The sequence below is a fragment of the Poecilia mexicana genome, unplaced genomic scaffold (genome assembly GCF_051168715.1).
Source record: "Poecilia mexicana isolate PSO_F unplaced genomic scaffold, ASM5116871v1 scaffold_20, whole genome shotgun sequence".
NCBI classification, from domain to species: Eukaryota; Metazoa; Chordata; class Actinopteri; order Cyprinodontiformes; family Poeciliidae; genus Poecilia; species Poecilia mexicana.
In genome coordinates, this window is record NW_028263389.1 from 25,861,535 (window position 1) to 25,933,623 (window position 72,089).

At 39.8% G+C, this 72,089-nt stretch overlaps 1 protein-coding gene and 1 pseudogene across 1 annotated transcript; one reads left to right on the plus strand and one right to left on the minus strand.

The window, feature by feature from the left end:
* Window positions 1-2,605: 2,605 nt before the first annotated feature.
* LOC106921464 (uncharacterized) lies at window positions 2,606-27,452 on the plus strand. The gene is made up of 5 exons (XM_088001662.1): window positions 2,606-2,699; window positions 3,008-3,068; window positions 7,348-7,447; window positions 21,521-21,655; window positions 27,139-27,452. The coding sequence occupies exons 1-5, from the start codon at window positions 2,606-2,608 to the stop codon at window positions 27,184-27,186; spliced, it is 438 nt and encodes a 145-aa protein (XP_087857788.1). The 3' UTR covers window positions 27,187-27,452.
* Window positions 27,453-71,716: 44,264 nt separating this feature from the next.
* Window positions 71,717-72,089, minus strand: part of LOC148153535 (uncharacterized) — a 1,130-nt pseudogene continuing 757 nt past the window's right edge.

A 72,089-nucleotide genomic window follows, 5' to 3' on the forward strand; every position in this document is an offset into this window, starting at 1 on the left:
GAAAATAAAACATTGTCATAATTCCGCCTTTTAACTCAAAACATCACATGCAGCAATGAATTGTGGGTGATACATTTCGGTGAAGTTCATATCAATGCGGACTTAGCATAAGGTTGTAAATAGGACCCAAAATGGATGGGGCGAAGGCTGGATGTGGAGAATTTGGGACACACTACGGACTCAAACCCTTCAGCATGAACGCGCATTTGAAAGACACAAGTGCAGAACAAGGGTGGAAGTGCGAGTTGGGACAGGGCCACAGAAAGTAAATAGAACCAGCTAAACTCATGTTTGCTGGAACTGGTTTACCCAATGACGGACTTTACTCCATAAGTTAATGTACAACTGTGTTGAAAATGGAACAGTCCTGGATCCATCTGTGCTTGGCTCAGATCATCCTTCTAGATTGGGAATAATTTACCATCCATCCATCTTATACTTTATCCGGGGTCAGGTTGTGGGGGTAGCAGCACAAGAAGGGAGGCCCAGACTTCCCTCTCCTCAGCCACTTTTTCCAGCTCCTCAAGGGGAATCCCAAGGTGTTCCCAGGCCAGCCGAGAGACATAGTCCCTCCAGAGTGTCCTGGGTCTTCCCCGGGGCTTCCCTCCAGGCCTCCCCCCGGTGGGACGAGCCCGGAACACCTCACCAAGGAGGCATCCAGGAGATATCCTTACCAGATGCCCGAGCCACCTCAGCAGGCTCCTCTCGACATGAAGGAGCAGCAGCTCTACTCTAAGTCCCTCCCGGATGACCAATCTTCTCACCCTATCTCTAAGGGAGAGTCCAGACATCCAGACATGCTGCGGAGGAAACCCATTTCGGCCGCTTGTATTCGTGATCTCGTACTTTCGGTCATGACCCAAAGCTCATGACCATAGATGAGGGTAGGAACGTAGATCGACCAATAAATTGAGAGCTTCACTTTTTGACTCAGCTCTCTCTTCACCACAACAGACCAGTACTGCACCTGCTTCACTGCAGATGCTGCGCCAATCCATCTATTGATCTCCCGCTCCCTTCTTCCCTCATTTGTGAACAAGATCCCCAGATACTTAAATTCCTCCACTCTCAACACCTCGGCTGCATCTAGAAATTCTGTCCATGAAAGTAATGAACAGAATTGGTGACAAAGGGCAGCCTTGGTGGACTCCAACTCTCACCGGAAACGAGCCCGACTTACTGCCGGCAATGTGGACCAGACTCTGACACCGGTCATACAGGGACCTGACAGCTTGTATCACAGGGCCCGGTACCCCATGCTTCCGGAGAACCCCTTTTTGAACAGGGGAACCACCACCCAATCTGCCAATCCAGGGGAACTGCCCCCGATGTCCATACAGTGCTGCAGAGTAGTGTCAGCCAACACAATCCTGTAACATCCAGAGCCTTAAGGAACTCCAGGCGGATCTCATCCATCCCCGGGGCCCTGCCACCGAGGAGGTTGGAGAGCCTGACCCAGAGTCCTCAGGCTCAGCTTCCTCAATAGAAGGCATGTTGGTGGGATTGAGGAGGTCATCAAAGTATTCTGCTCACTGGCCCCCAATGTCCAGAGTCGAGGTCAGCAGCACCACCATCCCCACTATAAACAGTGTTGGTGCTGCACTGCTTCTCCCTCCTGAAACGCCGGATAGTGGACCAAAATCTCCTCGAAGTCATGCAGAAGTCTTTCTCCATGGCCTCTCCAAACTCCTCCCACGCACAAGTTTTTGTCTCAGCAACCACCCGAGTCGTGTGCTGCTGGTACCCATCAGCAGCTTCAGGGGTCCCACAGGCCAAAAAGGCCCAATAAGACTCCTTCTTCAGCCTGACAGCATCCCTCACCGAAGGTGTCCACCAACGGGTTCGAGGGTTGGCGCCGAGACAGACACTGACAACCTTGTGGCCACAGCTCCAATAAGCCACTGTCAACTGTTCTATAATTTCATGGCTTCCCACACTTGAAAAGGAGGACTTGAAGAAACTTCAGGATTTCACTCAAACTTTATTTTCACCAGTGAGTGTGAATCAATGAAGAGGTGAAAAACCTACAAAAACGCATAAAACATTTTTTAACATACATTTTAGATATTTGATTTAAAGTTAATAATTTATCTTAATGACAATTCCATTTTTAACCTTAGACATACATGTCTTTCACAATTTTTACCATGAATTCAAGTATTAAATAATTTAACTCTGTGTTTGGTTGAATCAAACAAATCCAAACATTTTATAATTAAATATTTTTTTCTTTTCTTTAGGACATAGTTTTTTTTATATTAAATATCTTAAATATGCATTTAATAGAGCCAAACTGTGGAAAAACTAGCAGTGCAAACTGTTCCTTCAATTAATTCTGCATTTATTTTTGTCAAATGCAAAACCAAAGTCAAATTACATTTCAACTGAGTCCAGTGAACGTCTTACCAGTACTCCTTGTTTAATCTAAGTCCTTTTCCCATGAAATTCTGCTTTTGAGACTGTGTTTGCCATCCTCAGCTCTGTTGCAAAATCAGCCAAATGGCTGGTGGATTCCTTATGTTGCCTGAGTTGAGGGTGCTGCTGATTGGGCTAGGTTTCTTACCCTCCTATTCACCGCAGTGAACCCTAACTTACAGGCGTCGAGATGGGGGGCAACAAGTATGCCCACTCCTGCCCAGCACTTCTCACCGTGGGCAACTCCAGAGTGGAATTATGTCCAGACCCTCTCAAGGAGACTGGTTCCAGAACATTTATTTAAAAACTAGCTGATTATGTCCCCTAACACAGTTGTTGCTTTGGTCTCATCTTTTATTTATTTATTTATTTATTAATACTTCTTAATACAATGGGTCTTGCATTTTATTGTTTGTATGAATGGAAGCGGTCTGTCTGTCTAATCTCTTGTTCCATTGGCAGATTATCTCACTTATAACAAGACATTTTTCCCATGTTATGAGCAAATGAATCTGCCTCACTCAAATGTTCTAAGCTATTTTTACTAGAAACTACAGAAAAAATACTTGGTAAGATTTTGTTGTTTTTACAGTGTTGTTGCTGATCATTGACCTTCTGATGGATATTTATGTTGATCTCTGTCTCTCATTTGGGTAAGTTTATCACTTTTAACCTGTTATCCAGAATAAGTCCTGTCAGATTCTGTCAGAATGTTATTTTGAGTGTTCAGCATTGTCTGTCTTTGATTTTTCAACTAAGATTTCACATTGCATCAAAAGAAACATTTTAATGTCAGAAACGGTTAGACAACTACTTAAACTGATTGAAGTAGGTTTGTCCTGCAATCGGTAGTTTGCCGGTTCCATTCCTGCTAGGTCCTTGTCTGTTGTTGTTGTCCTAGACTGAGAGCCAGGCCTTCATGTCCAACATCAGTATGTGACCTTGTTCGTCATTCCAACTGTTATATATAAATGTATTTTGTATTTCTCTTCTTTAATCATCATTAAATCAACATGCATGATTATTGTTATTTCTCAGGCTTTTACTCCGTTTTCTGCGTGTACCTGGAAAGATCTCACACCCTTATGCCAGTTTTCTCGACAACCTCATAAATGTGCTTCTGGGAGAATGGTCAAAAATCCCCATAATCACTCCTAAACCTTGTGGATAGCTTTCCTAGAAGAGTTGAAGCTGTTCTAGCTGCAAAGGGTTGACCAATGTCATATTGAGCTCTATGGATTAGAAATGGGATGTCACTTAAGCTTTGTGAGTCAAGACAGGTGAGCAGGTGAGTGAATACTTTGGCCATATATATATATATATATATATATATATATATATATATATATATATATATATATATATATATATGCCTGTTGGACTAAAACTGGGAGCGAAGTCTGATAGCATTCCACTTTTCAAATTCTAGAAACCACCAGTAAAAAGTTCTCTGTTTGGAATATATGGAACAATTACATCCATAGTCGCTGATTTCATGGGTACTTCGGGGTTGGAGTACCTAGGGAGATTCCTGAGCACCCATGTGTGCCAGGCGACCTACACTTGTCATTGTTAACTAATGACCATGGTAGCAAGTCATGCAAGCATGGTGAGCACCATTAATGTCAGGACAATGCCTATTAGTTGCTATAGCTAGTGACTTGCACCTGCAGGCAAAGGTGGAAATCCCAGAGTAATCAGAGGGGCTGGAAAAATTTCATAAAAGAAACCTTTGTGTTTAAGAAACAAAGAACGAAATAAATTCACCATTCATCTAAGAGAAAGAAAAGGATATATTTTTAGGTTTTTAACTTTTCTTAAACCCATTTCAGTATTATAGACCAATGTTAATTTAACACAAAAATGGGTGTCAATCTTTTAACACTTTCAAAAGTGTTACTTTAACACCTGCTGACTTGGACACATATAGACACTTTTGGGAGTTAATTCAACACTGGCATTTTTACTGTGTTGCTTTGATAGACTTAAACTTGCTTTTATCAAAGGTAGAAAATATATCAATCATATTTAGTTCTTTAACTCTGCATCATGTTAATGACGCAGGTCTTTCAGAGTTTACATTAGCATAACGGTTCTCAAAGTGGGCGGTACCGCCCCCCGGGGGGCGTTCAGAGGGCGGCAGGGGACCGTGGCGGACATTTTTACAAAAGAGGGGCGTTCGGTCGAAGAAGGTCAACTTTACACCTTAAATGCACAACAACACCAGTTTAGACTTTGAGCAACTTGTTAAAACTGTATTGTGTAACATTAAATCATGCCTGGCTGCAACGGTATCGATGGCAGCTCTTCTTCTTCTCCTCCTCTTCAGTGATTGTAGCTTCTTGGCGCAGCTCCTCTCCTGCCACTAGTAGCTTCACCGCATCAGTTCAGCGTTATACCGGCTGATGACGTTGCTGTGATTCACTTTGTCTGGTATTTTTGTACTTATGTTTCGGCAGTTCTGTGATCATGTCAAAGCAGCAACTTATATTAAAAAGTGTTTTATTTCCGTTTGAAAGCTGCCCACTTCCATGGAAGGACAACAGAAAATTTATCTTATAAACATGAAATTATTAAAACCCTCACTTTGTATCCCTCTGAAAAATGAACCCGTTTAAATAAAGAAATCCCTCCATGGTGACACCACGATAGAGAGCGTTCATTTTATAGCGTTAACATCGGAGCTGTAAGGTCTGGTATGAAACGGGGTGATAGAACAACACAGCACTTTTAAATTTCAATAATCAGACTGCAGAAATTGTTTCCGTTGTTTTAAAAGGTTTATGTCAGTCTGCCTTTTTCCCAGAGATACGCTTCCCGACCTCCCTGCACCTTAGGGGGTTAAAAAAAGAAAAACAACAACAACAACAAGAAAAAAGAACAAAAAAAAACGCCACGCACATTGCGCAAAACTCTGAAACAGGAGAAGCGGGACATAAAACGGAGCGACGAACTAGATGTGAATTATGGCATAAAAACAGAGAATCCGAAGCTGAACAGTGAAAAATCAACACATGATGTGAAACATGATGATTAGGCGGCGCAGCAGGTGATGAGTGAAGATTAATGATGGTCAATAAATGATAAAATAAATCTAACAACAGGAAAGAAACTACAGTGGACATAGCAATAAACCAAGAGAGGATAATACTAATGAAAGGAAACTAAATGGAAATGAATGAAGAACAAAATGCAAGAATAAACTAAAACTATACAGAGGAATAAACTGGTATGGCAAGACCTTTAGAGCAATAATTAATACAGAGACTGTATGGCAAGAATAAACAGACACTATTTCCAGATAAAAGGTAAAATATTGTAGAAGTATCTAATCCTGAGAATAAATATATCTTACAGACCATAACAGTAAAGAACTTATCACTTATTTATGTTTTTAATTAGATTATTTATTTCTTCAATATTATTTTTCATGTCAGTGTTAATGTCATGAGGCTGATGACTCCATGACACTTTCAATTTGACTCATTAGGATTTGATTAAGAACCATATTTGTTTTTTTGTAATTTCTGTCCAGTAAAACTATTAATCTATAAATCAATAGACAGGTCTATATAAAGATATAATCCATGTTTCTCTTTGAAACATGGATTTGATACCTACAGCATGTTCAAGTTTTTCTAAGAGAATATTGTGATTGACTATGAAATCTACATCACGATGTCCCCAGGTGACCTTTGACCCCATCCAATCACTGAATAGATGCTTAGAACAGATAAATATGTGGATGTGCCAAAACTTTCTCCAGCTGAACAGAAACAAAACTGAAGTTATTATCTTTGGACCTAAAGAGGAGCGAATTAGAATCAATGCTCAGCTTCAGTTATTACAACTAAAACCAGCGATCAGCCCGAAACCTGGGAGTAGTGATGGACTCTGACCTGAACCTTCAGAGCCACATTAAGACAGTCACAAAGTCGGCCTTCTATCACCTGAAGAACATCTCCAGGATTAGAGGACTGATGTCTCAGTGAGATATAGAGAAACTCATCCATGCGTTTATCTTTAGCCACATTGATTACTGCAACAGCGTCTTCAAGGTCTGACTAACAAATCAATCCTCCAGCTGCAGCTGATCCAGAAGCTGCTGCTCGTGTTCTCACTAAAACCAGGAAGTCAGATCACATAACACCAGTTTTAAAGTCCCTTCACTGGCTCCCTGTAGCTCAGAGGATAGACTTTAAAATACTGTTAGTTTATAAATCACTGAACGGTTTAGCACCACAATACATTAAAGATTTACTGTTATTATATCAACCTTCCAGACCCCTCAGGTTCTGGTTCTGCTCTTCATCCCCAGAACCAGAACCAAACGAGGAGAAGCAGCATTCAGCTTCTATGCACCACAAATCTGGAACAAAGTTCCAGAAAACTGTAAAACAGCTGAAACACTGACTTCCTTTAAATCTCGACTAAAACCCACCTGCTTAGAGTTGTATTTGAAACATAATTAAGAATTTAATGATGGCACTTAATGTTATGTTTTGATTGTTGATTCTATGTTGCATGACTTTGTGTTTTTGTGTTCATGATGTAAAGCAGTTTGAAATGCCTTGCTGCTGAAATGTGCTATACAAATAAAATTTGATTGATTGATTGAAAACCAGAACAGATACAAATACATTATCTGAGGCCAAGAGAATATTTGTTACTTGCAGCAGTGTTCTATCAATACTATGGAGAGCTCTGAAACCTGACCGAAACTCTGCAAACAGCTCATTGCTATTTCAATGCTAGCATACTTGATTATCATTGTAAGAATTTTAGATAAATGAATTTGAAAGGATACTTTTTTTTCAAGATTAGCAAAATTGTGTAGTTGATATATTCAACAAGATTTATGACAATTCTTCATCATAAACCAACAATTACCCATAATGCACTTAAAATGTATAATTTTATCTCTTTGTTCAGACTTCCTGTGTGGCTAGCATCTCTTCTCCACACTGCTGAACGCCTCAGAAGTGACCATGCTCGACGCAAGAAAGTCTACCGTCTCCTGCAGAGGAAACTAGTCAGTGGATGAGCTTTTTTATTATTATTGGAGCCCTTCTTACCTGGATCTAGTATTATTTTTTTACAGTAGAACATTTTACAGCTAATCAGGACAAAGAACAATGAATGGCACCCCTGGATTGCCTGCTATACACCCGCCTATACACTCTACACAGTGAACTCAGTGTTGAATTAAATTGAGCTGTCAAAATTAATAAATATATATTGTGATATTCTTGGCTAGTGTCTTAGAAATAATCAAACAGGGAAAACATGCATGTGTCCTTTACTTGTGAACAGCAGAACATAACTCCAATTCCTTTGTTTTAATGCCAGTCCTAGAGATGTTACATTAACAAGTTGGGCTACCGTGAGCTATCCATGGAATAGGTTCATCTGTATTTATTACCACTAGGGGGCAACATACATTCCATTTGTTTTAGATGTCAAAATAAGTAATCATTTGGAAAAAAAAAAAAAACATTCTACTGCCAGTACTAAATAATTTAGCAAATGGAGACATCAGTCAGTGTTGCATCACCTCCAAAATCAGCTGGTAGTAAACTAAGTCATATTCTGTACATTTTAAAAGATTCAGTCTTTTTGGAAGTGCCTGACGCCTATCAGGCTATATGTGTTTCACAGATGGGCTTTGGGTTGTTTTGGACATTGATACTGGTGGTTCTTCTGTTGTCTGCCCAGGTGATTCATCAGGTAGTGGTTGTGATGTTAGGTTTCCCATTGGACTTGATGTTATCCCTGGAACGACAGTCCATGATCGCTTCTGGTATCTCCTCTTAACATAACTGGAGGTTCCTCCACAGTTTGTCTCCATGATAACATGTGGTCAACATGCATTGTGCGTGTACTCTGTCCTTGTATCAGAAAAGTAACACTTCCCAGTTCCTTCAGAACTGTTCCATGAGTCTACTTTAGTCTTCTGAAATTTTGGATATGAACAGTCTCTCCTTGCGACTCTGTGATCATGATGGTGCTTCTGCTCAGACCATTTTTGTTCAATGTGTTGGGTGAGTTCAGACTTGAGAACGCGTTGATCTTGAACAAGTTCAGATCTGGGGCCTCATATATAAAAATGTAGGCAGCTTCCACTAAAAATTGGTGTACGGACAACTTTAGAAAAGTGCAGCGCACAAAAAAATTCAGATGTATAAAACTTCAGATGCCCATGCCTGCTCACCTTTCCTTTATACATCTCAATTTGCATAAAATACAGTCCAGCTGTTCATCCACACCTGTCGCCATAACCCCAACCCAACTTGTACATAACACATTTTTTTTGTGCATGCACGCTTTATATATGAGGACCCTGGCATTTCAGGAAAAACTCTGCTGGTGGACAACCTGTCACAGTGTGAAGTGTGCTGCGATACATGATAAGATGGTTCTCCAGTCGATGACTGAGTGGCAATGTGGCCTTTCCATCTGCTTCTAGCACATTTTTCATCAGGAATCATTTCAGGATTTTTATTGACCTCTTTGCTGCTCCGTTTGATGCATGGAACAGCTGTGTGCCGGATTCCATTTAACTCCAAGAACTGACCAAATTCTTTTGACACGAGTTGAGGTCCATTGTCTGAAACTAGTTCTTCTGTCAATCCATATGACGAAAATAAGCTTCTCAAAATTTCAATGATATGTTGTGATGTGATGGATTACATCAGGAGAACTTCCAACCTTAGGTGAAGTGGTGTGACCACTGGCAACTTTTGTACAGCTTGACAGATTTGGCAGCTTTGGACTTGTTCTTGTATGTCACCATCACACCCTGACCATCACAGGTAACTGAGGGCGAGATATTTCATACGACAGATGCCTGGATGTTCATGATGCAGGTCTTTCAGTACTTTCTGCCCGTAACCTGGTGGGATAATAACTTGTTGCCCCAAAAGAACACATCCTTATTCTGCTGACAGCTCTTGTCTGTCAATGAAATAAGGCGTAAGTGCCAATGTTATAATAATATGTCTTTAGAATAAGAGCCCAGCATTGCATCATCAGGGCAGTAAGTGTTGGGCCAGCTGATTTTAGTCTAAGTATAGCCAACAGTGGCTTGTGAACTGCTATGTTTTTTTTTTGTTTGTTTTTTTCCTTAATCCTTTTCGCTGCCAAGCCTTGCGGAGCAACAGCTCTTTATATTTGAAGCTCAGAAATTTCACCACAATTGACCGTGGCGCCGCTCCCTGCGGTGGCTGCGGACCAAGCGCCCGATGTGCCCGTTCAGTCTGCATGTCTGGCTGGGTGTCTTCCAGACCGAGCCCCTCTTTAAGTAAATTTTCCACAAATGCAACCATGGATTCACAGTCCTTTTCAGCCCCCTCTGGAACAGGGGAACATTGTTTAGGAACACTGGTGCTGGATTTGGGGTAGAACCCTCCATGCATGGTTAGTAGCTTCCGAGTCTTAACATCCGTGGCCTTTATCTCTTCCATTGGCCAGCTAATTATTCCGGCAGGGTATCTGATTACTGGTAAGGCATAGCTGTTTATTGCACGGATCTTGTTCTTGCCATTGAGCTGGCTTCTCAGGACTTGCCTTATTCGTTGGAGGTATTTGGCTGTGGCTCCTTTCCTTGTGACCTCATCGAGGTTGCCATTTGCTTGTGGTATTCCCAGGTACTTGTAACTGTGCTCTATGTCTGCTATTGTTCCTTCTGGGAGTGAGACCCCTTCTGTGCAGACGACCTTCCCTCTCTTTGTAACCATCCGGCCACACTTCTCTAGTCTGAATGACATCCCAATGTCAGTGCTGTAGATCCTGGTGGTGTGGATCAGTGAGTCGATGTCTCGCTCGCTCTTGGCGTACAGCTTGATGTCATCCATGTAGAGGAGGTGACTGATTGTGGCCCCATTCTTGAGTCAGTGTCCGTAGCTAGTCTTGTTGATGATTTGGCTAAGGGGGTTCAGGCCTATGCAGAACAGCTGTGGGGACAGAGCATCTCCTTGGTATATGCCACATTTGATGGACACTTGTGCAAGTGGTTTGCAGTTAGCTTCAAGGGTGGTTTTCCACAGCCCCATCGAGTTTGCAATGAAGGCTCTTAGAGTCCTGTTGATGTTGTACATCTCTAAGCATTCAATGATCCAAGTGTGTGGCATTGAGTCATAGGCTTTCTTGTAATCAATCCAAGCGGTGCACAGGTTGGTGTGTCGGGTTTTGCAGTCTCGGGCGACTGTGTGGTCTACAAGGAGTTGGTGTTTGGCTCCTCTGCTATTTATGCCGATGCCCTTCTGTGCCGTGCTCATGTATTTATCCATGTGTCCGCTTATCTTAGCTGCTATGATGCCTGACATGAGCTTCCATGTTGTAGAGAGACAGGTTATCGGCCGATAGTTGGATGGGACTGAACCCTTTGAGGGATCCTTCTGGATCCTCTCGTAGAGAGGTTAGCCACTGTGCATTGCTGTTGTGGGACGCCTCCCTTCCAGTACTGTTCAGTCTCCAGCCTTGGTGGGTCTGCTCTGTTGTTATTACCCTGCCATTGAGAGTAAGGCAAGGCAAGGCAAGGCAAGGCAATTTTATTTATATAGCACCTTTCAGTCAAAGACAATTCAAAGTGCTTTTACAGAGAAACAATACCAATCAGACAAGTAACAAAATAAAATTTAAAAAATTAAAAAAAAATTTAAAAAAAATTCAAGAATAGGCAACTTCAAATAGAAATGTTTTTAACCTTGTTTTAAATAAACTCAAAGTTGGGGCAGACTTGCAGTGAGCCGGAAGCTTATTCCAGAGGGCTGGAGCATAAAAACTAAAAGCTGCTTCCCCGTATTTTGTTCTGACTCTCGGAATGACTAATAGGTTTGACTCAGTTGATCTTAAAGGTCTGGGAGGTATGTAGGGCTGAAGAAGATCCGTAATATAATCTGGGGTTTTGTTGTGTAGTTTTATACACCAATAAAGAGATTTTAAATTCTATTCTTTTAGCAACTGGGAGCCAGTGCAACGATCTCAGAACTGGACTGATATGTTGATCTCCTTTTGTTTTAGTCAGGACTCTTGCAGCTGCATTCTGAAGAAGCTGCAGCTGTTTTATTGCTTTTTTTGATAATCCAGTAAAAATGGCATTACAGTAATCGAGCCTGCTAAAGACAAAGGCATGAATTAGTTTTTCAGAATCTTGTAGGGACATCAGTCGTCTAATTTTGGAAATATTTTTTAAATGATAATATGCAGTTTTTATGATAGATTTGATGTGGCTGTCAAAGTTTAAATCTGGATCCATCATCACTCCCAAATTTTTGGCTTTATCAGAACATTTTAAGCCAATCGATTGAAGGTGGGTGATCATTTGTAATCTATGCTCTTTTGGTCCAAACACTAGCACTTCAGTTTTGTTTATATTTAATTGGAGGAAATTTTGGCACATCCAGACATTAATCTGCTCGATGCATTTAGTAAGTATATGTACCTGACTGTAGTCCCCTGGCGATAGACTAATATATAACTGTGTGTCATCTGCATAATTATGATAATCTATATTATTTTGTTGTATAATTTGAAGTAGTGGAATCATGTAAATATTAAAGAGAAGTGGCCCCAAGATGGAACTAGCTAAAGGAGAGTACACTTTAGCTGGTTGGGTGGAGAAGAGCCGGTTAATCCTCCCGGCTTCATTCTCTCTTGTGTATCTCTTTAGGCGGCTGGCCAAGGCTTGGAGCCTTTGTTTGGCAGTTTCGAGTGCTTCAGGCACGGGCATCTGGCTGTACTTCTTAGGTACTGATCTTTTCATTGCACCCCTTTGGAGCTCTGACAGTTGGCTCACTTCCCTCCTTGTTATCTTGATCTTAGCCTCTAACCGTCTTTTCCATGGTGGATATTGGGTCTCATGGTTGCTCTTATAGCCAAGCATCTCAAGGATCACTGATGCTGAGTTGTATATCAGTTCATTGGTTTCAGTTATGGTGTTGGTAGGGATCGTTCTCAATGCTACATTCACATCTTCAATGAGACTTTCTGATGGTACTTCACTCAGCCGTTGTAATTGGCATTGGGGTTGTCTGGTGTTCATTCGGGCCATGATTCTCTCTCTCAGGTCAGTTGCTGCCTCGTTCAGCTCAGATGGTTTGTTCATTACTGGGGCTACATACCCAGTCTCTGGGCGGGTAGTTGCAGTTAACTCCCTTCTGACCTGGCATCCTGGCTCCTCCCCTTTGTGTTGTACCTCGTCAATCTCAAGTTGTGATAGCTGGACGATTAATTGTCTAAAAAATTATTGCGATAAAATTGTTTGAAGGCCTTTTAACACTGTTTTAATGGAAATGACTAATAATGCATGCGATTTCCTGCCATGTATAGATGCACTTTATTTTCAAAAGAACACATAACACTGGAACTGATAAACTAAATCAGTTCCAGTGTTAATGAATTCTCAGTCTCCATTAACAAAAAACTTACATGAATAAAAACTAAACAACATAAAGCCAAAGTGGAAATAAATACTGCAATCAACCAAAAGAGTGCAGATTATGAAGTCTGTCTACTATATTGGCCTTCAGTAATCACTAGATTTAAATAGAGAAGACGGGCACATCCGACTACCTAATGCAGTAGTTCACACTACACGATTTTTTGCCCCTATTTTCCCCTTATGACAATCTTAGATTGTTGGCCGATCTAAGATTGTCGCTGGTGATTTCGTAATCGATCATCCTGTAGTGTGTGGTGTGTTACGGTAGATCGTCGTGGCCGCTCCGATCTAAATCAGGGGTTTTCCCCGACTGGGAGCTTAAAGCTGAATATGACAGGTAGCCAATCAGAAAGCTCGGATTCTCCTCCTGCTTTCTGAGGGGAAATTATGGAGGGGAATCTCAAACAGCTGACATGGCGCAACCCAAAATCCAGCGGACATTGGAGATGATATGTGGAAACAACATTAATGTTTATTCAACATTTCGTGCAAAGAATATAGAAATGACAAGGAGAGGAGTTGGAGCCAAATTGCTACCGCAGTTGATAAACCCAGTAAGTTTTCAGCTGTTCTTCGTTAACGTGACATAAATAGGTTATAATGATTTTCATTCAGTCAGGACTTTACGCTGACTCTAGCCACATGCATCACAGGTAGATTCTAGTAAAGCATTGATTAATGCCTGATTTTAAAATTATTTTCTGCCCATCTGGCTGGACACTACACGGCACGACGAACCCGATCGAACCGTTATACCCAGGATTTCTGTCAGCTAATGTGTCTCTCAGGTTTAGAAAATGGGCCGACAACTTGTGTAGTGTGAGCTGGACATTACACTAAGGAAATGAGGAAGGGAGGGTCAGTGGAGAGCACCAGAGCTGAGCATTTTTTCATTCAGTGTCATCAACAGAAAGAAAAAAGGCAGGAAGAGACGATAAAGCTGATAATTAAAATGAGGTCGATTGGTTGAATTTATCGTGCGATTAATTGATTTATCGTTTATCGCGACAGTCCTAGCCACAGTTGTACAATTTAGCATTATTTCCCAACTTTTTGAGTTTTCAAATTAATTGTAGACGGACTTAAAATAACCCTTCTTGATTTAAAATGTATTTGTTGCGTGCTTACAGTACATAAACCCTGTTTTTTTAAATCGCCATTAAAATTTAGTTTCAAAGTTTCATTATGAAAGCTGAATTTAATCATTTATTAACAAAGTGAGATTCCCAGGATTTCAAATATTCAAGTGTTTTCTTTTTTTCTTTATTTTTTATTTTTTTTTTTAGGAAATCTTAAGTAAAATCCCCTTACTGTATTGAATATAAAGTTTTATCTTGAAACTACAATTATTTAATTATTGTTAATTTAGAAGTTGTATTTGCTGTCTGAGTCTGTCAAAGTCATTTATCCAATGCAGAACCATAAACCATATGTGGTGGTTTGAATTTTTCTAAAATCATATTTTAGTATTCATCTTCAGTCAATTTAGTAGTTAGTAATTATATTCAACTTAATAGTAAAGAGCAAGGCTCACAAATATGCTTATAAAAATGTCTATTCTTCAGTTTTAGTTTATGTATTCATCTTCAGTCAATTTAACACATGAACTCTTACCTCACCCAGCCATTTATAGCTTTTGTGTCAATGTTAGTGATGAGATTTGACACCTTCCTTCGTCACACACAGAGACATCTACCAGCTATGTACCGCCACGATGCGCTCTGCCACCCATTTGTTGAGACTGAGAAGACATGAAATTTATTTTCGACTTCCCTCTGTTCACTCTTCAGCTGAGTGAAGCTGACACCCTACCCACGTGAAAAATTTCAGCAAATAGCCTTGAGTGGTTAGTGCTCCATTAGTGCAGGTCTGTGCTGTTAAACTTTTCGTTTGTGCTGTTCTGGTTTCTGAGATATTAAACATTTTCTTAGGTCATCCCCCCATCTTGTTCCAAAACAAACCAAAGTGGACTACTTCGTTAGTGCTCTGTTTGTGCAGGCTTGAGCTGTTTTTCAAGTTGGATATCAGATATTGGCACTCCGAGGAGTAAGCAACATTTACCTCAAGGTTGATCTGATTTATGAACGCTTATTTCAGTCAGCCGTTCTCTAGCTCCCACCTCAAGCACTTGGAGGTTCACTTAGGGACCGTCTACAAATTTCCAAACCAAACACTCCTAAGAAACAAATCCAAATAGATGTCTTGCCTATTTACAGACACACTATAAATTTTTTAAAGTCATATGTGACAGAATGAACATCAGAAATAATTACCAAAATAATTTCTTTTTTTGTTTACTTGCTTCTATTTTTCTCGTGCTGCACTTCTCTTGCTGAGATGTGCTGTACTGCAGTTACAACGGTTCGCCACCAGTGGGCACATAGAGCACAGTGACGCTCCTGACTCAGCAAGCCAACGGCAATTAAGCGCAGTAACGGCTGGTCAGCGAAGGCGCTCACTGTCGCTCTCATGTCTCAACAGAGTTCATCAAAATAAAAGAATATGCGCAAAACCACACTGACTAATTATTAAGTGTGCAACACATATTCAATATTTTGAAGAATTTTAACATTAAAAAGTAGTTTTTTCTTCAATAACTTCCAGGTCATGTGATCTATTAACTCAAAATCAGTGTGAAGTTTTTCTAGTCGTCCATATGGATGAGGCACACTCATTTTTATTCCATTTTAACATTTTTGATATTTTTGTCTTTTTTTGTGTCAAAATGTATTTTTTTTCTATAGCTTCTGGGTCATGTGACCCATTTACACTAAATTCGTGTGAAATTGTTCTACTAGACTGTGAAGATGAGGCACACCCATTTTTATTCCATTTAAACATTTTATTCCTTGTCAGTGGGACATTTAAGCTATTAGAAACCAATTGTGTCTTGTATTTTGTTCTTCATTCATTTCCATTTAGTTTCCTTTCATTAGTATCATCCTCTCTTGGTTTATTGCTATGTCCACGTTAGTTTCTTTCCTGTTGCTAGATTTATTTTATCATTTATTGACCATCATTAATCTTCACTCATCACCTGCTGCTCCGCCTAATCATCATGTTTCACATCATGTGTTGATTTTTCACTGTTCAGCGTCGGATTCTCTGTTTTTATGCCATAATTCACATCTAGTTCGTCGCTCGGTTTTATGTCCCGCTTCTCCTGTTTCAGAGTTTTGCGCAATGTGCGCGTCGTTTTTTCTTTTTTTTTTCTTTTTTCTTTTTTTAACCCCCTAATGTGCAGGCCGGTCGGGAAGCGTATCTCTGGGAAAAAGGCAGACTGACATAAACCTTTTAAAACAACGGAAACAATTTCTGCAGTCTGATTATTGAAATTTAAAAGTGCTGTGTTGTTCTATCACCCCGTTTCATACCAGACCTTACAGCTCCGATGTTAATGCTATAAAATGAACGCTCTCTATCGTGGTGTCACCATGGAGGGATTTCTTTATTTAAACGGGTTCATTTTTCAGAGGGATACAAAGTGAGGGTTTTAATAATTACATGTTTATAAGATAAATTTTCTGTTGTCCTTCCATGGAAGTGGGCAGCTTTCAAACGGAAATAAAACACTTTTTAATATAAGTTGCTGCTTTGACATGATCACAGAACTGCCGAAACATAAGTACAAAAATACCAGACAAAGTGAATCACAGCAACGTCATCAGCCGGTGTAACGCTGAACTGATGCGGTGAAGCTACTAGTGGCAGGAGAGGAGCTGCGCCAAGAAGCTACAAACACTGAAGAGGAGGAGAAGAAGAAGAGCTGCCATCGATACCGTTGCAGCCAGGCATGATTTAATGTTACACAATACAGTTTTAACAAGTTGCTCAAAGTCTAAACTGGTGTTGTTGTGCATTTAAGGTGTAAAGTTTACCTTCGACCAAACGCCCCCAAAGGAATCCCAGCGCCCCCTGCCGCCCTCTGAACGCCCCCCGGGGGGCGGTACCGCCCATGTTGAGAACCGCTAATTTAGATGATTTCAGGCAACGAACAAATTAACAGAAAAGACTGAAATGACTTGAAAATATACGGACAAATGAATACTAAAATATGAATACATATGAAGTCTCAGAGTATAAACTATATGATGATCAGATTGATTCAGATTTTTTTCCTGTAATCAAAGGCTTTGAACATTATAATGAAGAGTAATTTAATTTATATTAATATGACAAATTAAGGTTTCTCTATTATTCATTTTAATAGTAGAGTTATAAATGCATTTATACATCTTTATTTATCTAAAATAACATGTTATTTAAAACAGATAAATAGAACCTTTAGTATAACAGCCATGTCACTTTCAGAGACATGGCTAAATGATGAAAATATAACTAATGTCAGTATTGTGGGGTATGAACTCTTATGAACAGAAGCAAGAAACGAGGTGGTAAATAACATGCAAAATAAATAATAAAATGTCAATAACTGTAGATCATATTATGGAAATAATTACAATTGAAATATTAAATAAGCATTCCAAATACAATAATAAGTTCAGATTCAAATATGGAAGTATTTACTGATAAAATGATGGAGCTATTGGAAAAGACTTCTAAGAAAACAGTTTTTTGTGTGGAGACTTTAAAATCAACATGAGAAATAAAACAGATTAAGATAATATTAGTACATTTATAAACTTAATGTACAGTTTAAATTTTTACCCATTGATATCAAAACCTACAAGAATCACAACGGTGCCAGAGGAACTGTCTGCAGATCAACACAGGAAAAACAAAAGAACTGGTGGTGGACTTCCGCAGGTCCAAACACTTTCCTGCTGTGCCAGTGAATATTCAGGGAATGGACATTGAAATCGTGAGGTCCTACAAGTACCTGGGTGTTCACCTTAACAACAAGCTGGACTGGACTGACCACACAGCTGCCCTCTACAAGAAAGGACTGAGCAGACTGCATCTCCTGAGGAGACTCAGGTCCTTTGGCGTGCGGGGGGCTCTTCTCAGGACCTTTTTTGATGCTGTGGTGGCATCAGCCATCTTCTACGGAGTGGTCTGTTGGGGCAGCAGTATCTCCACTGCTGACAGGAAGAGACTGAACAAGATCCTCAGGAAATCCAGCTCTGTCCTGGGGTGTCCTGTTGACCCAGTGGAGGTGGTGGCAGAGAGGAGAATGAAGACTAAGCTCCAGCGCATGCTGGCATACCCTTCCCACCCCATGCACCTCTCTCTGACAGCACTGAGCAGCTCCTTCAGCGCCCGGCTGCGGCACCTTAAGTTCGTGAAGGAAAGATACCGCAGGTCTTTCCTTCCAGCCGCCGTCAGACTGTACAATACCCACTGCTCTAAGTAGTTCACCACTCTCTACTACAGGCAATAAACCTGGAAATTGTTTATTTATTTATATTTCGAATAATACTGTTTTTTAGTATTTCTATATTCACTTGACTTTACTGTGTATATATAGTTTTTCATATTGGTTTTGCTTTTTATACTGCTGTAACAATGTAAATTTCCCCACTGCGGGATTAATAAAGGAATATCTTATCTTATCTTAATTCAACTACAGTAATTGATCATATTTTTACAAATGTAACAGAAGTAATAGGTGGTATTTTGATGGCTGATGTAAGTATCCACTTAACAGTTTTCACAATTCATAACAATGATCAAATCTAGTGATTTGTAGTGACAGAAAATAAAATAAACATAATGAAAAGCTCTGGGTAAATTAAAAGAGAAAGACTATGGTAATACTTTAGAATTCAGATATACTTTATTAATCACAAATTGTTTTAGTTCATTAATTCAGATTCTTCAAATAGTTATTGAAGATGGTGATGGCTGTTGAAAGATCTCTTGTTGCAGTCTGTATTACAGCGAATCTGAAGAAGCCTCTGACTGAAGATACTCTGTTTTCTCAAGACAGTTTCTTGAAGACAATGGTCAGAATTGTCCATAACTAGCAGCTAGGTAAGTGGTCCTCAAATCCAGGCCTGGAGGGCCGGTTGCAGAGATACAACTCTGAGATGTAGCTCTGCTTCAACACACCTGAGTCAAATAATGAGGACTTTAGTAGAACTCTGGAGAACCTGACTGCACTGAGGAAGTGATTCAACTATTAGAGTCATTCAGGAAGTCATTCTCCACAAAAAAGAAAAAAATCTCAGCAGATGTAGGTAATGCCTGAGCATCAATGAGCTTCAGAAGTAATGAATTTTAAGTGATTTTATTCTAGAATAGAGACTGACTAGAAGACGATGACATGTAACCCTACACAAGTCCAAACCAGAACTTCTGGAGGTCAGAGCCATCACCAAGTCCTGGTGAAAGTCCTGCAGGTCTGGTAGTGACTGGGGAGCTTCAACTTGAAGCAGCAGCTGAGACCCACCTTCATTAGGTCACACGGCACATCAATCAGTCAAGTCTCAAAATTCACCAATCCTTAGGCCAGAAGCAGCTTGTAAGTCAAGAAATATTTGTGTTTGCATCAAAAATACAAGTGTGAATCTCGTCCTGTGCATTTGTGCATCTTGATCTGTGCGTTTGTGAATTATGAGACTGTTTCAGCGCCATGGAAAGTTGACATTGTTTCTCCCTGCATCCAGTGGGTGGCGCAGAAAAGCAGGTGCTGCCATATGGGTCCCACTACAATCAATAGCCCCACAGGCACGCCCACTAGAAGGAAACAAACGCAACCCCTATAACACTTTCATTCTACTGGCTGAGACGGTTGCCACACAATGGTATTTTTTTGTTTAGAGAGAGCAGAAAAGAATTTGCAAGCGAGCAGAGAGAAGTTTTGAGCACAAGGATGAAGGTACGAGAGAAAACAGTGAATATTTGAAAGAGAGCAGAAGTTTTGAGTACAAGCACTACAAGAGTGATTCTATAATTGCAGATACATTTGATGTCCAGAGTCATTATTTTTGGACTGGTATATTAAAATATTTCAATTTTTTAAATGTTTTGTAATTTATTACTCATTTTAATGGATCATAATATTTAACAAGTAAAAACATTTAAGTAAATACATTTAAAATTGTTTTATATAGCTGAAAAACCAAGACTTCTTGTCGTCCGAGTTGGGTACTGTCTTTTTTAACCTGAAAAATGATGCAAAAACCTATGTTTTATTATTTTTCTTTGGTGAATTTGTTTTTTCTATCTTTTTTTAAACTGCCTAAATGGTCAATTTAATAACAACATCACATTAAATTAACTCAAAATACCCTTATTTTTGAAAAAATATGTGTCCGAGAATTTTTTGTCAACTCTGTTACCATGTGGTTTTGTCCCCGTAAATCTGTGAAATTTCCTTCTACAGCTATATAAACTGCATAAAGGTAGGTCACTTACTTTTACTGAAAAGACCCCAAACACACAGAGGTCTATGTGCCATTCTCTGGGAAATATTTTAGTTTAAAAATCACAATCACCAGAGGTTATTGTTTTCAATGTTAATCTTGTTACCAAAGTATCATGAGAAAAATACCACAGATTTTTGATCAGAGACAAGTTTATTTAATGGTTTTTAAACCATTATCTCAGTGGTGTCATGTTTTTTCAGAATTTCTACACTCAAGTGGACTTTTTAATAAAAAATTTTAAATTGTCAATTCTGTTACCAAACAGGGTAACAGAGTTTTCAGTTCTAAATTATTCTGATCCTGTCAATTCTGTTACTAACACCAACTCTGTTAGGTAACAGAGTTGACAGGTTTATGACATACTTTCACAAAATAAAAAAAAAGAAAACTTGTCCAGAGCACCATATACATTGTTGGTTGACTTCTGCTGTGATTTAGTATTACTTTTATTTCTAAAAGAATGATGGTTTTCAATGAGTTTTAATGAAAAACGTTTGACCCTATGCAAATAACTCTGAAAAGTTGAGTATGTTTTGATTTTTTAAAATGTATTTTTAAGTAAAACATCTCAATTTAAAGTATTGGGGTAGTATGACACGTGGTGTAATGGAATAAAAATATTTTAGTCTGCTAGAATTTGTTTTTTTCACTCACTGTCTATATTGTCCGTAACAGAGTTGACATAACATAGCGCAAAACATACGTTTTTTCTGAGAAAAAATGATAAAATATGTAGCTAATGTTTGGCAATTACAGATTTTTTAAAAGTTTAATGCCTTTTCAATAGACTACCTAAGAAACTTTTTAAGAATTTTTTTTTTGTCATTTCTTGAAGTGCCAAATGTATCTCCAATTATAGAATCACTCACAAGTTTTGAGAACAAATACGTGAAGCCCTGCTTTCAGACTCAAAATGTGCGCTCTCGACTTATGGCAGTCAAATGTCCACATAGGTTTGGTAAAATGAGGATTTGAGGGCCTCCTACCACTCCCCATTAGTGGTGATTGTACTGCAGGTCACTATATTGTTCCACAAGAACTCGTGAGGGTGTTTCATTAATTTGTCAGGACACTCATGTAAAAGAGATCTTTGATGTCAAGAAGTTTTATTCTGTTTAAATAAAGGTTGAAGAAAGAGTAAGATGTTAAATGCAATCATTTCCTATCAAACCATAAACTAAGCAGTAAACATAACGTATAAATAGAAATACAAATGTTTAATCCCCAATAAATAGTATAATATTTACTTAAATTTTATATAATTTTATATATAAATTCATATTTAATAATATAATTTTGCTTTTGTGCTTTCCATCATCTTTTTCTGCTTCAGATCTTTCATGGGGTTGGTGTTAACGAGGAGAACCACTTCCAGCCCACCTATGTTTACCCCGAAGAAGTGAAATTTTTAATGCGCTCTGTTTTTCCAAAAGACATCTGTGACTACCCCAACCCTAAGCACAATCACGTGAGTTTTATCAATCAATCAGTCAGTCAGGTTTGGTAAATTGTCCACATTAAACACAGGAAACAAAAAAAAAACAACAATAAATACACCCATAATTTACCAAAAAACAGAATAGGCTGAAGCCAAGTTTATTCTTGCCTACCCTATTTTATACAACAACCTACCAAGATATCTTCACAATACATATGTAAATCTACTTTACAGTGTAAGATGTTATCATTTTACATTTTAGAGCTTTTTCTTTTGGCCTTTATTTGATAGTTAATTGACAGGAAAGTGAGTAATGAGAGAAGAGGGAAGACATGCAGCAAAGGTCACCAAGGCCAGGAATCAAACCTGCGACAGCTGAGTCGAGGACTAAGGCCTCCATATGTGGGTTGTGCTTAACCCCTGCACCACCACAGCACACCCAACATTTTAGAGCTCTTTTAAAGCTCACCAAGAAAGGACATAACTTAAAATCATCATTCAATTCATTCCACAGTTTCACACCAATAACTGAAATGCATCTAGATTTTACCTGGCTCTTCTCTTTTGCACATTCAAATATAAACAAACCTCACATGATATTTATTCTCTCTCAATTTAAATAATTTCTGAACACCAGAAGGAAGACTTTTGTTCAATGCTTCATACATTATTTCCAGTATTATTATATAAATTATATCTTTAAATTTTAATGCATTACATTGAATGAAGAGTTTATCAGTTGGTTCACGGTATCCCACCTTATTAATAAGCAACTTAACTAATATATCAGTTTGTTTTACTTGCATTTCCCCAGATTTCTGAACAATAAGACAAATAAGGCAAAACCAAAGAGGAATATATAATATGCAAGTCTTTAACATTTACTAAATCTTTTATTTTAAACAATATTCAAATAGTTTTTGCAACTTTATTTCTAATATTCTATGTGAGGCTTCCAACTGAGTTTATTGTCTATAATAATTCCTAAAAAATTTGTATCATATACTCTTTCAATTTCAACTCCATTGATGCAAAACTTTACATTATTATAGATCTGATTACCAGAGAATACCTTGAATTTAGTTTTTCCTTCATTTAATGACAACTTATTGTAATCAAACCATGTTTTCAACTCAGTTAACTCTTTTTCTACTGTTTTTATTATTTCACCCATATTTTTTCCAGAAAAAAATAAATTTGTGTCATCCGCAAACATTATAAACTTCAAAATATTGGATACTGCAAAACTATTGTTTAAGTAAAGTATAAATACACTGCTCAAAAAAATAAAGGGAACACTCAAATAACACATCCTAGATCTGAATGAATGAAATATTCTCATTGAATACTTTGTTCTGTACAAAGTTGAATGTGCTGACAACAAAATCACACAAAAATCATCAATGGAAATTAAATGTATTAACCAATGGAGGCCTGGATTTGGAGCCACACACAAAATTAAAGTGAAATGTTCCCTTTATTTTTTTGAGCAGTATAATTTAGGTCCTAGGACTGAGCCTTGAGGAAGACCACATTTAACTATTTCAGTCTGTGACTTTGTGTTGTTAATTTGTACATATTGTAATCTGCTACTCTTCATTTTGTCAGGAAAAGGTCCAGTTAAAAATGATGTGTTACAAATATAAGTGAGAGGCTTAATAATACTAGAAATGACCTCTTTCATGATAGCCATGTCAATAACATTACAATCTTTGGATTTCTTATTTTTAAATGTTTTAACTACATCTATTACATAACTTTCACTCACTATTGTATTAATATTTCCAGTATTATCAAATTTATAATTATATTTTCCATCTCTAGCCTTTGGCAATTCATTGACTAAATTAGGACCAATATTAACACTTATTAAAGACTTCAACAATATCCTCTGTTTTTTCCCTGAATGTTATGTTTAATACATATTGGAAAGTCTCTATCTTTGTTATTTTTAACAATACTATTAGTTGTATTCCAAGAACCCTTAATATCATTACAATATTTTTGCAGTAGTCTATCATAATAATTCTGTTTTTGCTTCCACAGCAATGTTGTTAACTTATTTTTATATTTTTTATATTTGTCTCCTTTTTCCTGAGTTACTTAATGAAAAACTTATATAACTTGTTTTTCTTTTTACATGCTCTCTCCAAACTCTTTGTTATCCAGGGAGTCAATCTATTTTTGGATGTTTGTTTATGTTCTTTAAGGGGACATTAATAATTATAAATTCTTTCAAATATTTCCAAAAACATATTGACTCATTAACATCATCAACATAAACATTTTGCCAGTTATAATTATTTTAGATGTTTTTGCTTATCTGAGGTCATGAAGACATGTACCACTTGTACAGCCTAGAATGCCCATCACCACACCCCAGGGACAAATCAGACACCTGGATTTCTTAGCATCGTAGCATTTGATGCCTTTAGCATGAGATGGTAAAGGCAAATATCTAGCTACAAGACGTGCTAAAGGCACAAAATGCTGCAATTAAGTGCAGAGGTGCTCAAGCCAACAAGAGCCAACCGAAACCTTGTGGCCATTCGTATAGCAAAACATACCTATGATCAGAAAATCCAGCATTGCTCACAATATTGTGATTGACAGGGCTAAGACCCGCCTCTAGGATCTGACTGGTTGTTTCTAGTTAGCACTGGGAGAAAGCAGAGGACCTCAAGTTTTTCAAAGATTATCTGTCTCATACCTTACTGTCACGACATAGTGACAGTTTCAACAAATATGTAAAAAATATATATATATTTATAAAAGTTATATATTGCTGCTTCAATAATGACTTAGATGGTTTGAGGCCCTCAACAACACTCTGAGGAAATTCTCTCCTCAACCAGATGAACAAATACTCAGACTTGAGATAACTGATGTTTGGAGGACCATGGACCACTGGAGAACAATTTTTTGTTTTGGCTCTGGTGGCCTTTATTTGAGAGTGGTTTGACAGGAAAATGGGTAATAAAAGAGGGGGAAGACATGTGGTAAAGGTCATCAGTCTGGGAATCGAACCTGTGACAGCCGTATTGATTACTAAGGCCTCCTGATGTGGGTTGTGCTCTACCCCTGCACCACAGACTCAACATGTATAAAGGACCAGGGACTGATCCTTGACACGCTTATGCAACCCAGTGTTAAAGACACAAGCAAGAATGAATACATATTAATTTCATATCTTATTCTACAATGAGATTAAAAAGTATAATTATGTAGATTTCATGCCTTAATTTACAATGATTTAACTTTATTACTTTTTAAAGTAATAAAGTTAAAAAATAAGTTAATAAATATATTCATAAATATATGTAAAAAGTGTTAAAAAATATTTAAAAACTGTGCAATACACCTTTACTGTTTGTTTTTAATGATAGCTTGAACAACCAAGCAGTCTGAATTCACATCAGCCAATAACTTTGTTTATCTCGCCCCTTTCATTGTGCTGCTGAGAATTTGCTGATGCTTGAGAGCTCAGTGCTACTGGTTGCTTCTGCAATTAGCCTAGAAGATCTTCTAAAATTAGATGAAGAAACTTGGAAATTGAAAGCTTCCGTTGTGAGTGGCTGGAACACAGAAATCCCCATATAGCATGAGGATGTCAGGTTATTTTGTTGACCTGTAATACTGCAGACAGCAGACTCGCCTTCTGGATGGCGAGTCCCAGCCCAAAGGACTGAATAAACTGAGATTGTGACCCGACTGCTCACTAACAGTGTAAATTTGAATGAACAATTGACAGACATATCAAAAAGACTAAATGATACATTGAATGAATATTTGACAAACACTTTTAAAACCCTTCTTACCTACTATCTACTATCAAGGGTATACAAGTGACCGTCCTTGTGGGTTACATTTGCAGTGACTGCCTGACCAGGGGTCTCTATGGTTTCTTCTCTCTGTTGCCCTCAGGCAACATTACTCAGAACTACCCATTCAAATTTACAAGCACAACGTTGACACACCATGGCCTTTCTATATCCACTTTTCCATCTACACATGTACAAAGCAGAAATTCACAGCCATTTTGTTTTACAAAACTTAATTCACAATGAGGCATTCAGATTTTCGAGCACTAAAAGTAGTCACCAGCGGGCTATTTCACAAAACCAGGACAGCAGATTAAGCTGGGATTTTCTGGATATCCAAGCTTAATTAATCCTCAATTTAGTTTTACAGAAGAGGTAACACATAAGTTACCATGGCGATTTATTCTGTGAAGCTAGCCGGCTGCAGACCAGTCTAACAGCCAGGCTTAGTAAAGCACTGACAGATCAGAAACCAATGAGTTTTGCCTGTGATTCTTTTTTCTTATCCATCTGTTTTGGTCTTTTTTAATCACCTTACATGAAAGTACCACTAGCTCATTTTGGTATTCCATCCGTCCATCATCATACACTCATCCCTAGTGGGGTTGCCAGGGGTGCTGGTGCTTATCTCCAGCAATTAACAGGCAAGAGGCGGGGTACACCTTGCACAGGTTACCAGTTCATCACAGTGGTATTCAGTCAAATAGTGCTATTAGTTTAACATTATAATGTTAAAAAATACCATTATTAATTTTAAAATGACCCATACTGTCATGAGGTAGGGTGGATGTTGGTGAGGAGATGACGCAGGACCCAGGTTATGGTGATGATGACGAGTTTAATGAAGGCTCAAAACAGTCCAACAGGCAGCACGGCAGAGAGACAGGCACACAGCCAAATACCGGTAGCTACTGATACAAGACTGAACTAGGAGCTAAGCTAAGCTAACCGGGACTTCACAGTTCCACCGGAGAGCTCACACAACTACTGACATGAGACAATCGAGATTCGTAAGACAAACAAAGACAAGGACCCGACCAGAGACAAAGACAACAGGTGAACTTAAATACACATGGGGTAATCAAGGGAACGAGAAACACCTGGGAACAATCAACGGGCAGAGACAGAGACTCACAGGAAAACAGGATAACAAATAAACATGGAAACTACTCAAAAATAAACACACAGAAACACGGATCGTAACACATACAGACTCTGTTACTGTTCGATTGTATTTCTGAAGACCGCTGTTCTAGTTTGTTGAAAGACCTTTTACTAATTACGCACTCAATCAATCTGCTACTGATTAATATCGTACCAGGTGTTTTTTTATTTTTGTATGATGTGCTTCAATTCCTCATCATCCTCAATCGAAAGATGTTCTGAGGTATGGAGTACGAAATTTATCTAGCGAAGCATCAGTGAACCTGTGATCAATCTCATTGGCCTCCTGAAGAAATTTTTTGATGCGCATTCACCTAAATTACTTAAACCTTGCTCGACAAGCTTCGGGATAAAGCCAGGATGAACCGAAGGTGCAATGTCAAAACTGGATTATCCTGTTATCCTGGATTTTGTAATCCTATTTTTGTGGAACAGCCCTCTGGATTTAAACTCTACCAAGCTGAGTATTTTATTGGTCTGAACAACTGTAAGTTACAAAATGCTTATGTTTTGTTTTTCATTTTTCAGGTGGTGTACATTACTATGGAGGATCTCCACAGCATACAAAGCAATTAACATTTTTGCTTTTTCTCCCAATGTTGTTTTTCTGAATGAGAAGAAATGCTTGTTTCTATGGGAGAAGCAGTGTTAGTTACTTCAAGGTTTTCTTCTTGGCATGTTTTGATGTATTTCACCATACTACTTTTTAGTTAAATATAAAGAACATAACATAATAAGTATCACTAAGTGCTTTATGTTTCACCTTTAACTGTTTCTTTTTCTAAAAGATTCCTTCTGTTTGTATTTGAAATCAATAAAAAGAAAAGATTTCCCTGTAAAAATCATCTTACAATTTTGAAACATTAGCATACATTCACCTGCATGAGGAGCAGCTTAAAATAGGTTTATAGTTGATGTGTTGAACTTGGCTTTCGCAGCGCCTGGTCGTGCACCTGTGAATATTTATAACTCATCATCATGGTATGTATTTATACATACTCTTTATAAGGGCTCGGCTCCAACGTACACATTAACTGTGATTGCCGTACTACTGTCTTGGTTGGCAAGCACTTAACAGTATTGATAACGTTCAAAAGCATGACTAAAACGCAGCCTTTATAGCCGGGCCCCCGGGTTTCTTGCATGTGACTACACACAGTGAAAGAAACCCTGGCTTCTTGTAGGTCACTGCTTTAAAAAGTACATGTAGTACACAGAGACCTCATAGAACAGAACACCTTGATGCTGACTACTGGCATCACTGACTTTTCTCTTCTTCCATTCACAAATGGAAGAAGACAGTTCCCTGTAGAAATCATCTTACAGGGGAATTAATATGAGTTAGTTGAACTCATATTGGTTCAACTAATATGAACCAATATGAGCTTTTCATATTAGTTGTTCTTTGTGGTGAAGGCTTCAAGATGTCAAGGAATGGCACCACCCAAAGGGCATACCCAGTTCTTAGCAGTTTGCTACAGAATCATATTACCACCAGTGCATCCCTTGCTTATTAATGCTTGCAGGAGCCCCTGCAGCTGTACAGCAGTACAAACTGAGAGATTTTCCTCAGAGTAAAAAAAAATATGATAGTTATTGTTATGACATCTTCCATGCTCTTCCTCAGCATTACGCTAGACTGGGAGTGTTAAGCAGTTAAATCTAGTTAAAACATTTGTCATAAAGAATAGAAATGAAGCAAACATCACTTCATATCCTCCTCTGGAAATATCAGATAAAGCACCTGAGCCTTGGAATCAGTGTCCTCCTTCTCACATGGGTAGACTTTGATTTCCTGTCTTCATTATTTAGTATAATTTGTTGAAACTTGCAAAAAAAAAAAAAAAAAAAAGAGAGAGAGAGAAAACAAGTTATGTAGGCATAATATAAGTTTGTGTGTGTCGCATTGGGTGCGACAGTTGGGCCTTGTATAGATCAGATCTGAAACGCGTTGCGTTTGTGTGGCATTCAATGCTGGAACCCAGTATCCATCAAGCACAGAGAAAACGACCCTGCAGAAATCATCTGCAAGATCAGGTTATCCCACGGGTCACCATGCAAAGACACCCAATCTGATGCTTCAGCATGCTTTGTATGGACCCTGGACCATACAAATGTTTCAGTATCTTCTTTAACAACAAAGGACGAGGACCATCTGAGTTTGAAGGGACCTTCTGCAGCCTCAATCCCAGAAGACAACAGAGGTTAGATACCCCCAAGAAAGGAAGTCCAGCATGTTTGCAGCATGTTGGATCATCACTACTCTTTTTCTTCCCCATTTTCATTTAATTTCCTCCCTGCCCCTCATTTTGCAGCTGTTTCAGTCTCATTGTGATGAAATAAAACACTGTGGCTAGAGTAGCTAATTTTTAGACAAAGGTTAGTTGTAAAATATTGGACATGTGACTATTCCAGAACTAAAACAACTTAACCAAAAACATTTGGTTCCTATATATGAATGTAAAATGACAACAAGATGTTATGAACAAGCAATACTCATGGTAACAATCCCGACAGACTGTTTTACTTCATTCAAAAGGAGTTTCTGACTCTGTTGCTGCCTCCTGCCTCTCAAACACTGAGTCATTATAAGGGGGATGATTGGGTCAGAAAGAGCGCTGTGTTGTGCCTTCAAAATAAAAGCATGCAAGAAGATTTCAAAATCAAATATATTTTGCAAATGCTGTGAAATACTTGGGTGGGACAAATGCACCTGTCTCCAATATTGGGGGGAGGAATTGCAGAGTCATCTCTGCAATTCCTCCCTGGGTCCTACACCTATGCCAGACTCTCCATCCATGTCTTTATGGACTTTGCTTTTTGCTCTGGTGCACAGTCATATTGGAAGAGGAAGGAACTATTCCCATGAAGTTGGGTGCCTGGAATTGTCCAAAATGTTTTGGTATGCTGAAGCATTCAGAGATCCTTTCACTGGAACCAAAGGGCTAAGCCCAGCTCCTGAAAAAACAACCCCACACTATAATCCCTCCTCCACCAAACTTTACACTTGGCACAAGTACCATTCTCCTGGCAACCACCAAACCCAGACTCGTCCATCAGATTGCAGATTGGGAATATATATCTGGCAAGAGGAGCAGTGGTGGCATGCTTTTACACCTCTGCATCTGACGCTTTGCATGACACGTGGTGATGTATGGCTTCTATGCAGCTTCTCCACCGTGGAAACCCATTCCATGAAGCTCTCTGTACTGTTCTTGAGGTAATCTGAAGGCCACACGAAGTTTGGAGGTCTGTAGTGATTGGCTTTGCCAACCTCTTTACACTTGGCATCCACTGACCCGGCTCTGTCGGTTTACGTGACCTACTACTTTGTGGTCGAGTTGCTGTTGTTCCCAAACACTTCCATTTTCTTAGAACCCAGCTGACAGTGGAATGTTAAGGATAGAGCAAATTTCATGACTGGATTTGTTGCACAGGTGGCATCCTATCACAGTTCCATGCTGGAATTCACTGAGATCTTGAGAGTGACCCATTCTTTCACAGATATTTGGAAAGACAGTCAGCATATCTAGGTGCTTAATTTTATACACCTATGGCAATGGAAATGACTGGAACACCTGATTCCAATAATTTGTATTGGTGAGCAAATACTTTTGGCAAAATAGTGTGTTACTGGATTGGACATTGCCTGTTAGCCATTACAGCTAGTGATGAGCACCTATGCCATTACTATTGAGTTGTGTCCACAAAATCGTACTGGTGCAATGCAGGATGAGCAGGAATCTGCCACAAAAAATCTGATTTCTATAAAATGTGGCTTAAGTTAAAGCTGATAATGTCATAATGGGAGCAACTCGCTTGACCCAGACAAATAAAGTTTATTTTAAGTAGAAGAAGGATTGAGTGAAATGTGAGATTCTTGTCCTGGAACCAACAGATCTTGATCTTAAGAGATCTGAGGGCAGGGAAGATGAGAAATAAGATGACAGTTTGTAACGAGACAGAGAAGTTGAGTGGATGATGCTTACTTATTGGGATAAGGGTAGTCAGCCAAGGGTGAAAGGTTATGTCACTGGAGTCAGGGTTGCTTGTGGGGGGAGAAGAGGTGTGGTCTGAGTACCGAGGAGAACCAGAGGTTGCTGAAGACTTCAGGAGGATGTAATGTTGGAGGGCGGACAGGTAACAGAGCAGACCATGAGAAGAGGAGCGGATCTTCACCAGTCAAGGACTGAGAAATCCAGAGACTCTTCTTGATATGTTTTTTGTTTGGGGAGATGAAGGACTCTGACAACACAATGGGTAATTTCCAAGGTGCCATAAGGAGAAACCTGCAAGGAGGGCAAAAGTAAGCTCAGATTGAAAAATCACTGGAAAAAACTTGGAGATATAGCTCAGAGGGGCACAGAGTACCATAACAGACAAACACTCATGCACTGAAGTGCTGGCAACCTGCTCCGCCATACTCAAAGCTGATAAGGCAGAATTGTTTGCAGGTGTGTGGAATCCAGACACCTGGACTGCCATCCAGGTGACTATCTGGTGGATGACTGAGTGAAAGCAGCTAACCAAACCCCCACAAGGCCAAAACTCCAGTTCCCAACAGTGAAAAGTGCCAATGTTTGGATAAGTAAAATTCTCTCTTGATAGAAATCTATAAACAGTTTAGTTTCTGTCAGTTCTGTCAAGATACAAGAGAAGACTAAGCAAATTTCTCTTTTATATTGGCAAATGATTTAATATTACCTAATACCTGCTGTAGGAGTCCTGGCTTAAAATTTAAAATCCTTTGGTTCCTATGCTTTATGAAACATTTTGTCCTATTTGATGATTGCTTTGAATATTTCTACAAACAAATTATATAAATAGTTGATGGGAAAAAAAAAGAAAAACAGGTGAAGACCAACCTAAAACCAGTTGTATTCTTCTCTTTTTTTAACATCACATGGTGACCCTTTGCCTTGGCAAACCAACAAACAACAGCTTCAAGAGTGCGGAGTAAATATTACATTCAATTGTGCCAAGAACATAAAAAACACAAAAACATTTGCCACACAAAAGTACATAAAAACACCCAAACATTCAGTCCACTGCAGATGCGTTTTTTTTTTTTATGTTACAATCTTTAAGATGTGATTACCTGAACAAGAGCGGTGGTTGATTAGGTAATTTAAACACCTGATAATAGTGGGTCACCTCATTTTGTGTTAACTGAACTGAAACACACCTAACTTCTCATCACAGGTACATATTAAGGTGAACTAACTTACACCCCAGTTTCTTTATATCAATCTATCCATTTTATGTACACTCTTGTCCCCAATAGGGTTGGCAGGGGTGCTGGTGCCTATCTCCAGCAAATGTTTCAGGCAAGAGGCGGGGTCACCCTGGACAGGTCACCAGTCTGTCGCAGTTTCTTTCTTTCTTTCTTTCTTTATTTATTTTTTTAATTAAAACGTTTTACTGACCTACAAAATGTGATTCCCTTGGACCTTATTATCATGCTGTTGCAACGAGTGTTTATACTTTGAACACAGAGCACTGCTGCTGCTGAGTTACTGTCCTCAAATAGATTCAGGCACATAAAGGAAAAAAGATGTACGAAACATTGGTGGGGACTGTCCCTGTCAGGCCTAAGTTGGTGGAGACATGTCCACACCAGTCCTTCAGAACGTTACACCTGTGCTCTGCTACCATTTATCTTGGCTCAGGGCCGTTGCAGAGACCTATGGAGGGGCAGGGGCTCAAAGTTTAAAAAGGGGCACATTGAACAACATACCAATAACCCATATTAATCAAGAACCTAATATTTAATCAGCTCATACTGTATCATTGTCATTATGTGGGCACAATGCAAAACAAATATAGTCTATGTTTCTTTGATAGGTATGAAGTTGCTGTTTCTGCTCCTGACAGTCCTGGAGGGCTGTGTTGATCTGAGACTGTAGTTGTTAAACAGACCATAAGAGAGAAGTTCGCTGGTTATGTGGCATGTTATGAAATAAGTAAATTTGATGTTATTTTAACCCTTGTGTGTGCGAGGACTGAGACAAATGGAGTCTTGACTGAAGTTCAGGCTGGAAGACTCTTTTGGCGCACCTGGCCCTGCAATCAGTGCCTCCCTCTCCGGAACCCGGACCTATCAACGCAGGTCCAAGCCTCACTCCAGCCAATCATCGTCCAGGCTCCAGTTCAAAAGGACCTTCACTCCTAGCCTCCTCCGCTTACCAGCCCCGATCAACCCACCGCCACCCCACCTCCACCTTCAGCTCCCGGCTCTCAGGCCTCATCATCCTTTGACCGCCGCCACCAGCACAGGCCCCGGGGGGTTTACATTCCCTCGCTGCATCAGGAATGTTCATCGAGCTTATCGAAGTCCAGCTCGACGTCCCCGGCCAGGGCCTGATCGCCAAAGAACTTTGTGTTTATTTTCACGTTATTTTGTCATTAAACCCTTTTAACTGCTTCCCTCTCTCCGTCTGAGTCTCTCCAGATTGAAATGATACAAGTGATACGGGTGGGGGGTCGGTTGGACCCCATTTGTAAACACCAGGGTTAATAAATAACCCATACTACTTCTGTTTAACCTCCAACAACTTGGCTACATACTGCTTTAAAGATCAGAAAAGCTCTGAGAGATATAGAATTGTAAGGCTGAGAGATATCAAGGCAAAGAAAACTCATAAGATGCTGGTCGGGCCCTCCAGACATTCAGGGGCCCCTATTATAGTTGAATTGTAACACAGACCATAGATCTAAACCTGTACCATTCATTTATTAAGAATGACAATGTTTTTAAATTTTATTTAATGCATTCAGCAGAGAAAAATAAATAAATAATACATTTAGGATTTAATTAGGGAAGTTTACTTTGTACAAGTGCAAAGAATCATGTTTACAGTTTGATTGATGTGTTACTATGGCTACTATATGGTGTAATCTTTGTGTTTGAGCTGGGTTTGTTCACAAATACATCATAGCAAATAATAACCAATAATCAGTGGTTGAGTTTAAACTCAGTCATTTAACCTGTGCTCCCATCAGACTCCACTAAATCTACATTTAAACACTGTTAGTGATGCCGAGGTTCTTAGTACGAGGGGGCCCTAAATCATGACTCTGTCTAAGGCCCCATATTACATTGGGCCGGCCCTGCATGAAGAGCTGCTGAGCTGCACATCTCTATGCTGGAATCTAACTGGAATCCCCTGGTAACCCTGTACACCAGTTCACCCCTGCTTTTGGGACATTTTGTTATATTTAATTGTAAGTAAGTAAGTAAACTTTATTTATATAGCACCTTTCACAGTCATAAAAATCACAAAGTGCTTTACAAAAAAGGAAACACATCAATAATAAAAGAATCTAAGATCAGTGAACAAAATTAACCAAAAGCCAGTCTGAAGAAATAAGTCTTGAGACATTTTTAAATGCGTCAGTCGACTCAGAGCAGCGCATTGATAGAGGGAGACGTTCCAGAGCCTTGGGGCCTCCACCTGAAATGCTCCGTCACCACGAGTTTTAAAATGAGTTCTGGGAACCGACGGCAGCATCTGATTAGAAGAGCTCAGAGTCCTGGACAGACAGAGGGGCTTCAAAGAGTCCAATATATATTTGGAAGCCTCACCATGAAGTGCTTTAAAAGTTAAAACCAAAATTTTAAAATTAGTCCTAAAATACACTGGGAGCCAGAGCAGAGAGGCCAGAACAGGAGTTATGTGATCTGTTCTGTGGGTTCTAGTTAAAAGCCTGGCTGCAGCATTTCACACAGACTGAAGGGAGGTCAGGTCAGAGGTCAGAGGTCAAGGGTCCAGATGGCGAGATACTGGCTCTGATGTTGCCAACCTTATCCGTAAAAAATTTAAAAAACTGATTGCAATCAGAATACGTAAAAGCACTTTGAAATGAACACAGTGGAGAAACAATGTTCTTAATTGTGTCCAATAAGATTTTTGGATTTCGTCCTTTTGATTTGATGAGATTAGCAAAATAACTGGCTCTAGCATTCTTGATCATCTCATTTCAGAAGCTGATCAGGTCTTTAAGGTGGAGCCTTTGAACCACCAGATCAGTACGTTTCTATAAACGTTGAGCTTTCCGGCATACTCTCCTCAAGGTCACAATTTCCTTATTAATCCAAGGGCAGCTTGTACGCTGAACATTGCTCTGTTTTAAAGGTGCTATTAAGTTCAAAATGTCCTTACAGTCAATGTTAAAACAAGAAACTGCCAAGTCCACATTCAAGGAGTTAAAAACTAAGGAAGCAGGATCAAAATGAGAAACAAAAGCTTCAGCGGTGTGATCAGTTATGATCCTTCTTTGGATCGAACGACTAGGAGGAGCAGCATCAGGGCTGAAGGACACAATGAAATATATGCAACTGAGATCACTGGAGAATGTGTCCTCCACACCAACATGTTCCACACTGAGGCCTAAAGAGAAAACAAGGTCCAAACTATGGCCTTTACAGTGGGTGCATGTACATGTTGAGTGAAGTGGGAAGACTCAGTAATAGAGATAAGCAGCCGCCTTACAGGAATCATCACCAACATGTAAATTAAAATCACCCCAAATTAAAATTTTCTCCAGCTTTATGATGGAGGACAGCAGCTCAGTGAATTCAGATAAAAACTCTCCGGCCGCCTCGAGTTAAAAGAGCCATCTTTCATTATTTGTAGCTCAAAAGTGGAGAAAGGTGGTGATTAACCAGTCTGCAGGGGAAAGCGTCCTTAAACATGGCTGCTCGTCCACCGCCTCGCCGCCCTTCTCGGGGTGTTGCAAACACCGAACAGTTTCCTGGACAGAGCTCCCGCAGATGAACAAAATCCAAGCCGTGTTGCCATGTTTCAGTTAAAAACATAAAATGAAGCGATTCCTTCGTAAACAGTTCGCTCAGAGCAAAAGACTTGTTAGTGATGGACCGAACGCTGAGGAGGCACGCAGAGATGAGAGATTAGCAGCTCCTGCATCCAAAATCAGCGACACGCAGATTAAATTGCACTTATCAGAGGAGCGTTTGTGACGAAGAAATCTCCATTGGTGAGCATGTCGGCCTCCACCCATCCAAGGCGAGTCAAATGCCGATGATAGGCAGGTGGAGGACCTCACCAGCCCGGGTCCCCGTGACTTGTCCGACTCCCAGCTGGATGGCACCATCCGCAGACATCGAGCTGGACCCCACTGACCAGCCAAAAATCTGCGCAATCGTCTCAAACGAGCCCGGACTCCAGCTCTAGAGCCCCTTTTTCATTTCTTGCTTCTGGAGTATTGCAGCAAGCAGTTGTACATCTGACTCTAGAGGAGTCATGCCTCACCAGTCATGAGCCCTACTGTACATCACTGGTCTGTGTATGTCCTGCGTTTGTGAGCCAGTCTTTCTGTCACTATCAGGCAAGCAGTTCTGTCGAGCAACACGAATCCCCCTGCGGGACCCCTAATGATTTCAGCTTGAGTGAGAGAGGGAGTGTGCATGCGAGACAGAGCTTTGTGAGGAAATGAAGGCATGCAGATCAATTTGCACAGAGAAAAGGAGATGCAGCAACGGAGGGAAAGGGCGCAGCTGAAAGTGCAGGGAGTGACAGGGAGGAGAGGTATGCTGCTACGACTCTCCTGTTCTGTGTATAGGAGGAGACATCAGCAGGTTGATCGCAGAGGCTTATCACAACAAATAGTGTAGCAGATCTCAGACCAGCCACCTCCCCATCCTCTTCCTCCTCCTCTGCTTCAATCTCTTTCTCTTGGGAAAGGGAAACCTCCTGCATCTCTTTATTTCCCCCAAGTTCTCATTGCGAACTTCTGTTCCCCCCTTTCTGTTGTGCATCCTCACAGGGATGCGGACACAGCAGGGCTTGGAAGGGGGCGAGCCCCTGCCTGGGGACAGCTGTGGAAGCATCGGCAGCGGCAGCTCTGGACTGTCACCGGGGTCCGAGTCTGACAGAGGGAGCCCAGTGAGCCCTGTAATGGATGGCATGGTGGACGGAGGTCTTGGTTTGGGTGCATGTATGGGTGGAGACAGAGGAGGAGGAGACAGCTTGGGCAGCACTTTGAGGGGGGTCCTGTCTCGCTATTGGAGCCTGGAGAGTCTGCACTCCACCACAGGTAAGGGTCTTGTGTATGTCACGGTTATAATGCCCCTTTACTGCAGATAAGCAATTTACAGATACATTTTTTCCTGTGATGGACGCTCTGCACTTAATTTGACCTCTGTATTAGAACGACGACCTTCTGAGACGTTGCCTTCATCATTTCATGGAGTGTGAGGTACCCTGTATGCATTTTGCTCACTGCAAGGGAAGGTAATATGCTCATGTTTAGACTGTGCCTACTATAGAAAGAGCCAGAAAGTATCTCAAGCATCCCTCGTAAACACAGTGCTGAACTCTGGCTGCAGATTTCTCCTCTGGGTGTTGTCGGTGAGGCTCCCCCAGTCAGTTTATCTCATTCCATTATTGCATCTTAGCTCACTTTATTTTACTAGTTTAGCAGTCATCAAAGACAAAGATTCACACACAGACTGTGGAGACTGTGCAGTCCAACAGACCTATAAGAAACATAAAGATCAATTAGATTTTTATATTAATAAAAATAGGATTTCTCACAATAAATATAGTTTTCTTCAATTCAACACAGATCTTTTTCATACAATCAGATTTCCTCTTGTACAACAGCACTTTTTCACTTTTATATGATTTTTCCTTTTTACTTTCAATAAAATTATTCGTAAAAATACCCTTGACATCACAGCTCAGCTCTAGTTATAGTTCTCCAATCAGAACCAGTCCACGACCAGTTCTGATTGGAGAGGAGGAGGTGGAGTTTGTGCAGACTTATAAATATCTTGGTCTGTAGCTGGACAACAAACTGGACTGGACAAGTAACACTAAGCAGCTTTATAAGAAGGCTCAGACCAGGATGTACTACCTGAGGAGGCTGAGATCCTTTAACATCTGTGGAAAGCTGCTGGCGTTGTTTTACCAGTCTGTTGTCGCCAGCGTCCTGTAATGTGCTGGCGTGGAAGCATCTCTAAGGCAGACCTTTCCAGGTTGGAGAAACAAGTCAGATGGGCTGGCTCAGTGGTTGGCACAAGGCTGAACTCTCTGGCAACAGTGGCAAAGAGGAGAACCCTACAGAAACTCAAGGCTATTATGGACGACACCAGTCACCCTCTGCACACTGTCATCAGCAGCCAGGAAAGCAGTGGGAGACTGCTTCTTCCAAAGTACAAGACCAACAGACTGAGGAACTCCTTTGTCCGTCATACAATGAAACTCTTCAACTCCTCACTGGAGGTTGGAAGGAGGGCTAACAGGAGTACAATAGAAACAGAAGGACTATTGTTGGGCTGTTAATGTATTAAAAACAAAAACAAAACCCCATTAATTTAAGTATTTGATGTACTGTTTTATGTATTGGTGATGTGTGGGAGATGGGAACTACAATTTCCCTGAAGGTAAATCCCAAAGGGATTCAAACTCTCTTATATATACCATCAAAATCTCTCACGTATGCCATTAAATTGGCTTACATATTCCAATATGCTCTCAAATATAAGCCTTTCACACTCCATGAAAACTATGTTTGTCCCTGAAGGAAAGTCTAAACTATTAAAAAAGCAAAATATTGTAAATAAAACAGTTGATCAAAATGTAAAATCAACTAAATTGATTTTTTAAATTAATTTTATTAATTAAATTTTATAAACATGCTTTTTTATTTTATTTATTTATTTTTTTGCTGGCAGAAAAGGTGCTTAGATAAAACTGTTGTGAAATTATGAGATGTGGATGCTGAAGAAACTTCTTGAGGACTTTGCAGTTTACCTCTTCATTAAAACATGAAAAAAGCTTTCTTGATGAATTTTGGTTATTGCCTGCAAAATCACCTTTAGCCAGCTCCTATTGAAGTTGATTTCAGTAAACACAATGCAAATAGTAGAAACATGTTGCTAAAAGGCCAACAATATTGATGATGTTATGTAGCCACCTCCTCTTCACAATGCTCAATGCCTCCCACACAATGGTGGTGTTCTGCCCTGTGGTATTTAAATTCATTGCCATGCCATTCAGGTGGTATGGCAATCTCTACCATACCACCTGATTCTTCCTTCCCACATAAATTAGACTTAGGCTTATATTATTGTCAATGCACAAAGAAGCATTATGCTTCTTATGCAATGAAATGTCATCGCTTGGCCACCGGAGCACACACAGAAACACAAGTGTACCTATAATTACATGAAAAACAAATAATAATGTTTTGCTAAATATATATATCATAGTATGTTCAAACAGTTTCAGACAGTCTTCATGATGGGATTGTTGAACAATCTGGTGGCCAGTAGGGACAACTATTTCTGAGTCTGGCTGTTCTGCAGCGGATGCTACAGACCATGGAGAGGATGGTGGAATCAGAGAGGATCTGGTTTGCTCTGGCTAAGCAGCATCTGTGTGCAATGTTCTGGATGGGGGGAGTGGAGTTCCAATGAACCTCTCCGCTGAGACTTCTAGTCCTCAAGGACAGGTGTCCAAAAACACGTGTCCCTGAATCAACAATTATTTCCTCAGTATCAAAAGTTTTAATAGTTGACTCAGGTTGAAGTGGAGACACATATAGAAATTGTAGGACACTGGCCCTTGAGGACTGGAAGTGATGACCCCTGGTGTGCAGGCATCCAGACTTAAGGTCAATGTGCTATTAATTACTCTCTCGCCCCACTAGGCCACAGCATTGACCAAGGTGATGCTGCTGTTCCACTGACAGACTTATTCTAGACACAGAGAGGCAGTGTTGTGGTACTCGAAGTTGGTCTTGGTCTTAAGACCATTTTTTGATGGTCTCGGTCTCGTCTCGGACTCGACCGCATTTGGTCTCGGTCTTGTCTCGGTCTCGGGCGCTGAGGACTCGGCATTTTATTTCAAGACCAGTCAAGACCGCAACTGTGAAAATATCACTAAACATACAGCATTCTGTCCACTTTATTTGTTAACATCTTTGTTTTCAGTGGATGCAAAACACACCGATTAAAATCCAAGCAACTACGTGTTTCTGTTACTCCCCCCACCCTCCCCACCTTTTACTCTCCCTCCTCCTCCCCTCCCCACCTTTCACTCGCGCGCGGCGCTCCAGGACATGCGCAGTGGTTTCCTCTCAGCGGCAGAAAATGTTTGTCTAATCGTCAGTAATATAATAGCGCTGCATAAATAGTAAGAAATCCGATGGCCACAGCTAACTCAGCAGCGCTTCGCTTTCACAGACAGTGGGGACAACGTCTAACTTTTTTCGTCACTTAGAAAAGTAGCTCAAAGAAGGTAAGCTCCGTTAACGTGATGTTAGCAAAGCTAGCTGTACAGAGACACATAAGCATTGTGATGAAAAATGTTATCACTCACTGCGCTGAATTATTGTGCGGAGGTGTTGACTGACTTGTCGCATATATGGGACAACGCTATGTCCAAAAGTCTGCAATATAGTGAGGTGACATTCAGAAACAGTCGATTCTTCTCCACGGCTCTTTACTTATTAGATAGGACTGGAGTGTCACTCACTGAGAGCCGTTGTTCTATCAGATAGCCATACGCTGTCAGGTTAGCATACATGCATTAAGCATTAAGAAATCCGACCGTCAGAGGAGTTGTCAGTTCACCATACGCAGCAAGTTATGATGAACATAAGTCATTAAATTGTTTTCAATGATAACTATATAGATATACATGTGTTGTCATGGTTTCAAAGTGTATTTAAAGCAGGGTCTGGCTGCAGCTGGAGTCAGCTACAACACGCGCCCGTGTAAAACTCACTTAACCGCTAAGTCAGGATGCCATACAACTGTTAATAACAAAGTGTATGACGATCTACGTCATGATTCTATGTTGTTGATTAAATGAAATCTTATGGTAATGACGTGTCTGACAGATATAGCCGGTGTTCTATCACATAGCCATACGCTGTCAGAATAGCATACATGCAGTGAGTACCATGCCAGCGCATGCGCATTAAGTCCGACCGTCAGTGGAGTTGTCAGTATACGCAACAAGTTATGACGAAAATAAGTAATTAAATTGTTTATAATATGACATAATGTGATAACTAGATGGATATACATGCGTTGTCGTGGTTTCAAAGTGTGTTTAAAGCAGGTCTGGCTGCAGCTGGATGCCATACAACTGTTAATAACTGTTAATAATGATTTACGTCATGATTCTATGTTGCTGATTAAATAAAATCATATGGTAATGACAGCGTATGCATATCTGAGCTAAGCGTACGACTATCTGACAACGTATGCTGATCTGACAGAACACCGTGAGTTTGTGTTAAGAGTATGACGATCTGACCTGACAGAACACCCATTCTTTGTTCTTGTAATGCTCTGTATACACTGCATCATTATTTTATTTTATTATGTACCTTAATATTTAAATTAACAAATAACTAAAACACAAGAACCAAAGAGCACACAGAGCATGCACATTGCTCTTTGATTGTTTTTGTTCAAAGTGGCAGCTGTAATGTCTGCCATGGTGTCAGACTACCTGGCTTCATGTACTGGGATAGAGAGTGAAAACAGTCACGATGAGCGCCTTCTGTTTGGTTACTTCTTGCTTGTTGCTCCTTGGTCAGTGTTCATAGTTGAGTGTTATTTACCGTCAGGGCATTGCCTCAATTGCTATGTTTAATGGTGCAGATAGTGGTGGTTTCTTATATGAGCAATATGGGCAAATGCCCAGGGTGTTATGTTTTTAGGGATGGCACGAGACCATCACACTTTTTAGCACATAAATGGAATATTTAATATTGGTAAAATGTATTAAGTATTTAATATCTAGGTGTTTTATGGTAATATGGATCTTTCAGATTATTTTGAGAAGCAATTTCGATCATATTTTACATTTTATTGTGTTATGTAGCGCGGGCCGCTGGTCTTGGTCTTGACTCGGTCTCGACTTCCCTCGGTCTTGGTCTTGACTTGGTCTCGGACCCCAAAAGTCTTGGTCTTGTCTCGGTCTCGGGTTAGGTGGTCTTGAACACAACACTGCAGAGAGGTTTAAAATGCAGAGCAGTGCTTGAATGTGAGAGTGACAGGTGGTTTGTGTAAATAAGAATAAATAAAAATGTGACTGTGAGCCAGCATCAGACTTATCTGCCGTTGTGGTTGATGGTAAGGTTTGATAGCTCTGAGGTCTAAGTGCAAGAAAGAACTTATATGACCTCTTAATCCATCCATTTTTTATACACCCTTGTCCCTAGTGGGGTCAGGAGGGTTTGACCTCTTAATAAACCTCCCATATTAAATAAAGGTTTTATGGTTCACAAACTATGTTTAAATATCATCCTATTAATGAAGAGTAATCTAGTCCATGTTTGAAGAATCACATTTTTTAAATTTTTAAACTCCCAACAGATTAAAGATGTTCAAGATAGTGAGAAAAAAGGTGGAATTCTCCTTTAGCCTTTACCTGAAGTAGCAAGCGAAAGCCAACTTCACCTTTATGTCTGAAGACCAATTTATTGTATTCGTATTTAACATTTCAGATACTCCTCATACTGCTGTAGAAGCATTTACAATATTATTTAAAAGACTGATTGCTTCTTTGAGTGGCTTCTGCTCAGCCATTTTCACCTAAGCCCAGGCATGTCAATGTCCATGACAACCCAGCTTCTTTATTACAGGTGTCCTATCAGAAACTGGAAATTCAAGATAACTTCCGTTTAAATCAAGATAATTTCCATTTTGATCAAACTCTCTCACACATAAAAATATACTCGTTCACACAGACAGACTATACGCATTCACATAAACCACTATTCAAACCCTCCTATATTTACTGATATTCTCATTCTCATATTCTGTCATTCATTCTCACATTCACTATCACATTGTCAAATGAAACGTGAAGACATTTATTGAGGGATAAAATCATTTAAAAATGAATACATCTCTGGCTCACAAGAAGTTTCATTATACTTTATTATTGTAAATATTTAAGTAAATATTGATATATTTAAGTTTATTTCAAACAGCTATTTTTTGTTTTTGTTTGGTAGTACTGTGCATAAGAGAGTTAATTTGTATATGTAAAAGGGTTTTATGGTATATGCAAGAGAGTTTGATGTTATATGTACAAAAGTTTGATAGTACAGTATGTATGAGGTTTGATATTATATGTAAGATACTCTAATGGTATATGTAAGATAGTTTCAAATTAAAATTCAAAACTTTATTAATCCCAAAGGGAAGTTAAATGTTGTTGTAGCTCACTAATTTAGATTCTCCAGAGAATTATTGAAGATGGTGATGGCTGTTGCCAGAAAAGATCTTATGTAGCAGTATGTATTACAGTGAATCTGAAGAAGCCACTAAATGAAGATACTCTGCTTTTTCAAGACAATTTCATGAACAAGATGGTCAGGGATGTCCGTAATTTTCCTGATTTTATGAAGAATCATTCTTTGCATAATCATCACCACAGGTTCCATGTCCATCTCTGATACACCTGACAACTGCAGATTCAATAAGGTATTTCTGTAGATGACAGAAGTCGGACTTGTGTTGAAAGTCTGAAGTTTAGAATCAGAAGGAATGAGGAGTACAGTCCCTCGTGCTCCTGGGCTGCTGACCACCTGGTTAGACACACAGTCCTTCAGTCTCTCAAACTGTGGTCTGTTTGTGAGGTAGTCCGAGATCCAGGTGATTGTTGAGGTCTCCATCTGTGTCTTCTGGAGTTTTTGACAAGGCAAATCAGGCTGAATTGTGCTAGATGCACTCAGGGGTGAAAGCAGTGGGGTACGGTAGGGTACTGCGTACCCCTAAAAGATTTAGCGGGGGTAAGCAGTACCTCCAAGAGAGGGGAGCGGCTGTCTGCTGTAAAGAATTAATGGGTTCACAGTGCAGCCTTGAGTTCACCCACTAATCAGCCGTGACTGCAGTGGTGGGAAGTACTTAAGTACAATTTTTGTGTATCTGTACTTTACTTAAGTAGATTTAATAATGGATACTTTCTACTTTTACTCCACTACATTTTACACTAAGTATCTGTACTTTCTACTTAACTACATTTCTACAAAACTACTCGTTACATCCAAGTCGCGTTGCGCTTTTTGTCCGTTAAAATGTGAAGTTCAGGGACTTAAGGTGGCGCCGTAAAATCCGAGCAATAACGTGACTTATGCCCCTTTTCCACCGGCTCTACTCGGCCGGCTCGGCTTGGCTCGGCTTTAAATGCGTTCCCACCAGCCCTTTTCAACGGGGCTCGCCCTGCTTTTTAGGGTCCTGCTTCAGAGCAGGGCCAGCCGGGCCGGCCCTGGTTTGGTAGGTGACGCAAGCTTCGCTGCTGTTCACTGATTGGCTGAGGGCGTGGACAAGACGGAGCAGCGGAGAGAGAAGAAAAATGAAGGCGCGACGTCTGAAACTCGCTGCAACACGGAAGTGATGGAAGATACAAACAAGCTGTTAACTAAAAAAAGATGCCGGCTTTTTTCTTTGCTTCGGATTTCAATATTCAGCGGCATCTCGATGGAGCCGTGAGGAATGAGTCGTTTTTGTCAGTAGTGGAGCGAATGTAAAGCCTCGTTAGCCGCTTCGGAGCGACGGAGCCCCACGGTGAACACCGACCAGACGCAGCTGACGCCGCTGCTGCTCTCCAGCCAGGTGAGCAGTTTGGAGATATATCTGTCTGGTTTTTACTACATTTAAGGCTGCGTACATACAGTCATGGAAGACATTTAAAACACAAAGTCTGCTGTATTTTTATTGCTCAAACACAACATGAGCATTTTCTGAAGACACTCGGTTGCACATTACAGTTCTAAATAACTCAATATTGTACAGCATTTTACCTCCCTTGTTTCTTATCTTTGCGTGAATCTACGTGCTTCGATTGTTTCTCATTTTGCTGTTGCATCTGAGTTTCCCCCGTTGTGAGATAATAAAACATGTTATATGACATCCTATTATTGTAAAATGGCTAGATATCAGTTCTCTAATCAAATTATGAATTAGTAATTGCAGAATGAGCAATAAACCTGAAGAAAACGATGGTGGTATTTTATCCATGGCTGTATGCATGCATAGGTCTAAAACTTACAAATAATTACATTTTGTCTTTAATTTACACTATTCCAGTTATTTATAATTCTGTATGGCTGGATGGTAAAAAAACGTGTTTGCATGTATATATAAAGTAACATGTCTGTTTTAAATAATTCCTTATGTGTGACTTTCACATTAGTAACTGTTATTTATCTACATTTATGTGCTATAAGCTATAACATCTGATTACTTTTCCCAGGGAGCAGGAGAGCAACATGGCTGACATGATGGAGAACGATGAGGAGAACCATCAGAACAACAGGATCTCCTTCAGGAGGGCACAGCACGTAGCTGCTGGTGGCGGGGCGCTACACCCCCCGCCACCAGGAGGCGGTACCCTGCAACAGAGCCAAGTGGGCCGGTGGAAGCGCGATCACTCCGAAACAGAGCCGAGCCGAGCCGGGTTGTTGAAGTAGAGCCAGTGGAAAAGGGGCAGAAGTGTCTGTTGTCACCCATCGCCTCCACCTTTACTCGCACGCGGAGCTCCAGACATGCGCAGTGGTTTCCTCTGAGCGGGAGAAGATGTCTGTCTAATCGTCAGTAATATAATAGCGCTGCATAAATCATAAAATATGGCGACATGTTAAATCAGCAGCGCTTCGCTTTCACAGACGGTGGGGACTTCGTCCAACTTTTAGCGTCACTTCGAAGGAAAGCTTAAAGAAAGGTAAGATCTGTGGACGTGATGCTAGCAAAGCTAGCTGTACAGAGACACATGTTGCATCTGCGATTAAAAAAAGTTGTCACTCATGCGTTGAATTATTATGCGGAGGTGTTGACTTATATGGGACAACGCTGTGACCAAAGTCTGCATTGATATGACATTCAGGAACGATCCAATTCTTCTGGACGGATTTTTACTAAGGTTGATAGGACTGAAGCCTCACTGAGAGACGTTCTGTGTTTTTGTAATGCTCTGCGTACATTGCAGTAGTTGTTTTATTTAGCTACTGTTTTAATTAAACAGTAGCTAAATACTAAATAAATAAATATAAATAAACAAATATATATTTATTTAATTGGCGAATAAATAAAACAAGAACATAAGGACGCAGAGAATGCTCATTGCTCTTTGTTTTTGTCACCTGTCATGGTGGCAGACATTGTAACAGGAGAGAGGAGGAGAACAGTCACCTCCTTCTGCTTGGTTACTTCTTGCGCCTTGGACAGTGTTCATAGTTGAGCGTTGTTCACCGTTAATTGCTATGTTTAATGGTGCAGACAGTTGTGGTTTCTGACGTTATTTTTTTTTAGGGTGGCAGGAGACCTCTCAGAATGAAGAAGAGTTTGAACTGATACTGGTTAAATTTATTTCAGCTCTACGTTTTTAATATCTAGGTGTTTTTATGGGAATGTGGATCTTTCAGATCAATTTGAGAAGCAATTTTGATAGGTGCACTTAATTTTATTGTGTCGTGTCAAAATAAATGCCACTATTGGTAAAAAAAAAAAAAAAAAAAAAAAAGTGAAGTTCATGCTATGATGTTAGGACAGGAGACAAGATGTTTCCATCCCTGAAATTATGATGCATAGAATCACATATCTAAGTCTAATCTATGTTACAGAGAGTAAACACACATAAAACATGCTTTATCTGTGGCATCGTTCATTAAAATGACACATTTCTAATGTGTCATTAAGCCTGCAAACCTGATATCGTAACGGACTGAATGTTATGTTTTTAACCTAATCTCTGATTGGCTTGTGGAGAGCAGGAGGTTGTCATGGTAACGGGTGTGCTTAAATCACAGAGAGAGACGGAGAGTAAAAAGGTGCGAGTGGTTTAGAGTTGATCACCTGTTCAGGTTATTTTACCTTTGTTTACCTTTGCTGTGGCTCTTTACAGCCGCTGTAGTTTCTGAACATTCAATAAACAACAAACTTGGACTAATTACCTCGTTCTTTGTGAGTATACGTCATTTACAACAAACATCAAACACGGTAAATATGTTTCATTAAATATTTAAAGAAATGGCTTCTACCGCGATGATTATGTGAAATTAAATTATCTAATATAAAAAAATAGTTTGTTGCTGTCAGGCTCAGAGTCTGAGAGGCTTTTCCTTTATCAAACAATTTTTTGTCTCTTATTTAGTGGAAATATTGATGTTGAGATTTTCTCCAAAATTATAACTTTTTTCAACCTTTATAGCTCCACTGTTGAAAATGAGGCTCTAACATTCACAAATAATATTGAAATAAAATCCAGTCCAACATCTGGTTTGAGGTGATTCCTCTGGAACCTGTTGGAGGAAAAATATCCCAACTTCAGAAGATGAGCTTTAACTTAACAGAGCTCTGTGGTTCCTCCTGTCAGTATGAGAGTCAGGGTGAGGAGGCATTATGTTAGGAAGAGAAGTGGAAGTTGGAGGATCTTCAGAACAAACAGGTCATGATGCTGGGCTACTGATTATCCCTCTGTCTGGACACAGGATCAATAGAACCAGTTTAAAAGCTAAAATGAATGGTTATATGCCAGACATGGAAAACTGGGATGCACTTCATGCCATGATGTTCAGAATTTAGGTCTCATGGCATCTCAAGGTTCAACATTGCAGCCAGTGGACTGAAGGAAATACAGCTTTATTTTGTAGCAATTCAAGAGCTACCCAGCTTTTATCGCTTCACAAAAATGTTCATCAGCACAGAAACTATATATATATATGTATATATAATAATTCCCTTCTCACCCTCCGCGGGTGGTCTCTCTTTCATCCTCTGAGCTCGGGTCCTCTACCAGAGGCCTGGGAGCTTGAGGTTCTCCTCCAGTATCTTGGCTGTGCCTAGAACTGCACATTTCTGGACTGAGATGTCTGATGTTGTTCCTGGGATCTGTTTGAGCCACTGCTCCAGTTTGGGGGTGACTGCCCCGAGGGCCCCAATGACCACAGGCACCACTGTGGTCTTCACCTTCCAGGCCTTCTCCAGTTCCTCTCTGAGGCCCTGGTATTTCTCCAGTTTCTCCTTTTTCCTGATGTTGTGGTCACTTGGTATTGCTACATCCACCACAACGGCTTTCCTCTGTTCTTTATCCTCCACCACAATGTCCGGTTGGTTCGCCATTACCATCTTGTCTGTCTGGATCTGGAAGTCCCACAGGATCTTAGCTCGGTCATTCTCCACCACCTTTGGGGGTGTTCCCCACTTCGATCTCGGGGCTTCCAGTCCATATTCTGCACAGATGTTCCTGTACACTATGCCCGCCACTTGGTTATGTCGTTCCATGTACGCTTTCCCTGCCAGCATCTTGCACCCTGCTGTTATGTGCTGGACTGTCTCAGGGGCCTCCTTGCACAACCTACACCTTGGGTCTTGTCTGGTGTGGTAGATCTGAGCCTCTATTGCTCTGGTGTTTAGGGCCTGTTCCTGTGCAGCCAGGATGAGGGCCTCTGTGCTGTCCTTGAGTCCAGCTTTCTCCAGCCATTGGTAGGATTTCCTGATATCAGCCACTTCAGTTATTTGTCGGTGGTACATCCCATGTAGGGGCTTGTCCTCCCACGATGGTTCCTCCAGCACCTCGTCCTCTGTTCCCCATTGCCTGAGACATTTGCTGAGCACATCATCCGATGAGGCTTTGTCCTTGATGTATTTATAGATCTTGGATGTTTCATCCTGGACAGTGGCTCTCACACTCACTAGTCCTCTGCCTCCTTCCTTACGGCTTGTGTACAGTCTCAGGGTGCTGGATTTGGGGTGGAACCCTCCATGCATGGTTAGTAGCTTCCGAGTCTTAGCATCCGTGGCCTTCATCTCTTCCATTGGCCAGCTAATTATTCCAGCAGGGTATCTGATTACTGGTAAGGCATAGCTGTTTATTGCGCTGATCTTGTTCTTGCCATTGACCTGGCTTCTCAGGATTTGCCTTATTTGTTGGAGGTATTTGGCTGTGGCTCCTTTCCTTGTGACCTCAACGAGGTTGCCATTTGCTTGTGGTATTCCCAGGTACTTGTAGCTGTGCTCTATGTCTGCTATTGTTCCTCTGGGAGTCATACCCCTTCTGTGCGGACGACCTTCCCTCTTTTTGTAACCATCCAACCACACTTCTCTAGTCCGAATGACATCCCAATGTCAGTGCTGTAGATCCTGGTGGTGTGGATCAGTGAGTCGGCGTACAGCTTGATGTCATCCATGTAGAGGAGGAGACTGATTGTGGCCCCATTCTTAAGTCGGTATCCTCTGCTATTTATGCCGATGCCCTTCTGCTCATGTATTTATCCATGTGCCCGCTTATCTTAGCCGCTATGATGCCTGACATGAGCTTCCATGTTGTAGAGAGACAGGTTATCGGCCGATAGTTGGATGGGACTGAACCCTTTGAGGGATCCTTCTGGATCAGGATTGTGCACCCTTCAGTTAACCATTCAGGGTGAGTCCCATTTTGTAGCTGGTTCAGTTGAGCTGCCAGTCGCTGATGGAGGGCAGTGAGTTTCTTTAGTCAGTAGGCTGTCCAGTTTTTCATACCCAAGACTCTTTCTTGGACATCTGCCACAGTGATGGTTACCGGGGTCCTCCGGTCCTCTCGTAGAGAGGTTAGCCACTGGTTGGGTGGAGGGTTAGGGTTAGGGTTAGCCGGTTAATCCTCCTGGCTTCATTCTCTCTTGTGTATCTCTTTAGGCGGCTGGCCAAGGCTTGGAGCCTTTGTTTGGCAGTTTCGAGTGCTTCAGGTATGGGCATCTGGCTGTACTTGTTGGGTACTGATCTTTTCATTGCACCCCTTAGGAGCTCTGACAGTTGGCTCACTTCCCTCCTTATTATCTTGGGGTTAGCCATCTTTTCCATGGTGGATATTGGGTCTCATGGTTGCTCTTATAGCCGAGCATCTCAAGGATCACTGATGCTGAGTTGTATATCAGTTCATTGGTTTCAGTTATGGTTGGTAGGGATCGTTCTCAATGCTGCATTCACATCTTCAATGAGACTTTCTGATGGTACTTCACCATCAGGTATATCTGTGCAGATATACCTGAGCATTTTCAATATAAACCCATTCATTCTAAACATTTTCTAATTAATGTTATGCTAGTTTTGATTATATTTAACTAACTGATATTACGTTTGGCCTAGGTTAGAGACTCCATGTAGTTAATATAAATTAGACTAGTTGAAGTCATGCTAATTTTAACTAAATGGTATTCTACTAATTAAATTGCAATTATTGTTAGTATTGTGTTGTTATTTTGTTTGTCCTTAATTTTAGTGTCTCTCTGAGGGAGATGACTTGAGATGTCTCCTCGCTGCCTGTGTGCCAGAGTTAATTTATGACGTGGTTCCTCCCTGATAACAGACATTTTTTTCTGCAGGGCTAACTTAAAGCCCTCTAAGATTTTATCCAAAGGACTCTTGCTTAATCCACTATTTTCACATATCGTAAGATTTAACTGTATTAAACACCAAGAATATTTATTTTCCTCAACAAGTTCTATCCATATTTTAATGTTGCAGAGCTCAGGCTTTTTGCAAATAGTTCAAAGTTTAAACTTGCATTTTTGTACATCTTTTATCTGGTCATTTTGTGGAATATTTAACAACTAGAAAATGGCAAAGAACAAGAATATATTTTCCACTCTGATTGGCTGCTGCTAGGCCTACCAATTTTAAGTTGAATGTCCATTGCATTTTTCTTAGATGTCTGTAAAAATAATTTCTATTCACATGGCTTTTTTGTTCTCTGGGAAATTACTTTTGATAAATACAAAAACAAGCATAAAGATCAAAACATCTACAACAGTGATAGTAATATTAATAATAAAATATTCAGTGCAAAGTAGCCTACAAATTCTTTAATGGGGGGCGGTGAGGGACCTGGATAATGGATCGGGGGCGCTGGCCCAAAAAAGGTTGAGAAACACTGTTATGGAACATGTAATGCTTTCTGTTCAACCAATTGTTTGGCTTTATTCAATACAAAGATGTTCTTTGATATTTTCTTTAGTCTATATTGACTATGCGGTTTCTAATTAACATTATCATCGATAATAACTAAGAAATTTGTGTTCCTGAACTCTTTCCATATTTACACTATTTACCCCTATTTTTGATCCAGAACTTGGTTTGCAATTCCCAAATAACATTATTTTAGTTTTGATCAAATTTAGTGACAACTTATTACCATCAAACCACATCTTCAGTTTAATTTCTTTGTTTAGATTTTTTAACAGCTGTTCTGTATCATTTCCAACAAAAATATATTTGTGTCATCTGCGAATAATATAATTTTCATGTTATATGCTTTACACACGTAATTTATGTACATATTAAAAAACTTTGGGCCAAGCACTGATCCTTGGGGTACACCACAAGCAATATCCAAACATTTGGAGCTGATTTCTCCCACCTGTGCATACTGTTTTCTATCTCTAAAATCAATTTTTACCCAATTCAACACATTTCCCCTAATTCCATGCCTTTCTAATTTATTTATTAGTAGATCATGATTTATTGTGTCAAATGTTTTTTTTTAATCAAGAAACAATCCAGCAACAATCTTTTTATTAACAATTCCAGATGTTGTTTTCTATGGTATCTAAAATAGCCAATGTTGTAGATCTTTTGGACCTGAATCCATATTGATTTTCATTGATTAATTTATGCTTTTATATAAAAGATTCTAAATAATTTTTCTAATATTTATAAAATTGTGGTAACAAAAGATCGCTTGCTCAGTGCTCCTTGAGATGTTTAAAGCTTGGGAAACCTTTTTGTATCCAAATCCAGCTTTAAACTTCTCCACAACAGTATCTGGGACCTACCTGGTGTGTTCCTTGGTCTTCATGATGCTCTGTGCGCTTTAAACACAACCCTGAGATGATCACAGAGCAGGTGCATTACACACAGGTGGATTCTACTTATCGTCCAGTAATATTGCACGCCCCACTTTACAGTTCTTTATGTTTGAAGCCTGAAAAGTGACAAAAGGTTGAAAAGTTAAATGGGGCCAAATACTTTCGCAAGGCACTGAATACCCATATTAGCACTTTGCGTTGACTATGATTCCTCTTAGTAACTATATTTATGTGTCACTATGTGTCTCAGCTGGCCTGGGGATTCCCCCAGACAAGCTGGAAGGAGTGGATGAGGAGACTGAATTCTGGGCCTCCCTATTTAGGCTGCTACTCCCACGATCTGACTCCAGGTAAGCGGAAGAAGACGGATAGATGACGGATGGATTTATGTGTAACTCAAACACTTACCCTAAACATTAGCAGTGTATTCCTTAACCCAATGGTTCCCAAACTTTTTCTCCTGCGCCCCCCCAGTGGTTTCCAAACTATTTCTGGGGCCCCCCTCTATGGCTTACAAATAGCTGTCTGGTTGAACAATGTTTGTCAGCGAAGGAGGTGGATTCTTAGAGACTCCCTGAAGCGGGATGGGGGAAATCAACTTTTTTGGGAACAAAATGAATTGTAGCTGAATATAGACAACACCAGTAGCCTACAAGCTACTTGTTAACAGGCTTAAGGTGCTGTATTGATATTAGCTAACTAGTCATCTTTTAGCTAACTTTACCTGCATTCAACAGTTTTATTCAACTCAGTCTGTTAGTTTGGGGGAAAAACTGTGAAAAGTTCTTTGCTATTTGCTGGTTTGCTGCCGTGATTCTAACACACCTGTAGCTCCGCCCAGCAGCAGCAGGTCTCCTTCACGGGTGTAATCCCAGCGCGAGCGTCGTAGCGCTCATGTTGCGTTTAAAGGTGGCTCGGAAAAACAGGTTACGACATGTTAACGGATTAAACGGTTTTAATTACTGATAAAAGTGACGGAGGACACAGATATGGGAAGTGCAGAAGCCTCTACTGTATCAAATTGACAGGAATAACAGAGTTAGCCATTCTAAGGTAAAAACCCAGCCCATACAGCGTTCATGTTTTTTTATTTTTTTATTTTGTTTTGTTTTCATCCACCCGGCTTCCCCCCCCCCACAGTTTGGGAACCTCTGCCTTAACCTAACCTTAATAAAAGCTTAATTTTCCATGCATCAGATGAGCCTTAAGATCTCTATAAGGCTCATCAAGCTTCAGAACGCTGGTGAAAATGCAGGAAAATGTCCTAAATAGGACAGATAAACGAGTATATAAACACTCGCTCGGACACACAGCCAACTGTCCTCATCTCTGAGGCAGGAAGCAGTGATGGGAAGAGGGAAAAGTGTCTAAAAGCATCTATCATAAAAAAAAAAACTACACACTGGGCTCTGCAGAAAATGGGTCGCCTTTATATGGCATGCCAAGCCTGAGGCGTCTGTTTTCCTACTTAAGTTGGAGTTGAAGCTCAGACCACAAATACAAAAACTACACTAAGTTCCATCAGACTGTATTTAATAAAACCATAGGCATCAATTGAGTAATTCTGCACAAATGTTAGATATTTTGGAAAAGTGGGATGTCGTGGTGGTGCAGCTGTAAAGCATATAACACATACACTGTACCTGTCAAATCTCCTGTTTTGTTAGAGAAACTACCGCATTTTACCGCTCTTTACCGCCCTGTTCCCATATTTTTCCATAAATGTCTCATATTATAACAATAACTACCCACACCCTTGAGTCAGTAGTCTTCCACAACTCCCCCCCCACTCCACTCCCACACACTCCCATTTTCCCACCCATCTGACATCTAAAAATAAATTTCACTTACTTTTAAATACAAAACTTAAGAGGTATGATTTACAGAGGCCTTAGTCCTCCACGCAGCTGTTCGGGGTAGTCCTAGCCAGATGACCTTTACTACATGTCTTCCCCCTCTCTCATAACCCACTCCCCTGCCTGGAGACTGTGAAATACAGGCGACTAGAGCTGGGAAATACCTTTAAAAAAATGTAATTAAAATTGGAGAAAAACTGACATAAATTCTAATCAGCTCAGTTTCAAAGATAAATAATACTTCATTTATAACAGCAATGCACAGCTGTTCAATTCAATTTAATTCAAAAATAATCCTGATGCAAAAATAAATGTTGTAACTGATATCAATTAAGATTCTTCTAAGATGTTATGCTTGATGTTATTACACTAGTAGGTTTAGGGTTTAGTAGTGCGATGATAATATGTGTAATTAATTCAGATTTTCCTCCATAACATCTCTTTCTGCAGGGTGGCTCTTACTATAGTATTACTGGCGGCCTTCCGTAAAGAAAGAAAGAACTTGAAATGGCAAAATCTTTACTCACTCTTTACAGAAAGTGCTGGAAATGATCCCCTTGTGCATCAATGCAGTTTTGGGCACGCCTTAACCACGGGTGAGAGTAGGGGGGTACGGTAGGGTACTACATACCCCTAAAAGATTTAGCGGGGGTACGCAGTACCTGCAAGAGAGGGGAGCGGCTGTCAGCTGTAAAGAATCAATGGGTTCTCTAATCAGTTGTGAGTATTAGTTTTTCCAAGAACAATCTAAAACACGACTTAATAAGTTAATAAATAACTTTTTCCCCATTTCATATTGTTTCTGAACTGTTCGTACTTTGCTAGAGCAGCGGTGCAACATGTCGATCTCGGCATTAGGTGACAAACTGAACGCCACCAGGACGCTGAGACCAGCATGTCCTCCTCTGGCTCGCTTAAAGTGTTCGTAACTTTATTAAAGAACAACAAAAATAATCAACAAAAAGTTTTCAACTTAATGACCCAACAATAATAATCTCAGTGATTATTGTTTCAACAAGTTGTTTCACAATTCTGTGCGTTTCGGTTCCATTACCAAATTAACGAGCAGAGCAGGAGTTTAAAATTAACTAATCAGCCACCGCTGTGTTCAGGGAGGATTATTAATGATCGCAAAATAAATATCAAGCCTGCAAACCTAATATCGTAACGGACTGAATGTTATGTTTTTAACGTAATCTCTGGTCGGCTTGAGGAGCGCAGGAGGTTGCCATGTCAACAGGTGTGCTTAAATGACAAAGAGAGACGGAGAGTAAAAATGTTTGAGTTGTTTAGAGTTGATCACCTGTTCAGGTTATTTTACCTTTGTTTACCTTTGCTGTGGCTCTTGTTAAGGAAGAATTTCTAAAATAGTTAACTTTGGTAAAAGTTGGCTCTCTCTCTCTTCCTTAGATCCCAGGTCCTCTCGGCAGGCCACGTGTAGCCACAAGGAAAACAACAATGTGTGTTGACGTCACAGAATTACAGAATTTAATCCAATATAAGACAATGCATAAACTTAGAAGTAAGACAATGCACAAACTTACACCAGAAACTGCAGAACAACGGAGACATACATTCATTTACCTGACATAAATGGAAAAGAAAGCAAGAAAAGCAAAGACGTGGAAAGACATCTTTGGAGAATTGCAAGGGCAAATCTAATTTGTTACTTCTGTGTAGAAAGTTTTATCCTCTTGTATTTAATTTATTCAAATAAGGCGTACCTTTGCTCCTCCAACCAGGAGCTATCTCTGACCCTCTCTCTGAAGCCTAAACCCCTGCAGTGTTTACGGCCTCTCACAGATGAGTGTGAAAAGCTGCAACTTCTCCTGTATTGTTTTCCCACAGACAAAAGGCAGTTCAAATGATCCTAGCAAACCATCCGCTGTAACTACAGGTAAAATAAAGGTCAAAGAGCCAGAATACATTACTAATTTCAAAACCACAATTAGGCCATTTGAATCAAGACATGTTAAGTTTTAAAACTAGCTTATTTTAAATTTATTTTCTCAACACTCTTCACAGCCGCTGTAGTTTCTGAACATTCAATAAACGACAAACTTGGATTAATTACCTCGTTCTTTGTGAGTATACGTCATTTACAACAAACATCAAACACGGTAAATATGTTTCATTAAGTATTTAAAGAAATGGCTTCTACCGCGATGATTATGTGAAATTAAATTAATTATCTAATATAAAATTTGATAATTTTATATTAGATAAAAGCTCAGACAGCTCAGACTCTGATGTTGATGTTGATGAGATTTTCTCCAAAACTTCCGGACTTCCAGTTTTACAATGTGTGTGTGTTTTGTTTTGTTTTTTTCATTCATCCATACCGCCCGCGCCCTCCCTGCAATGGCACAGCACACGCCCTAGGGGGTGCGCCCCACAGCTTGGGAACCTCTGGTCTAAATTAAGGTGAATTCATGGTTCCTTTTTCCACATAGTGTAACTGGTCGTAACTGGTCATAATGTAACTCTGACTTCTTTTTGTATTAGCATTTCATATGGATCTCTTTCACCCCAATATATGGAAAATCCAAATATGTACATTTTATATGGTTGTTGAAAATAAACTTGAAGAGGGTTCCATTTTCCTTAAGTTTGGGTTGCCATGTCTTGAGCAGGGGACAATGAAGGCAGATTCTGGGTTTCTTACAGACAGTGATGTCAGTAACGCAGTGGTCCGACGACCCTTACCCTAAACCTAATCCTTTAGTTCAAACTTATAAGTGGAGACACATTGTTGATGTTACTATTATAAAATAACTTGCAATTAAGTTTTGGCAAAGCTCAATGTAATTTTCACAGGTGGCAGAGCGTTGTTGTCAGCAGCTGCTGAAAGTAACTAAAAAAATTATTTAATGCAGAGGTTCCCAAACTGTGGGGCGCGCCCCCTAGGGGGGGCACCGTGCCATTGCAGGGGGGGCGCAGGAAGCCGTCTGGAAGAAAAAAAAAACAAAAAACCCATGAACGCTGTATGCGCTGGGTTTTTACCTTAGAATGGCCAACTCTCTGTTATTCCTCTGTCAATTTGATACAATAGGGGCTTCCGCACTTCCCATATCTGTGTCCTCCGTCACTTTTATCAGCAGTTAAAACTGTTTAATCCGTTAACATATCGTAACCTGTTTTTCCGAGCCGCCTTTAAACGCAACATGCTCGCGCTGGGTTTCCACCTGTGCAGCAGTGAAGGAGACCTGCTGCTGCTGTGCAGAGCAACGCAGGAGTGAGTTAGAATCATGGCAGTAAACCAGCAAAATGTAAAGAACTTTTCACAGTTTTTTCCCCCAAACTAACAGACTGTTGAGTAAAGCTGTTGGATGCAGGTAAAGTTAACTAAAAGATGACTAGCTAGCTAATATCAATACAGCACCTTAAGCTTGTTAACAAGTAGCTTAGGCTACTGGTGTTGTTGTCTGTGTTCAGCTACGATTCATTTTGCCCCCCAAAAAGTTGATTCCCCCCATCCCGCTTCAGGGAGTCTCTAAGAATCCACCTCCTTCGCTGACAAACATTGTTCAATGTTTGTCAGGGGGGGGGTCAGAAATAGTTTGGAAACCACTTATTTAATGTAACCTAGTTACTTTCCAAATCAAGTAGTCAGTAATCCAATTAAAGTTACTTTTTCAAGGTAACTATGCCATCACTGCATACAGAGGACTAAAAGTGATAACATAAGGATTCCATGGAGGAATTTTACCTTTTACTTTAATTTTATCAGTTCACTGTCACTGTAGAATCAATGTGGAAAATAATGCATTTGTCACTCTGATGTGCAAAGGATGTCTATAAGTGCATCTTAGAGCCTCTTGATATTGGAGTATTGCCGTGGGTGAGAACTCTATTGAAATGTGAGTGTTTCAGGTTTTGCACATTAAAACATACCTTTGTCTACCTTAATGTGCAGACAATCCATATCAGTACTTTTAACTCTCTTACTTGGCTTCAAGGTTTGGCATCTTTCAGCTCTGAGAAACCTGCTGCATCTACTGTTAATTGGGAGATATGCAGGAAATCCTGATTTCAGCAGATTCCACTAGTTAATTTGTTTGCATAATTTTACTACAAGGTTTTGACAGAAATTACACACATACAAACAAGGCTTTTCCCTCTTACTGGTGAGGAGGCTGAATGGCTCAGAGCACTTTCTCATTGCTTGCAGACATGTTACACTAATGAAAATGCAACCATTACGCTTGAATTGGCCAGACTCACACAAATCCATATTAGTCATTGCGAAATGCTCTCTGTGATGACATGTCTTTTTCACTAACTGGGTGATTCATGACTACAGTCCCAAATCATGTTCACAGTTGAGTCAGCTTCAGGATTTTTGTGGTCCACAAAATCCTTCAGGAGAGAAGGGGGAGATTCTTTTATTTATTAATGTTTTAATGTTTATGTACTTATTGAATAAGAAATGTGAAAATAACACTCATGGTACACATTGCAATTGAGCATTATGAAGAAGCCAGAAGTGCATATAAAACCAGAAGACAGTCAATTTAAACTTTTAATTGTCTTCTGTAGAGAAAAATAAAGAAAATAGGAATGTGCAATATGGCATAAAACTCGTATCACAATATATATTGTGATGGGTGTCAGTAATAATATGATTTATGTAAAACTTAAAAAAAATTAAAATCACATACTAATTGAGTGGAATGTACATACTGTAACCCGCTGCTTTTTTCCCCCACACTTTGAGCACTGCAGCCTATGCTATGTCCTGGCAGCATGCTTTTTTCATAACACATTAACAGGAGACTAATCAAATTGATGAGTAGTTCGCAGAGGTCCGATAAAAGGTAAGGTAATTTTATTTACATAGCACATTTTCAGCAACAAGGCAATTCAAAGTGCTTAAAACTATGTGACAAATCAAGAGCACTTTCACAATTCAATGACCAATATTGTAAATCCATCATTTGTATTCACACTCATCATGGAAAACACTTGAAAAGCATATGATGGAGCTTTTAAGGTAAAGGTGATCAATCTAGCGGTTGATGAAGAAAATCGAGCTGCTGCACGTAATCTTGGCATAAATGAATTGATGGTGAGACGGTGAAGACGCCAGCCTGACAAACTGAGTCAAGCCAAAAAGACGACAAAAGCTTTCAGAGGTAACCATATAAAGATGTCCCAAACTTGGAAGCTTTCTTGAAGATTGGGTTGACACACAGAGAGCAAGCGGCTGCTGTGTTTCCACCATGCAGATCCGACTGGAGGCTTAAAAAATAAATAAATAAAGCCACTGAAATGAAAAACAAAAGATTTTAGAGGTGGGCCATCACGGTGTTTTAGATTTGTGAGACAAAAAGGTCTGTCCTTCAGTGCACACACAGCTTTGTGTCAGCAGGAAAACACAAATATACCGTATTTTCTGCCCGATGAGGCGCACCGCATTATAAGGCGCATAGTATAGACGCTACAGTAGAGGCTGGAGTTACATTATGCATCCCCTAGATGGAGCTGCACTAAAGGATGAATGTCTAAAGTCAACAAAACAGTCTGACTCTGTTTGGGAGGAGAGCCTTCCTGGGCCCGGGGGGTGGCTGGACGATGGTCACCCTTCTCCGTTCGCGCACAGGATGTTGGTGGAGAACGTGGTCCCTTTTTAAAATGAGCCAGAGGGTAAGAGCTCCCCTTCCCTAAACAAAGCCCAAAACAATACTTTTAATCAATAATAACTACCAAAAAGAAATGATTCTAATCTGAAACTAAAACAAAAAATGAAACAGTAGCAGGCCAACTTACACACAAAAGAGATAAGGTTAGGCAAGCACCTTAAGTAGCCAAACAATAATAATAAGTGGCCTTTACCTCCTCTAAAGTGAAACCAGTCAACGGTGCTCTGTTTGTCGCTCCCTCTAAAACGATGTCGCCTTCAAAGATCAAGTGGAGGAATTAGCAATAATTCTAATTCCTTTTAATCAGATAGGTTCTAAGCTCACCTGATTAAAAGCATGTAGCTTTCAATCAGGCGCACTCTAATCCAGAATTTACGGCATTTGTATGTGCTAAAAGTCGTTTTTGTGGATAGTATTTGTATATAATGTTTGTAACTTTTGTTTTATGTTGCTACTTATCATTGGGGGGTTATGTAAGGGGGAAGAGTTAGGACAATTCCAAGGGCCCTTGATTGACAGAAGTTGATTGACAGCACTAAGACCCTCCTCCTGGTTCTGATTGGTTGCAAAGTGCTACCCCCTAGCACAGAGTAAAAAATTTGCGGGGTTTAAATGACCTTGGCCCTATGTATAAAAGAGTGCAGTTTTCACACTAAAACTTGTACGGACAAATTTAGAAAAGTGCGGCACACAAAAAAATCGGATGCATAAAGCCGTGCGCACCTTTCCTTTATAAATCCTAATTTGCGGGAAATAGAGCGCAGCTGCTGGTCCGCCCTGTCGCCACCCTTAAATGCATAATTGGTATAAATGCCCGGAAGTCTGCCGCCACGTGAAGCAGTAACCATGGCAACGTCCTTGTTTGAAACAGTGTGAGTATTTATTATAATAATTATATATTTTTATTTAAAAGGTGCTTTGAGGGCACATAATATCACCTCACAAAAATTAAAATAATAGAAAGACTTGAACTAAATTCAAGTCTTTTTTTTCCTTTCTGTGCATTTTCTCAAAGTCAGCACACTGTGTGAAAATACAGATGGATAACTAAAGACAACTGATGCCACAGCCTGAGCAGCTCCTTGTGAACTATTTCCACACTAAAAGAAGCCATAAGAAACACACGTCAAACACACGTCACAGTCACTTCAGTTCACTTCAGTTGGCAAGCCCCAATTGGCCAGTTTCTGACAAACTCACTGGATTGATGGCCAGGTGTCATCATGTCGATTGAACATGTGGGCCTGACATTCATGGCAAGTAACAGAATAATGAAACATTCCCACATCCTCCCACCCCACCGCAACAGTGTTTGGTGTTCTTAGAAGCCCTGGGTTAGCAGTGCCTTTGTCTTTTAGTCTGTGATTTGTGTTGTTAGCTGGGCTAGAAGATGCTCATGAATGAAACAACTCCCTCTTTGAAGACCAGCACACATCATCATTCAGGGTGTTATGTTGCCCTCATCAGGGCAGTTCCTGTAACATCTCTAGCCCTGATGATGTCTGTGATTGTTTAGTTAAATTATTAGGTGGTGTTGTATTTATCTATTCACTCATATTGTAATGAACCAGATAATAAATGTTGTCCATTCTTAGAGAGATAGAACTAAATTCAAGTCTTGTCTTGTTCATTTGCGCTCTTTATCACTAAAGGTTCTTGCTTTTTGGAAAAGGCTGTTGAGAAAGGCAGATGACAGTGATGCCTCTGAAGTCTGGCAGCAGGAGTATTTTTAGCTCATCAGGCAGGTAGCTGCAAACACATCAAAGGGTTGTTCTGGGATTACAAGAAACCTAAAGCATGGGTTCTGTGGAAACATCCGGCATTTTCAACATTATTATTATTATTATTTGTATTTTAAAAGAAAATGCCTCAAATCTCTGGAATAGATGGCCTTATTTCCAGAAAAGGCATTGATGCAATATATTTCATATACTGTTATATTCGTCTACATGTGGAATGGTGGTAATAACAGCACAAGCGTGGTGTGTTCATATTTGAGTCAATGATAACATTGTTAGATCATGAAAAATGTGGTCACTAATGGCCCTAAAATTGGACTGGTGACCCCCTTATGGGTAAGCAAGGTATTACCAGAGCTGAAGTTGGGGTCATGGTGACTGACTACAAGCTGTTACTCTACTAATGAAGACCGAACATTAAAAAAATGAATCCCTCTCATGATTAATAAATCAAAGAGACACTGGAAGCATTGGCTCTCATCTTAGTGCTATTTGTTTTAATATCACTTGTCATTTAATTTAATCTATGAAGCTACAGTGGTTCTTTATTATCACCAAAAGTCCTGCTTGTAAGCTGCATTTCAATTCAGTTCAGTTTATTTATGTAGCACCAATTCACAATAACTGTCAGTTTGTTTGTTGGGACTTTTTTGTGAAGTCTCAAGACATTGTGTTGGGTTTTGTTTATTTTCCTCTAACAACTCAAACACTGAACTGACGGTTTTTGTCAAAGGAGGTGGAGCGCAGTAATTGGATGCCAATATAGGTGTCGGCAGAGACTGAGGAAAATAAAAGGAGTTCTCTATTGCTCTGAGCGTTTCACTGGCAGGTCAGATTTATTTCTAAATTCCTAAAAGATATGTTCATCCACCTTATTCCTGGGAGGCTTACTGGGAAAACGATTATGGGTCTTACTTCCGGTGCCCACTGGAAGTAGCAGTATTTCATTGTAATTTGTAGGGTTTTTGGCTAATCTATATTCATGATTTCTTTCTCTTTCTTACCGTTTATTCAATGTCACATGCTGTTTTTATTTTGTTTTTTAATTATCTAAAGCACCTTGAAATGCCTTGCTGCTGAAATGTGCTATACAAATAAAATTTGATTGATTGATTCATGATAGAAGTTACATCTCTCTTTTCGGTTATTGTATAATATTTACTAAAACTTGTTCATGGACACACCATCTGCTATCAGAGAGCTGCTCAGTACAGAGGATTGTAATTGAGTTTAAGCAACAGGAACAAGATCATTTTTTAACGGAATGACCGTGAGTTAGCAGCGCTGCTAGCAGCTCGTTTCTCTGAAGAACTGACAGTAATAAAGACGAGAAAAGCAGAGAAGCTAGTCAGAGTTCTGAGCTACTGTTCTCCGCCAACAGTGTAAAACACCAGAACTACATAATATTAGCTTGGTGTGCTGTGAATTTTATTTTATTTTTTAAATAATAAAGTTCATGATTTGAGTCTTTATCATTATGCCAGGAATATTTTTTTTTATAAGACAACATAAAATATCTGGAAGAAAGCCTGCATCTGCATCCAAAGCAACTGAGTCAGTGAAGTAGCTAACTATGCTAGTGCGGGTTATTTGCGGCCATTTCTTTAAGTCGCCATCCCTCCCCGCATTAGCTGAAGGTAGCGTTAAGACAATATTGCCACATGTAAGCTGTGATAGCTGGAGTTCCCACATATTTTATAGCCTAAAACCTCTGTGGAAAGCCGGTTAGCGAGTTGCTAACATGTAAACAAATGGCGGTTCCGGGTTGCGGCTGAAGTCATGCCCATAAATCACGTAAAGCCTCATGGAGGACAGGAATAAGGTGGATAGAAGATAGGTTTATAGTTTATGCATTTAAAGCTGGACCAATCACACTGCGGGTGCCTCTGTGGCGTTGCCTCACTCGCTGCAGCAGCTGGATGTCTTAAGTTTATCTCAGTGCGGATCGTGCGCGCCTCCTTTCATTCAAATTGGACACAGGCTGACCTGTATGGATATTTACATCAAACCCCTGTGAGGAATTATGTTTCCTTCCAGAGTTTTTGATCAAGGTAGGAGTTTAAACCCCTCCGCATTAGCTCTGGCTGTGTGGAGGGGTAAAGCTAGCCGCCTCTTTGAAAATGACAGTAAAGCCATCCCGCATTCAATTTTTACGTGCACCACAGCATAAGACGTTACGGCACCCTAATTTACCAGCTCCTGTCAGAGTAAAAGCTCACATCCCTTCATGTTTGATCTACTGCAAGTAGATTTCCAGCAGCTTCAAGTTTAGACTTTGTATGTATGCAGTTGCAAAAGAAAGAATGTATTGGAAATAATTGGGGACATTAAGCAATGCTGAAAAATTCTCTGCTTCCAGCAACATCTCTCACTTCTGGGTGGCAGAGGGACACCTCTAGAACAAAACCAGCAAATGATGTTTAATTTCAAAATAAAAGCCTATGAAAATAAGAGGTTTTTATTTTTTCCCCTAAGTTGCTGTGCTTTTACTTTGAAATTAAACATCAGATCGGCTCATGATGCTCTGCTTACACGTCAACAGCTATTATGTTTAATAAAAAATTATTAAATTAATTAAACACAATAAATAAATTGATCGAAATGGGTTGATTATTTGTATATTTATTGGTACAGAAAGTTATTTATTTGAAATGGAAAAATTTTGTTAAAGGAACTTAAGTCAATTTTTCTTTAATTGTGCTTCTAAATCACAACTAGCCCTCAATATTATTAATGCTCATAACACTTGTTAGTAAAGAACTTTTTTTATTTCCATGTGTTTGACATCATTGGAAAGCTTAGGCAATAAGTGAGTTAAGAGACTAATATTTTAATTTCAGGTTGCATCATATTTAAAGATGTGTTGTTACGGGGCCAACTTCAGGGTAGGTGGTCCGTGACTGTTTGTTAAATAGGTTAAGTGGTCCTCAGCCTGAAGACGTTTGAGAAACACTGGCATAAGTCCTAAGTTGCCACTTTAGTCCAATCACTCAAAGAATGTTATCCAACGATAATATTTAACATTAACACAACCCGCTATTTTTCGGTTTGTAAACATGATGGTAGCAGTTTTAGACATGTAGCACCGACAGATAGAAATAGCTATCTATACGTACTAAGGTAGGGAAATCACAGTCACAACAACATAGTCTTGCTAGGTTTAGTCGATAACTCTTTGCTAGCTATTTCTTGGCACCTTAGTATGAGTTTTTGTTGGTGGCTTGGCATTGCAAACTTATATACTTAATCTTTATAAGTTCTTAAAACTCCTCAGTGGCATATAGCTCTGATTTCAAAGTAAATTAGCTGCCTCAAGGGCGGAGCTCCCCATTCAAGCTGCCGTCTTGATCGCCTGCATCACTGGACTCCTATTTGATGGTATTCAAAGAAGTTCTGATTTGTTCTTTACTTTGAAGAATGACTATTTCTGATGTGTTCCACTAATGCAAGCAATTTCTTTAGGATTGTGGAAGAGAGACTTTTGTGTTAAAGTCAAACTTTGGAAAAACAGTGAGGCATATGAAGACATGACCATACATAGAGCGCATGACATGTTCAGAGCATTTAAAAAGAAGGATCCTGAAAACTTGAGCTCATTTGGATGAATGTGTGATTTTACATATATATATATATATATATATATATATATATATATATATATATATATATATATATATATATATATATATATATGTATGTATGTATGTATGTATGTTTGGAGGTCAGATGAAACATTTTTCTAAATGACGCCCCCTAGTTCAACCAACCATGACCAAGTTCAGTATAAGGTAAAGTCTTTGTGCAAAGTTCAAGGTTATGGTCAGGTGTTTTTGTGTAACAAATTTAGCAATTTTACAGTGTCACATAGTGATGGATGCTGACAAAAACAAACGAGACATGGTCAGTACAAAGAAAAATAGCAACATATGGTTTCAAAATGATGGAAAATTGAGCAGCAATGTATAATTAGTATTATGTTCTAATTGAAAAAAATAAAATAAATAAAAAATGTGCCACTATAACCTTTATTTGCCTTCTTGTGCTTGGTTTTGACTAATTCATTCTTAATGGCCGTCTGCCGAAAAAAAAATCCCACCAAAAATCTTTAGAACAGTGGCTCATCTGGAGAATCTAAGAAATTTTTCCCACATCAGTTTTGTTAATGTGTCTTCTAGTTTTGCTGAAACATGTATAACTGAGTAGAAGTGCGAGTACTGAACCTGGATACCAAAAAAATGTTTAAGTTTCCGGGGACTATGAGTTTCAGAGGAGAAACATAATAATGTACAAACCAAGTAAAAACAATAGGGTTCTCTGCTCCACTGGGAGCAGGCAAATGGCCATGCCTTGCATGGGCCGTACGCTCGCTTCCGCGGTCTCAGAACCCTGATCATAACAATAATGGAAACATATACAAAAAAACAATAGGGTTTCCTGTTCCGCTGGTAGCAGGGGAACAGCCATGCCTTTCATTGGCCGTCTGCTCATTCCTGCAGGCTTTGAACCCTAATGAACCTTATAAACAATTGTATCTATATAAAGTAATGTTTTTGGTCATAGTATCATTTGTACACTGCTTTGTATTCCATAATATGATTTGAATATATTTTTCTGTGTTTTGTGTTGTTTCACTTTCACACTTTTTTGCATTAAATCCTCTTCAGTTGCAGCAGTGGCCTGTTCCCGGAAGAAAGTGGTGCAAGACACAATTTAGCTAACTTAGCTAACACCCAGTGTTAGCTAATGTGCAAATGTTTGTGGGAAAACATTTGCACATTTGCCCACAATGTGCAAATGTACATTGGTGCAGGACTGTCATGCATTTGAAAGCTCTTGGAGCAGAAAAAGATCCTGAAAAATTGCCCACTCAGTCAATGTGCACAATGGTCTGGTGAAGCTCAGGTCAAGAGAAGTGCAGGAGTGGGGAGATTTGATGGAGGGAAGGTGTAAGGAGGCAAAGAACCCATTATAAGTGATTGCAGTTCTAGTTTCTCTAGTTTTTTTCTACATGTACAAAAATAGAAAAGATCCCTAAAATTTGCCAGTTTGTGCTAAAATTCTCAAAATAACACCAAATAACCAAACGTGCTTCTGCTTTATAATGGATTTTTTTCATGCAGTTCTATTGAAGTATACATGTAGAAAACAACATCAAACATTAAGAGCACATAATTTCTACCATAGTGCCACCTACTTGTGTATGTGCCTGAATATTTATACTTAAGTAGTAGTGTTGGTATTGAAGCTGGATACCTAATAAACATTGTAATGAGTTACAGTTGGTAGACTGCAGTAGTAGTTTCAGAGGATAATAATAATAATAATAATAATAATAATAATAATAAAGACCAAAAGCAATAGGTGATAGGTACTTTTCTCGAACCTACATAAAAAGACCACAGACAACGTATATGAATTTTATAGACAAAGCTTTTGCAAAAGGAGAACTTTCCATCAACAACCTCATCAGCCGTTCACAGAAAGTTCTGATCTCCTTCCACGCGAGCCCCTGTTTTATTGTCAGGCAGAACAACCAAAAGGGGCAGTCAGGAAGAACAACAAAGGTCGTAAAACTTCTAACCTAAACAAACCAGCAACTCAGTTCCAGGTGTGATATCTGATCTACGATCTGAGCCCAGTTCAGCTCTAGGTCAAACTAACACAAGAAGAATTTAAGATCTGGGAAACACAGAGTTAACTGTCTCACATGAAGATAAACAGTCAGTCGTAACCTCCAGGTCAGTTTATACACACATAAGGAAGAGAACACTTTAAACTAAAAATCACAATAATACTGATTAACATTAGACTGAATATGAACTAAAGTAATAATGATAATACCAAAAAATATCTAACAATAGGGTTTCCTGGTCTGTGCTTCTGTGGGCTCAGAACCCCATAAAATGGAAAAATGGGAGTAAAAATAACAGGGTTCCCTTCTCCACTGGGAGCAGGTAAACAGCCACACCCTCAATTGGTGTCCTGTCGTTGGTTGTCGTATGTCGCCTGTTTCTTCATGCTGTTCCCTGTTGCTCTGTTTACCTGGATTATCACCATTAAACTCTTCATCTTCACCTTCAACCTGGGTCTACCTGCGTCCTTATCCTCACCACAACACACCACATCATGACAGTTTTGTGGGTGAACATTTCTAGATAAAAAAAAAAAAAAAAACAGTAGTTTTGCTTGTGACTGTAAGTTGATCTACTATGTGTTGGCTTGTTAAAATGTAGAAACCACTTTCCCTGTTTTGTTTTTTTATTTCACTCATCACTCCTTTCCTTCCCTATATCAGCATTGGTTGTTCCTGATGGGCCACCTGAAAAGGTCGGGCATGGAGACGAATTGGGCAGTGAGGAGGATTTCTTGTACGAAGAGTTTTGTTCTTCTGGACATCGATTTGGACACCCAGGAGGAGGTGGAGGAGAGCAGCTGGCCATTAATGAGGTACTTATTTGGAGATAATTCCCTAATTATGGGTTTTCACCAGTATCAGGATCAACCCTCTGCAACTCACAATAGCCATTTACATTTTATCTCCATAGTACAGAACAAGTTGCCAGGAAAATTCCTCCAGTTTCAAAATGATAAGTTCCACAAGGGTCTGTTCTTGGGTGAAAATCTTAAGTTATTGGGTAACTATGTGCATATCCTGAGTTTTTGGTTTCAGAAAGTCAGATAGCCATTATGTTGAATTGAGTCCCTTCTGCAACTTACTCTGTGAAAAAAACCCTGAGTTTGTTCTATAATTTAGCTGAGACCTGGTAAAGGAAAGTGTCAGATATGGTGTGTCCTTTTCTGAGGGAGCCTGTAAATGCTGGAGAGTAAATACTCTGGAGAAATAGCCATCAGCAGACGGTGGTCAAACCGGGATTAGTTATCATTCCCAGATTAATATGTTTTTGAGCTTTACCGTTCTTCACCACAGTCAATTTATCTCAATGAAATTTCAGGCTGCACTAACTTATGTAATTGCATTCTTTGTTTTGCACTTTGTTTGAATGCCAACAGGATACTGTCAGAAATGTCACTGTAGCACCTAAACTGTTAATATATAGCAGAAGAAGATGCCTAATTTAATATCTATATGTGCGTCTCCTACTTAGAGTGTTGCTAGAGATTTATGCTAACCCTTACCCACAAATTTTATTTTGTAACAGAGCTTTTAGACAAGAGCTCTTCCACTATTGGACTGTAGATCATTGTGACTTGAACATTTGTAAGTACCGTATTTTCCGCACTATAAGGCGCACCGGATTATAAGGCGCACCTTCAATGAATGGCCTATTTTAGGACTTTTTTCATACATTAGGCGCACCGCATTATAAGGCGCATAGAATAGACGCTTCATACTCTATTATTACACATCCACATTAATAAAGAAATGGTCCCCGAGTACTTTATATAGTAGGCTGGCCCAGCCGTTGTTTCACTCACGGTGTTGGTGTTGCGATATTATGCCCAACTGCTTTCTGGGTAACACAGACCAACCGACACGCTGCCGCTGCAGTCTCTGTCTCTCTTCCCCTGCCCCTCCCCCCCTTTAAATGTATTATCAAACTTTATTAACAAACCAGTGTTCTGACAACTATCCCAGCATGCACCGCGCACCACTTCTTCTACGGGGGAAAAAGAAGTAGGCGGCTGCTTACCGTAGTGGACCAACTACGTAAGCAGCCTACTGCATGTCTGTGTAAACATGACGTCTTTCATTTCGATCTGAGTTAATTAGCGTAGCATTTCTGCCGGATTTTCACAACATATCAGCCACGACAATGGACAGGGGAACCAACAAGTTCATGTCATCTTTTTTGGACGACATCAAGGTGTTTGAGCCACTGGATGCCTCCAACATTGTGCGCGTCACAGCTAAAAGCTACCGATAGATGAGGAAAACAGCAGATCCTCACACCCTCAGCATAAATATAGCTGTGGACAAGATCACTGATGCCTGTTGTTCTTGCAAGGCTGGGTAAGTCGGCATTCATGGTTTTGAATGTACATTAGCATATGTTTACTACTGTAGCTTGTGTTTGTGAGACGGTCACGCACGTGGTAGCTGCACTGTGACCTAAAATGGGCATTAGCCAATGAAACGCGGCCCCTGTGGTAAAGTCCGTTGCTGGACCTGTTGTGGCTCAATATTGGTCCATATATAAGGCGCACCGGATTATAAGGCGCACTGTCGGCTTTTGAGGAAATTGAAGGTTTTTAGGTGCGTCTTATAGTGCGGAAAATACGGTAACTATCTGAAAACTGTGGGCAACCCTGCTGTACATTGTGTCTTTACGACTCTTTTCAGGAATCGAAAAAAGCCAAGCTTTTGGAGTTGAGCTTTTGTGTCTTGGTTCCCAAATGGCTCATAATTTTTTTATCTCCACAACCCCCATAACCCCAAACATTAACGTAACTTTTCAAATAGGAACGTTTTATATGATACATCTTTTTGTTTTCAATGTCCCCTATATGAGAAGCCTTATACTTAATTTTTGTATTGTTCTGTTATGAAACCAGACATTCTTACTTTTGCATAATATTTTAATCAAACTTATTTTTTAACAAAAACAAATGGATAATTTATTTGGCATGATAATAGATAAACTGCATCTGCAAGCAAATCCACCAAACAAACTCATAATAGTAATAATAATATATTATAATATCTTTAATCTTCACCCAAATGCTGCTTTTCTTTTATTGGTGTTAGTTTATATTTATGGGTTTTGCACCACACTCTCTTCGTCATGAAGTTGAGGTGAGGTGGTGAGAGAGAACCCAGACGGAGCTCAGGGTGTAGATGAATGATGATGAATATTTAATGATGAGAAGCTCACAACAGTCCAAGAACTGGCAGCATGGCAGAAACGGAGGCTAAGCTCATACTGGTAGCAACAGAGCAGCTGGAACTAGAGCTATCGACCCAGGACAAACAGTTCAACTGACAATGACTAATTGTACAGACTCTTAGGACTTAACAGTTCAACTGAGTAGACTGACTAGAGGTCAACAATGAACGAAATACGACAAGGATCTGACAGAGAACAGAGACAACAGGTGGGCTTAAATACACAGTAATTAGGGAGACTAGACACACCTGGGAACAATCAAGGACGACACAGAGACTCACAGGGGAAACGGATCAAGACACAGAAAAACCTCAAAACTAAATTCACAGAAAAACACAGATCCTTACACTCCTCTTCACCACTATCTGTTTACTGAGGAAATACACTCAACTAACCTGTGGGCGCGGTATAGGGGGTGAAAGTTATGACAATTCTAAGGGCCCTTGACAACAGGGGGCCCTCCACAAAAAAAAAAAAAAAACAACCCAGAAATTTTAAAAAAATCGGGGCCCTGTCAATTACTGTTATTGTGTTTTTTAAAATTGTTTTTAGCAGTAAAAATTAAATGTTACGACTCCCAGACCAAAAAGCACACATCTATATTTGCACTCAACTTCCCCCTGGATCAGCATGAAATGGTTCGTTCTTGCTTGGCGCATTTGACGTGACGTTTTCAACAGCAGTCAGTAGAAGACAAGAACGACTGTGGCTGTTACTATGCTGCCTAGAAAAATAATGAAGTCAAGTTTAAAAAAAAAAATAGAGATAACAGAGAGAAAAAGACAAGAGTGTGAATTTATAACACAGTTTTCCTCCGAGAGAGGTGAGTAGACTGTGTGAGATTATCAACCATTCAGCATAGTTCGCTTAGCTACAGACTACTGTTTGTTTCCATAGCACCACCATACCACCATAAGCCCTCTTCCTCCCCCTGTCCCAGTGTAAAAACTGAGCAACACTGTGTTCTATGACAACCTAGTTAGCATCATTCCAGGGAATCCAAAGGGATTTTTCTGTCTATGCTCTTTTTACAATTACACAACAAAACATTATATTTGTTGCTGACATAAATTCAAACAATCTTTATAAAATGATAATAAAAAACATCCTCCTGTCTGGACTCAAGCCAGTTCACACAGCTTTACCTTGGCTTACATTTAAATTACAGATGTATGTTGCCATGTCCCTCCTTAGTGAGATTAAAGCTGCAGTATGTAACTTTTATAAAAATATATTTTTTAACATATTTGTTAAAACTGTCATTGTGTTGTGACAGTATGGCATGAGAGATAATTTGTGAAAAAAAATATTTCCTCTGCCTTCTCCCAGTAATCTCTAGAAACAACCAATCAGAGGCAAGAGGCAGGAGGCGGGTTTTTGCTCTGTCAATCACAGTCTCGTGGCTGCTCATCCTCCTTCCCCCTCGCTGAGTGCTGTACTGCAACTAGCATAGCACAAAGCTGTGCAGATTCAAACTGTGAATGCCCAGTCTAGTTAGCATAGCTACCAATGACGGCAGATAAACAGTTTTCCTGTAACAATAAGTTGCTTCTCTGCCATTAGCACATTTAGCAGTGAGTGAATGAGGTTGATTAACACTAAGACGCTCCTGGTTCTGATTGGTTGTTTTTGGTCAGAACTTTAGCTAACAATAATAATTCAGGGAGGAGGTGAAGGAGATTCTTTTTTTTTTCACAGATTATCTGTCTCATAGTAAACCGTCATAACATGGTGACAGCTTTAACAAATATGGAGATAGACTGGAGAAACTTTAACAGTAGTTGCGGAGGGGGGGCCCAATTTAATTTTTTGTCATGGGGCCCAAGATTCCTGGTGGCGGCCCTGCTTGTGTCTGTCTCCCTCTCTATGATCTCATATCCTCACATGTGATTGACTACAAGGCTGCCATGCAAATTAAAACAAAGTTCCGCCGTGAGCAGAGATGACTCCATTCAGCTGAACCACTGAAGGAAAGAATTAAGCAGAAAACAAGGAAAAAAGTGTGGAGACGTTCTCCATCTTCCACAGTCTGTCTCTACAGACAGAGTGGTGTGGTTGCTGCACTTTTTTTCCTACGGAAATGTTTGATACTCAAACAGTTAATTACAGCACCAACTTTCAGAATAAAATTTAAAAAAAATCCCATTAAATTAGACTAAAAAAGAAAGATGGGATATTTAAAAAAGTTTGTGTGTTTAAAGTTGAGCAGGACCAGGGTGACTCCCTACGAAGCTGGGAGCTGTCCCTCTCTTCCAAACAGCGCTGGTGCTGAGGGGATCCCTGCTCTGATGCTCCTTATGGCGCCTGTGGTAATCCTTATAATAGGGACAATTGTTAGAGAAAAATGATCAAGAGATGAAATCACTGCTCTTTCACTTACACTTCTTTTGAGTGTGGAGAAGAGCGCATTAGTGCCCCTAGTGGATGCTTCTGGTTATGGCGCTAACTCACCCTTCTTCCAGACAAAGGATTTAATTAAATCTTTTGCACATTTTAAATCAAACTAAGTAATGCGGATAATGAAAATAACTGAATCTAATATTAATAAGGTCAAATTAATCAATATTA

Coding starts and splice junctions, on each gene's coding strand:
- LOC106921464 (XM_088001662.1), top strand. CDS start 2,606: ATGGGGGGCAACAAGTATGCCCACTCCTGCCCAGCACTTCTCACCGTG. Junction 7,448..21,520: donor GTCTCCTGCAGAGGAAACTA/GTCAGTGGATGA, acceptor TTTCTGCTTCAG/ATCTTTCATGGGGTTGGTGT. Junction 21,656..27,138: donor CCAACCCTAAGCACAATCAC/GTGAGTTTTATC, acceptor TTCATTTTTCAG/GTGGTGTACATTACTATGGA.